This window comes from Dendrobates tinctorius, unplaced genomic scaffold, assembly GCF_039654945.1.
Source record: "Dendrobates tinctorius isolate UK_male_01 unplaced genomic scaffold, ASM3965494v1 ptg000022l, whole genome shotgun sequence".
In the NCBI taxonomy this organism is placed as follows: Eukaryota; Metazoa; Chordata; class Amphibia; order Anura; family Dendrobatidae; genus Dendrobates; species Dendrobates tinctorius.
This window is the reverse complement of record NW_027361690.1, coordinates 30,853,059-30,925,147: the sequence shown is the minus strand read 5'-3', so window position 1 is coordinate 30,925,147 and position 72,089 is coordinate 30,853,059.

Sequence of the window (72,089 nt, the reverse complement as noted above, 5' to 3'; positions counted from 1 at the left end):
TTTTCATATTATGGTGGAAAATAAGTATTTGGTCAGAAACAAAATTTCATCTCAATACTTTGTGATATATCTTTTGTTGGCAATGACAGAGGTCAAACGTTTTCTGTAAGTCTTCACAAGGTTGCCACACACTGTTGTTGGTATGTTGGCCCATTCCTCCATGCAGATCTCCTCTAGAGCAGTGATGTTTTTGGCTTTTCGCTTGGCAACACGGACTTTCAACTCCCTCCAAAGGTTTTCTATAGGGTTGAGATCTGGAGACTGGCTAGGCCACTCCAGGACCTTGAAATGCTTCTTACGAAGCCACTCCTTTGTTGCCCTGGCTGTGTGCTTTGGATCATTGTCATGTTGAAAGACCCAGCCACGTTTCATCTTCAATGCCCTTGCTGATGGAAGGAGGTTTGCACTCAAAATCTCACGATACATGGCCCCATTCATTCTTTCATGTACCCGGATCAGTCGTCCTGGCCCCTTTGCAGAGAAACAGCCCCAAAGCATGATGTTTCCACCACCATGCTTTACAGTAGGTATGGTGTTTGATGGATGCAACTCAGTATTCTTTTTCCTCCAAACACGACAAGTTGTGTTTCTACCAAACAGTTCCAGTTTGGTTTCATCAGACCATAGGACATTCTCCCAAAACTCCTCTGGATCATCCAAATGCTCTCTAGCAAACTTCAGACGGGCCCGGACATGTACAGGCTTAAGCAGTGGGACACGTCTGGCACTGCAGGATCTGAGTCCATGGTGGCGTAGTGTGTTACTTATGGTAGGCCTTGTTACATTGGTCCCAGCTCTCTGCAGTTCATTCACTAGGTCCCCCCGCGTGGTTCTGGGATTTTTGCTTACCATTCTTGTGATCATTCTGACCCCACGGGGTGGGATTTTGCGTGGAGCACCAGATCGAGGGAGATTATCAGTGGTCTTGTATGTCTTCCATTTTCTAATTATTGCTCCCACAGTTGATTTCTTCACTCCAAGCTGGTTGGCTATTGCAGATTCAGTCTTCCCAGCCTGGTGCAGGGCTACAATTTTGTTTCTGGTGTCCTTTGACAGCTCTTTGGTCTTCACCATAGTGGAGTTTGGAGTCAGACTGTTTGAGGGTGTGCACAGGTGTCTTTTTATACTGATAACAAGTTTAAACAGGTGCCATTACTACAGGTAATGAGTGGAGGAAAGAGGAGAATCTTAAAGAAGAAGTTACAGGTCTGTGAGAGCCAGAAATCTTGATTGCTTGTTTCTGACCAAATACTTATTTTCCACCATAATATGCAAATAAAATGAAAAAAAAACAGACAATGTGATTTTCTGGATTTTTTTTTCTCAGTTTGTCTCCCATAGTTGAGGTCTACCTATGATGTAATTTACAGACGCCTCTCATCTTTTTAAGTGGTGGAACTTGCACTATTGCTGACTGACTAAATACTTTTTTTCCCCACTGTATATGTGGTATGTATGTAGCATGTAGTATGTATGTAGCATGCATGTAGTATGTATGTAGTATGTATGTAGTATGTATGTAGCATGCATGTAGTATGTTTGTAGCATGCATGTAGTATGTATGTAGTATGTATGTAGCATGCATGTAGTATATATGTAGTATGTATGTAGCATGTAGTATGTATGTGGTATGTATGTAGCATGTAGTATGTATGTAGCATGCATGTAGTATATATGTGTTATGTATGTAGCATGCATGTAGTATGTATGTAGCATGCATGTAGTATGTATGTAGTATGTATGTAGTATGTATGTGGTATGTATGTAGCATGTAGCATGCATGTAGTATGTATGTAGTATATATGTGGTATGTATGTAGCATGTAGTATGTATGTAGCATGCATGTAGTATATATGTAGTATGTATGTAGTATGTATGTAGCATGTAGTATGTATGTAGCATGCATGTAGTATGTATGTAGTATATATGTATTATGTATGTAGCATGTAGTATGTATGTAGCATGCATGTAGTATATATGTGGTATGTATGTAGCATGTAGTATGTATGTAGCATGCATGTAGTATGTATGTAGTATTTATGTAGTATATATATATATATTTTTTTTTTTAACATTTAACACATTAGCCGGATGATAGGACTACTACTGTCCCATCATTGGCTAATGTGTCAATCACTGTCATGGTAGCAGGCATCGCCAGATGGGACTTGTAGTCCCATCGGACGATGCTTGCACAGACCCCCAGAAATCAGCACAGCCCCCCGGCAGGCCGGCACAGCCCCCTGGCAGGCCGGTACAGACCCCCACAGGGTGCACAGACCACCGGCAGGCCGGCACAGCCCCCCGGCAGGCCGGTACAGACCCCGGGCAGTCCACACAGCCCCCCGGCAGGCCGGCACAGCCCCCCGGCAGGCCGGCAGAGACCCCCGGAAGGCCCGAAATGACGGCGCATCATGATGCACACACACCGCGCATCATGATGACGTCATTTCGGCTGTCAATCAACTTTGAACTTCCGATTCCGATGCCGACTTCCGATATTGAAAAAATATCGGAAGTCGGTATCGGAATTCCGATACAGCAAGTATCGGCCGATACCCGATACTTGCGGTATCGGAATGCTCAACACTACTCATGAGTATCCATTCTGCCCCCACATGATCTCCAGATCCTGCCCCATCTGTCTACATCATATCCATCCTGCCCCATGATCTCCCATCCTGTACCCTGTGTCTCACATTCTGCCCCCTCCTGTGTCTCACTGTCACATTCTGCCCCCTCCTGTGTCTCTCTGTCACATTCTGCCCCCGTGCCTCACATTCTGTCCCCTCCTGTGTTTCACTGTCACATTCTGCACCCTCCTATGTCTTACTGTCACATTCTGCCCCTTCTTGTGTCTTACTGTCACATTATGCCCCCATGTCCATTCTGACCCCGTGTCTCACATTCTGCCCCCTTCTGTGTCTCACTGTCACATTCTGCCCCCTCCTGTGTCTCACTGTAACATTCTGCCCCATGTCTCACATTCTGCCCCCTCCTGTGTCTCACTGTCACATTCTGCCCCCTCCTGTGTCTCACTGTCACATTCTGCCCCCATGTCTCACATTCTGCCCCCTCCTGTGTCTCAATGTCCCATTCTGCCCCCCCTGTGTCTTACTGTCACATTCTGCCCCCATGTCTGCATTCTGCCCCCATATCTTGCATTCTGCCCTCACGTTCGGTATTCTGCCCTCATGTCTCACAATCTGCCCTCATGTCTCACATTCTTCCCCATGTCCTTTCTGCTCCATGTCTCACTGTCACATTCAGCCCCCTCCTGTGTCTCACTGTCATATTCTGCCTGCCCCCATGTCTTGCATTCTGCCCCCATGTCTGCATTCTGCCCCATCATGTGTGCATTCTGCACCCATGTCTGCATTCTGCCATGTCTTGCATTCTGTCCCCATGTCTTGCATTCTGCCCCCATGTCTTGCATTCTGCCCCCATGTCTTGCATTCTGTCCCCATGTCTGCATTCTGCTCCCATGTCTTGCATTTTGCCCCATGTCTGCATTCTGCCTCCATGTCTTGCATTCTACCCCCATGTCTTGCATTTTGCCCCCGTGTCTACATATTTGGCCCTGTGTGTCTCTAATCCTGCCCCCTGTCTCCATATTTGCCCCTGTGTGTCTCCAATCCTGCGCCCTGTCTCCATATTTGCCCCTGTGTGTCTCCAATCCTGCCCCCTGTCTCCATATTTGCCCCTGTGTGACTCCAATCCTACCCCTGTCTCCACATTTGCCCCTGTGTGACTCCAATCCTGCCCCCTGTCTCCATATTTGCCCCTGTGTGACTCCAATCCTGCCCCGTCTCCACATTTGCCCCCGTGTGACTCCAATCCTGCCCCCTGTCTCCACATTTGCCCCTGTGTGACTTCAATCCTGCCCCCTGTCTCCACATTTGCCCCTGTGTGACTCTAATCCTGCCCCCTGTCTCCATATTTGCCCCTGTGTGACTCCAATCCTGCCCCGTCTCCACATTTGCCCCTGTGTGACTCCAATCCTGCCCCCTGTCTCCACATTTGCAACTGTGTGACAACAATCCTGCCCCCTGTCTCCACATTTGCCCCTGTGTGACTCCAATCCTGCCCCCTGTCTCCACATTTGCCCCTGTGTGACTCCTATCCTGCCCCCTGTCTCCACATTTGCCCCTGTGTGACTTCAATCCTGCCCTGTCTCCACATTTGCCCCTGTGTGACTCCAATCCTGCCCCCTGTCTCCATATTTGCCCCTGTGTGACTACAATCCTGCCCCCTGTCTCCACATTTGCCCCGTGTGACTACAATCCTGCCCCCTGTCTCCACATTTGCCCCTGTGTGACTTCAATCCTGCCCCCTGTCTCCACATTTACCCCTGTGTGACTCCAATCCTGCCCCCCTGTCTCCATATTTGCCCCTGTGTGACTCCAATCCTGCCCCCTGTCTCCACATTTGCCCCTGTGTGACTTCAATCCTGCCTCCTGTCTCCACATTTACCCCTGTGTGACTCCAATCCTGCCCCCTGTCTCCACATTTGCCCCTGTGTGACTACAATCCTGCCCGCTGTCTCCATATTTGCCCCTGTGTGTCTCCAATCCTGCCCCGTCTCCATATTTGCCCCTGTGTGACTCCAATCCTGCCCCCTGTCTCCACATTTGCCCCTGTGTGACTCCAATCCTGCCCCCTGTCTCCACATTTGCCCCTGTGTGACTACAATCCTGCCCACTGTCTCCATATTTGCCCCTGTGTGTCTCCAATCCTGCCCCATCTCCATATTTGCCCCTGTGTGACTCCAATCCTGCCCACTGTCTCCATATTTGCCCCTGTGTCTCCAATCCTGCCCCCTGTCTCCATATTTGCCCCTGTGTGACTACAATCCTGCCCGCTGTCTCCATATTTGCCCCTGTGTGTCTCCAATCCTGCCCCCTGTCTCCACATTTGCCCCTGTGTGACTTCAATCCTGCCCCGTCTCCACATTTGCCCCTGTGTGACTACAATCCTGCCCCCTGTCTCCATATTTGCCCCTGTGTGACTACAATCCTGCCCGCTGTCTCCATATTTGCCCCTGTGTGTCTCCAATCCTGCCCTCTGTCTCCACATTTGCCCCTGTGTGACTTCAATCCTGCCCCGTCTCCACATTTGCCCCTGTGTGACTCCAATCCTGCCCCCTGTCTCCACATTTGCCCCTGTGTGACTCCAATCCTGCCCCCTATCTCCACATTTGCCCCTGTGTGACTACAATCCTGCCCCTGTCTCCACATTTGCCCCTGTGTGTCTACAAACCTGCCCCCTGTCTCCATATTTGCCCCTGTGTGACTACAATCCTGCCCGCTGTCTCCATATTTGCCCCTGTGTGTCTCCAATCCTGCCCCGTCTCCATATTTGCCCCTGTGTGACTCCAATCCTGCCCCCTGTCTCCACATTTGCCCCTGTGTGACTCCAATCCTGCCCCCTGTCTCCACATTTGCCCCTGTGTGACTACAATCCTGCCCGCTGTCTCCATATTTACCCCTGTGTGACTACAATCCTGCCCGCTGTCTCCATATTTGCCCCTGTGTGTCTCCAATCCTGCCCCCTGTCTCCATATTTGCCCCTGTGTGACTACAATCCTGCCCGCTGTCTCCATATTTGCCCCTGTGTGTCTCCAATCCTGCCCCCTGTCTCCACATTTGCCCCTGTGTGGCTTCAATCCTGCCCCGTCTCCACATTTGCCCCTGTGTGACTCCAATCCTGCCCCCTGTCTCCACATTTGCCCCTGTGTGACTCCAATCCTGCCCCCTATCTCCACATTTGCCCCTGTGTGACTACAATCCTGCCCCCTGTCTCCACATTTGCCCCTGTGTGTCTCCAATCCTGCCCCCTGTCTCCATATTTGCCCCTGTGTGACTCCAATCCTGCCCCCTGTCTCCATATTTGCCCCTGTGTGACTCCAATCCTGCCCCCTGTCTCCATATTTGCCCCTGTGTCTCCAATCCTGCCCCCTGTCTCCATATTTACCCCTGTGTGACTCCAATCCTGCCCCGTCTCCATATTTGCCCCTGTGTGTCTCCAATCCTGCCCCCGTGTCTCCATTCTGCCAGGGATACATATTGCCCCTTTCAAAAATAAAAACTTTCTTCTTACCTGACCTCGCTCCTGCGCTGAAGATGGAGCTGCTGCTGTGTGAGCTGAAAGGACCTGTGGTGTCGTCATCGTCATGTGATCAGGGGGCAGATCTGATCAATGCTGAAGGCCTGTGATAATGATGACGTCACCACAGGTCCTTCAGCTCTTCTCTATCTTTCGGATGTCAGGCGCTGTGGCGGCTCTGCTGATGTGTGCGCTGCAGGCCCGATCGCAGCGCACACTTGGGACCTGCCCGGCGCCCCTATGACGCACAGCACTTGGGGCCCGATGACTGGCAGCACAGGAGCCGGGCCCCTGATCTGCGGGCCCCCTTCTGTACTGATGTTCATCGGGCCCCATACAGCAGTAAGGGCTGTCATGCCCTGATGGCGGCCCTGTGTATCAGATCCAGTGGCTGTGCAGATCTAGTGGTGCTTCTTTTAGGAAAGGATTTCCTGGACATTTTCCTTTAAGATAGCTAGTGCACTTCATCATTTGACTACACTGGTTAAGTTCAATACCATTTGCAAGTTGAGCTAGCTTCCTTACTGCTTCTGTCTCTGTGCCCAAGACGACTGTGCCATACATGGATACAATTCTTATGTAGATCTTGTCTAGCACTGTACACTCTTTCTTTGCATTTTAGCTGAAACAGTTCATCTTCGATTTTTCCTTCTGCAAGAGTGTGACCCTTCTTTGAGATGATGCAGCTGCTCTCTTTAAAAGTAACTACATTCCCCTTTTGCGTGAGCTTCTTCATTGAAAGAAGATTGCCTTCAAAGTTGGGAGCATGGAGAACATCCTTTATTGGGATCTTTCTGCTTTGTGCTAAGAAAACTGGACAGTGGCGGTAGCGGTCTCCTACTCCTTCTGAAGTCATATAGTGACCATTAGCTAAGATGGCCTTTTCCGACTTGCCTTCATTAAGGTCAGTGAAGAAAATCCTTGATATTTGTCATATGGCTGCTTGCATCAGAATCTATACACCATATATGCTTTGCAGATGGGCCTGTACTGGTATTAAATGCAGTTTCAACACATGCAGAATCTTCCTTTTCAGCTGCTTTAACCCTTTGATGACTGTTCTGCTTTTTAAGCTGATTCCTTCTTGCTTTCTAAATTCTGCAGTCTGCTTTAAGGTGGCCAGGCTTTTTACAGACAAAACATTCATGAGTTTCTCTTAGATTGCTCTTATATTTAGGGAAATCATGTGTCTTTAATGCTGTTTCTGCTCTGGATTCATTACTGCTGCTTACATGCTGCATTTTTCTCTTGAATTCATCCACAAGTTTACCTTTAGCATACTCTAGTGTCAGCTCATCATCTGGCTGTGCATCTAGTGCAGTCACGAGTGTGTGATAACTTTCTGGAAGACCACTTAACAGAAGTGCAGCAACATGAAAATCTTTAGTTTCTTCTCTAATACCCCTGAGAAGCTCCACAATCTCTATGGTGTTTCTTATATAGTCCTGCATATTCTGTCCATCACTTAGGTTAGACTGATACAGCTTTCTCATGAAATAAAGCTTATTGCTGAGATTTCATCTTTCATGCACTTAATGCACCTCATCCCACATTTCCTTTGCAGTTGCACACTTGCATATATACACAATCTGATTATCATCTACACTGAGGGAGATCATGCTTTGGCTTGAGAAGGATCAGAAAGCACAATCATCTGGTAATAGATGAGGCACTTGTTCCTGAGTATATTTCCATGTACCTTTTCATATGAGCATCATCTTCACCTTGAATTTCCAGGACTGGTGTCATGATCCATTCTTGGATCTGTGGTAGAGTCTGGATTGCCTTTTATAAACCTTTTTTCCTTTCAGGCCTCGGGAGTTAATGAGTTTTTGCCCCCAGTGGCCGCTGTTGTTACTACAACTGTAGTTGGTCAGCTGCTGGGTTATCCCCCTCCGGTGGCCGCTGGTGCTACTACAGTTTTAATTATTCAGCAGGTGGTGACCCCCCTTCTTCCTATAAAAGGTCATCAGCTGCTGCAGCTCCCTGTTGGTAATATTGGTCATTCACTAACCAACCTTTCTGAAGAGAGTAGCTGTCTGGAGCAGTGCTGTTGCAGCTTATCTGGAGCCTTTGTGTTTCTGCTGGAAGCTGTGTCTGTGTGCCTTACTCTGAGGTCCTGTGCCAGACTGCATAGCAAGCTAAGTGTTGTTTGTTTTTCCCTGTCTGTTGCTTTCCCTCGTGTTTTACTAGTACAGTGGTGAGGACCAGTGTCCGCACTTGCCAGTTCCCTAGTAAGGGATAGGTGCAGGGAAAGTGAGGGACTGAGGTATCCTGGTCGGCGACAGGTTGAAAGAACCTGTATAAGGAACATGAGGAGAGTCAGGGCTCTTGCTTAGGAGAATGCAGGAGGTTTCCACTTTCCCATTCCCTATTATAGGGCCCACAGTTGTAATTATTTCCCCAGTGTCTCCTTGTCTGTCTTGTGGTTTTGTGACCGACCGATCGTTGGGTCGTGTCATGCAGAGCCAGACATACTGTGACAACTGGTAGTTCTGGTTAGTGAGGCTTGGCACTGAGAAATTGACAGGATTGCTGCTAGTGGACATCTTCTCTGATGCTCTGTGCTGCTTTTGCTCTTGGCTTCTGTTGGAGTTGTTGCACCAAACATATTCCAACATTTTGTTGCTAAATAACAGTGCATAGGTCTGCCACCTTCAGGCTGAGTTTCTGCAGGTGCCCTGCCAGAGAAGTCACAGTATCCATGGTGAATAAAAAAATGGTTTGGGACAGTAGTAATGTCACCGCACTGTTGCAAGGTATCCCAGGGTTAGGGGCCCGTTACTTACTCCTAAAGCTAGGGGCGCCCTAGATATTTCTGCTCCCTGGATTACTGATGATGCCTTTCTGTGCTTCTAAATCAGCCCTTATGTGTCTCCTCCCCCACCCAAGGAAGTGAGGAGTTGTATTGCATAAGAAAATATAAACCAGACTAACAAGGGAAGACGTACAGTGAGAAAAGAAAATGCCAGTCATACAAATATGCACTCACAAACAACAGAGTGCAACACAGAGAAGTAAAGGGAGGAAAAAACAAATAGGAGAGGATGAGGAGGATACGCACACAGACAAATCACCAGGTAACAGTCTTATGAACAACACTCCAAACGCCTCCTCAAACAACCAACACCTTCAACTTCAGAGCCAGGCAGTTTGAAACTAACACTGGCAATCCCTGATTGCCAGAGGAGAGTGTATATAGCAGAGGGGAGTGGCCAACACTGAACAGCTGAGATGACCAAAGCAGGAAAGTTCCAGGAGCTCTCAACTGAATATATTAATCCCTGCACTGCTAGCAGAAACCTTCACTGTTTAATATGTTGGTGAAGTGCTTCTAATCAGTGCAGGAGTCCGAGAAATCAGACAGAGCAGTCTTCTGGCCCCTCTGTGTTGTGGTAAACCCATGACAGCTGGGAAGCATGTGCAGTCATAGCAAACACACTTCCCGCACTAACTCAGGATGCAGAACGCTGGGAAGTGTGTGCAATGATTGCAGACAGACACTCCTCATACTCACACAGCACTAACAGCTGGGTGAGATTAATCTGCTTCACCTGCGTGTGCTGTCAGAGCTGTGTGAGCACAGGGGGCATTTGTCTGGTTTATGATGGCACAACCACATTAAGTGGGTTTGATGCATGCTGAAAATGCATTTGCTTCTGAGATCTGGGCAGGTAAACACTGTTGCACATTTTTTGCTGTGGCAATTCTTGAATTTTTGGAGGAACTTTAAGGGTATGTGCACACGCTGCGGCTTCTGCTGCGGATCCGCAGCAGATTTGGCCCTGCGGATCCGCAGCAGTTCCACAGACAGTGTACAGTACAATGCTAGCCAATGGGATTTCAAATCCGCAGAGCACATGCTGCGGATTTTTCCGTGCGGTATTGCTGCAGTTTTAAATCTGCAGCATGTCAATTCTTTCTGCGGATTCCGCATCTGTTTGACACCTGTTCCACTGTCCAGGTGTCAATCCGCAGGGGAAAACAGCAGGATAATCTGCAGATAAACCATAGGTCACTTTACCTGCAGTTTTACCTGCAAATCCACACGGAAAAAAAACACAGGTGAATCCGCAGCGTGTGCACGCAGCCTATTTCCTCTTTCTGTGACTTTGCCTTTAATGCTTCTGCCAGATGATCACAACACTACCACCTAGGTATAGGCATAAAAGTCTAATTTAAGGAGTTACTATAGGCACTGTATTATCAGCCAAATAAAACAGCCAGTCCACCTCTAGGTGTAGATCATCTAAAGTTTCAATGACGTATTCTACTTACTTTTTAGACGCTCAGACTACCCTTGTTGTAAAAATCCCCTCCTATGGGATTTTGAATGGAAAAAAGAATGAAAGTGACATATCATGTGAATATTCATTATTGATATGCAGGGAAGGTTTCCAGTTTCCAGTTTATTTTTACAAAAGCTTGGGGAATTATATGGACTGACGTGAGTGTCCGTGAATACATACATAAGTAACAAATACTATTTGGGTCATATGTAATAGTAGGAAAAAGGTGTGAGAGGAAAACATATTTCTACATCTGTTCACAAGATGTACAGTATGCCTGATTTACATTTAACGCTGTGTTACTTCCAACGCACTGTTTTCATAACTTGCAGGAAGTGGTCAAAATTCTATTCATCCTTACTACAAATGGTGCAAAGCAGCGGCACACAGAAAGGGATTTTATGGAGGAGACTACTTGATTATGTATGAAAAGCATAAAATATATTGGAAATTTGGAAAACATGTTTTATCCGATTATTAAGTTCTATTCATACAAACAGAAAATAAACACTTTATTAATATTAGAAGGCAATAAAATGTGAATATTTTTTTAATTAAAAATTATATAAAAAACCCTACTCATGCCTAGCTTGCCAGTCTAAATATATCTACCCAGTTGTTGTCTCATTGGCTAGTACTTTTAGCCTCTGTTCACATTTCCAGTAATGTTCCTTTAAAACGGATCCAGCAGCAATCCATTGGCAAAAAAATTGTGACGCAACTTTTTAGCCTGTTTTTGAAAACTGATCTCTGCTGGATCCGTTTTTTTTTTTAACATTGAAGTCTATGGAAAACAGATCCATTAATTAGCTATCCATTTTTCTGTCATTTGGAAGGGATCCATTTTTTGCTTACTGGGTCCATTACAATCGAAGAAGGCGAAGAGCTAATTAACGCATCTGTTTTCCATAGACTTCAATGTTAAATATAGACCTGATGGAATGCTCTGCGGGTGTCATGTTGCCTTTGGAGAGCCCCGAATGTACCTAAACAGTGGAAACCCCCCATAAGTGATACCATTTTGGAAACTAGATCCCCTAAGGAACTTATCTAGATGTGTGGTGAGCACTTTGAACCCCCAAGGGCTTCACAGAAGTTTATAATGCCCGGGCATGCAAATAAAAAAATCGTATTTTTTCCACAAACATGATCATTTAGTCCCCAATTTTTTTATTTTCCCAAGGGTAACAGGAGAAATTGGACCCCAAAAGTTGTTGTCCAATTTGTCCTGAGTACGCTGATACCTCATATGTCAGAGAAAACTACTGTATGGGCACACGTCGGGGCTCGGAAGGGAAGTAGTGACGTTTTGGAATGCAGACTTTGATGGAATGTTCTGCGGGTGTCATGTGCGTTTGGAGAGCCCCTGATGTACCTAAACTATTGAAACTCCCCACAAGTGACCCCATTTTGGAAACTAGACCCCCCACGGAACTTATCTAGATGTGTGGTGAGCACTTTGAACCCCCAAGTGCTTCACAGGCTTTATAACACCCGGGCGTGAAAATAAAAAAATCATTTTTTACCACAAAAATTATATTTTTGCCCCCAATTTTTTTCCTTTCCAAAGGGTAACAGGAGAAATTAGACCCCAAAAGTTGTTTTGCAATTTGTTCTGAGTATGCTGATACCCTATATGTGGGGGTAAAACACTGTTTGGGCGCATGGCAGAGCTTGGAAGGGAAGGAGCACATTTGACTTTTTCAATGCAGAATTGGCTGGAATTGAGATCAGACGCCATGTTGCATTTGGAGAGCACCTGATGTGCCCAAACAGTGGAAACCCCCCAATTCTAACTCCAACCCTAACCCCAACACACCCCTAACCCTAATCTCAGCCCTAACCCTAGCCCTAGCCCTAACCCTAACCCCAATGGGAAAATGGAAATAAATACATTTTTTTTATTTTATTATTTTTCCCTAATTAAGGGGGTGATAACGGGGGGTTTAATTTACTATTTATGGCGGTTTTTATATTTGGCAGCTGTCACACGCTAAAAGACCCTTTTTATTGTAAAAATAGTTTTGCATCACCACATATTGAGAGCTATAATTTTTCCATATTTTGATCCACTGAGTCATGTGAGGTCTTATTTTTTGCGGGATGAGTTGACGCTTTTATTGGTATCATGTTTGGGCATGTGACATCTTTTGATCGCTTTTTATTCCGATTTTTGGGACGCAGAATGAACAAAACCCAGCGTTTCATGAATTTCTTTTGGGGGTTGCGTTTACACCATTCTGCGTGCGGTAAAATTGATATAGCGGCTTTATTCTTTGGGTCAGTACGGTTACAGCGATACCTCATTTAGGTGTTTTTTTTATGCTTTGGCGCTTTTATGCAATGAAAACAATTTTATATAAAAAATAATTATTTTTGCATCGCTTTATTCTGCGAGCTATAACGTTTTTATTTTTTCACTCATGATTCTGTACGGCAGCTTGTTTTTTGCGGGACAAGATGACATTTTCAGCGGTACCATGCATATTTATATGGGTCTTTTTGATCACGCGTTATTGTACTTTTTGTTCGGCGGTATAATAATAATAAATCATTATTTTTTGCTTCGTCTTTTATTTTTATTTTTTAAGGGGTTCACTAAAGGTGTTAACTAATGGGACAGTTTTATAGGGCGGGTCATTACGGACGCAGCGATACCAAATATGTGTACTTTTATTTATTTTATTTTTTTTATTTCCAAAAAATGAATTTATTAGGGAATATTTTTTTTTTTAATTTATTTAGTGATTTTTTTTTTTTTTAAATCATTTTTACACTTTTTTTTTTTTACTCTATTACATTGTCCCGGGTGGGACATCACTGTCCTGTGACATATCGCTGATCTTTGAGAAAAATTATATTTATTGAAGCATGGAACATAGACGATACAGATTTCCAAACGTTTCGGCTCAATCGAGCCTTTATCAAGGGTTTATCTATAAAAGATAAAATAATCATAACATATAATCAAAAAGTGTTGGGAGGAAAAAAAATTCTTCCATATAGTACATGGTATGCTCACAAAGAAAAACAAACAAGATAAATCCACAGATCAAGTAACAAATACAATGAGTCCATCCGGTGAGTAATCCTAATATTCTGTTGAAAAAGGAGACACATCATATATGTAAATATATGCGCACATAAAAATAAAAAAATAAATCTTTATTTTTATATAGCGCTAACATATTCCGCAGCGCTTTACAGTTTGCACACATTTTCATCACTGTCCCGGGTGGGGCTCACAATCTATATTCCCTATCAGTATGTCTTTGGAGTGTGGGAGGAAACCGGAGTGCCCGGAGGAAACCCACGCAAACACGGGGAGAACATACAAACTCCTTGCAGATGTTGTCCTTGGTGGGATTCGAACCCAGGACTCCAGCGCTGCAAGGCTGCAGCGCTAACCACTGAGCCACCGTGCCCTAGTGGTCATAAGGTATCACAAGGAAAGACAGAGAAAATAAAAGTGGTACCTGTGTGGTCATATGATCCCATCTTAAATGTTCTAAAGAAAAAATAAGGAAAAAGAGGAAAAGGGTTTCTAAATACCAAGTGCCACATTGGACCCCATGGCTGTACCACTTAATCAGATGTAAAATTGATCCTCAAACAGAAAAAAATTTTTTGTAAGGACAATCGTGAGTAAAGATATACAAAAAGATTTTACATCATTAGAAAAATTAGTATTCACATCCAGAAAATGTTTAACAGCTCGAATACCCCTCACGTGATCAATGCTAGTATATAGACTCGTCACATCTAAGGTAACCAGATAACACTCATTGGGTATCAAATTTAATGTTCTTATACTGGATAAAAAATGAGCCATATCCCTGAGCCATGAGGGAATGAGATGTAGAAGAGGAGAGAGGGTCTTCTCGAGAACTATCGATAGAGGTGATAGCAGTGAATCAGTAGAGGCTACAATGGGCCTTCCCGGAGGATGTGTCAGGTTTTTATGTATTTTTGGTAGTGTATAAAACACTGGTATAATTGGATGAGAATTAATTAAAAATTCACTCAATTTTGTATCAATGACACCCAACGATAAAAAGTGTTGCACAATACCCCGTATTTCAGATGCAATAGAGGAGGATGGATCAGTCGAAATAGTTTGATAAACCTCTTGATTCCTTAGTTGAGAGTAGATTTCATCAACGCAATATTGTTTATCCATTATCACAATTGATCCACCCTTATCAGCTGGTTTCACAATCAATTGTTTATTACGGAGTAAACCCTCTATGGCCATATGTTCAGACCTTGACATATTATTGAAAACACGAAAATGAATGTCACGTATTTTGCTCTCCATATCCTTTTTAACCAAGCTAATGTAAGTCTCAACTGGATGATAAGATCTTGGAGGAGTAAAATTGCTAGACTTGTATAGGTTCAGTTGTTTTAGGGTCAATACATTCACATTAGAATTGAAATCAAGTGAAGAATCCTCATCAGAAGATTGTACGTCAGATACGTCTTTCGAAAAGTGTACCTTCAACCTTAAAGACCTGAAAAAACGTTGAACTTCTTGATCTAAGACAAATTCATTGAAGCTTGGTGTCGGACAAAAGGATAAACCTTTCTGAAGAGCTGTTGTTTCTGAAAGGGATAAAATATGTGACAAAATATTGTATACCAATTGGTCCGAAATTACCTGTGAACGAATCTGTACCCGAGATGAAGTCGAATCAGACCCCCCTTGAGTACCCCTATTGTTCCGATTTTGCTGTCCTCTTCCACGTCTCTGAGAAAATGTACGAGAAGAACTTCTGGAGGTATCACTGTCTGAACTATTAGAAAAGGAGGAGTCCCACCGCCTCGTTGTTCTCCGTTTATTGTATAGATCCATCGGGGGGATGTGTGTATGTATGTATACATATACTGTATGTATATATTTCTTTATGTATATGTGTGTGTGGATGCATGCATATGTCCGACCGTATTCGTAGATGGAGTATTGTTTTGGCATAGTTATTTTGCATGGGGTATATATATGTATATTCATGAATGTATATGTATGTATTTGCATATGTACATATGCATATAGGTGGGCATATGTGTGTGCTTATATGCGTAATTATTTATTATTTTCCTTTTTTGCTTTTCTAGACCTAATAGTCTGCCGAAATAAAGTATTATATAGTCACCTTTAAAGACTTTTTCCTTTTCTTTTTCACTCTATGACTATATTAGGTGTCACATATTTTTTCTTTTCTTTCCTTTTATACACATCATGCGCTAACACACTTTTCACATTATATATGCTGATGATCGCTTTTTGTGTGCCTTCTTGATATCAATTAATACAATTTTATAGCGCTTGCACCAGTGCGGTTCTTTGCCACACTTCCTGTTTTTTCTTCCCCACTTCCGTCATATTACATGTATTGCGCATGCGCGAACAGTATAATGACGTGCGGTTGCTTTAATCCATGATAGAATGGATTTTCCCCACTTCTGTCATATAACACGCATTGCGCATGCACCGGCAGCGCTATGACGCACGGCTAATTCAGATCCAGCTGTATGACATTTTATGTGATATCAGGTGCATAAATAAACTTACCTCTCTTCTGTCTGGCACACACTTTCTTTCACTAAGACGGCGGCGTGGTCACCTGCGCTCTCTGTTGCCATGATTATACAGGTTTGCATACATGATTTCCTTCTGCTTTCCTGGGTGATATTTTCACTTGGTATTTAGAACCCTTTTCCTCTTTCTCCTTATTTTTTCTTTAGAACATTTAAGAAGGGATCATATGACCACACAGGTACCACTTTTATTTTCTCTGTCTTTCTTTGTGATACCTTATGACCACTAGCAATCTTTATGTGCGCATATATTTACATATATGATGTGTCTCCTTTTTCAATAGAATATTAGGATTACTCACCGGATGGACTCATTGTATTTGTTACTTGATCTGTGGATTTATCTTGTTTGTTTTTCTTTGTGAGCATACCATGTACTATATGGAAGAATTTTTTTTCCTCCCCACACTTTTTGATTATATGTTATGATTATTTTATCTTTTATAGATAAACCTTTGATAAAGGCTCAATTGAGCCGAAACGTTGGGAAATCTGTATCGTCTATGTTCCAAGCTTCAATAAATATAATTTTTCGCAAAGTACAGTTATTTTGCCTCAGGTTATATACTATTATAATATTCTATTATTCGGTTTCCTGGTGGCTTGGTTAGCTTTTCCCCTTTTCTAAGATCGCTGATCTGTCACATCACAGATCACTGTGACAGATCAGCGATCTGTCACAGGCACTGCACAAGGCTTCCTCCTTGCCTGCGCTTTGCAGGCATGAGGAAGCCAGCTCCCTGCAGGCCCCCGAAGGTCCCCGTCGCCATCTTGGATTCGGGGACCTGCAGGAATGGAGCCCCCCCGCAGCAGCGCTGCACATTGCGCTGCTGTGGGGGGCTCAGGGAAGCACGGAGGGAGCCCCCCCTGCCGATGCTTCCCTTTAACCGCCGGGACACCGCGATCGTGTTTGATCGCGGTGTGCAAGGGGTTAAAGTGTCGGGGGCGCCCCTTACACATTGTGCCGGGTGTCAGCTGTGATAATCAGCTGACACCTGGCCGCAATCAGCGGCGCTCACCACGTGGGCGCCGCTGATCGCTGTGACGTACTATCCCGTCCCTGGGAATTAAGTCCCAGGGCACATGGATGGGATAGTACGTCACATGACAGAAAGGGGTTAAAAGATCATCAGACGGGTACTGCTGCAAGAATAGTATATACCACTGGAGTATGTAATGCGGGTTAGAGTAGAACACCAGATGCGGTGGTGCTAAACTGTGCAGCACATACAATCTTGAGAAATTAGAATAAAAAAATATTGTGTGGGTCACCACTGTCACATTATTTTTTTGTTTTTTTATGTCAAGGTCATATGGAAATACAGAAAGAAGACACACAGATTGGGCTACAGCTGTTTCGCGTCTAATTACGCTTCATCTGGCCGTCCTGATATCACACGTCTATGCCCTCCTTTTAAATTCGCCAGTAATGTAATTTACAGAATTAATTACATTATTCAACAGACAAGCATTTACAGCTACTACAGATTGTATGAAATAAAAAGAAGAGACAACATAGAAAGTATTATCACAAATGTGATAATGTTGCATAAAAAGGAGTGGAGTTCATTACGATCATTCAGACCTAGTGGACCTAATGCTCGAGTGGTGCTTTAACTTGGTAAAGAGAGGACTACAGCTTAGGCCGGTTTCACATGTCAGTGGCTCAGGTAAGTGTAGTGACAGTTTCCTCATGTATCGGAGACACTGACCCATGTAGACACATTCAAATGAATGGCTCTATGCAGATGTCAGCATGTTTTCACGGACACACGGTCCGTGTGCAAAACAAGCTGACATGTCAGTGTTTGTGGGAGCACATGATCCTCAAAAAGTGCTGAACATGGCACACGGAGAACAGATCACACTGTCCTCCATGTACACGGTCGGCCGCCCGGAAAGAAGTGCTACTGTTAGCTGCTGTTCCCTGGTGGCTAGTGCTGAACGCTGCTGTCATTCTTCCTCTCCTGCTCTGCCAGCAACAACGAGCAGGAGAGACAGAATAAATGAAAACCCAAAGTGGGGTCCCCCCTCTGTTTGTGAACCAACCCGGCAAAACTCACAGCTGGGGGCTGCTATTCTCCGGCTGGTAAGGGGTCATTGATCTTTGCCCCCAGCCTAAAAGCAGCAGTCTGCAGCTGCCCAGAAAAGGCACATCGTTTAGATGCACCTATTCTGGAGCTTTGTCGAGTTCTTCCCACTTGCCCTGTAGTGGTGGCAAGTGGGGTTAAAAAGGGGTTAATGTCACCTTGCTATTGTAAAATGACATTAAGACCGGCTTAGTAATGGAGAGGTGTCAATAAGACACCTCTCCATTACTAATTCTAGAGTTATTCAAGGGTTAAATAACCACACACAATAAGAACAAAGTATTTTAATGAAATAATACACTACACACAGTGTTTAAAGCTTTATTACACTTCTAATTCCATATCAACGCCATCCTTCTCCTGTAAAAAAATTATAAAATAATAAACCAACAATATCCATAACCTGTCCGGCAATCAGTCACATCCCACGGCGTAAATCCATCTCGGGGGGTTAATCAGTTTTCAGCCGGAGCGCTGCTAATGTGACCGCTCTGACTGTAAACTACTGGGTAATGAATGGATGCAGCTTGCACAGGCTCAGTGATAAGCAGTGATGCCACTGCTAGTTACTGAATTGCATTTCAAACATTTTCCTAATGTACATTCTACAAAGTTACATCAGTTGAAAAACATATACATTTTCTATAGCTAAATTATTTATAAGTAGTGTTGAGCATTCCGATACCGCAAGTATCGGGTATCGGCCGATACTTGCTGTATCGGAATTCCGATACCGACTTCCGATATTTTTTCAATATCGGAAGTCGGCATCGGAATCGGAAGTTCAAAGTTGATTGACAGCCTGACGTCATCATGATGCGCGGTGTGTGCGCATCATGATGCGCCGTCATTTCGGGCCTTCCGGGGGTGTCTGCCGGCCTGCCGGGGGGCTGTGCCGGCCTGCCGGGGGGCTGTGTGGACTGCCCGGGGTCTGTACCGGCCTGCCGGGGGGCTGTGCCGGCCTGCCGGTGGTCTGTGCACCCTGTGGGGGTCTGTACCGGCCTGCCGGGGGGCTGTGCCGGCCTGCCGGGGGGCTGTGCTGATGTCCGGGGGTCTGTGCAAGCATCGTCCGATGGGACTACAAGTCCCATCTGGCGATGCCTGCTACCATGACAGTGATTGACACATTAGCCAATGATGGGACAGTAGTAGTCCCATCATCCGGCTATTGTGTTAAATGTTAAAAAAAAAAAAATACTACATGCATGCTACATACATACTACATGCTACATACATACTACATACATACTACATACATACTACATATATACTACATGCATGCTACATACATACTACATGCTACATACATACTACATGCATGCTACATACATACTACATGCTACATACATACTACATATATACTACATGCATGCTACATACATACTACATGCTACATACTACATATATACTACATACATACTACATACATACTACATGCATGCTACATGCATACTACATGCTACATACATACTACATATATACTACATGCATGCTACATACATACTACATGCTACATACATACTACATATATACTACATACATACTACATACATACTACATGCATGCTACATACATACTACATGCTACATACATACTACATATATACTACATGCATGCTACATACATACTACATGCTACATACATACTACATATATACTACATACATACTACATACATACTACATGCATGCTACATACATGCTACATACATGCTACATACATACTACATGCATGCTACATACATACTACATACATACTACATACATACTACATGCATGCTACATACATACTACATGCTACATACATACTACATATATACTACATGCATGCTACATACATACTACATGCTACATACATACTACATATATACTACATGCATGCTACATACATACTGCATGCTACATGCATGCTACATACATACTACATACATACTACATGCTACATACATACCACATATATACTACATACATACTACATACAATACATTCATACAATACATACATAGACATACAGTACATATAACATAGAGTAACATACTTACCAATACTTGTCACATTGTTCCCCGAAGCCATTGTCTTTTACGGAATAAATATTAACATAACAAACCACAAAAATACTCACCCACGATCCGAAGCAGTCCACGAGTGTGTCCCACGACGATCTTGGGTAGAGAACTGCAGCATCAGCTGTTGCTGCCGTTCTCTACGGGCTGCAGGAATCCAATGACGGAAGGTAGGTATCCTTCCGCACTGTATTCCTCCGCCACTTAAAAAAAAAAAAAGTCCCTAGTCTCACTTTATGCCATTGCTGCATGGGAATTTGTAGTATGTAGTATATATGTAGTATGTATGTAGCATGTAGTATGTATGTAGCATGCATGTAGTATATATGTAGTATGTATGTAGCATGTAGTATGTATGTAGCATATATGTAGTATGTATGTAGTATGTATGTAGCATGCATGTAGTATATATGTAGTATGCATGTAGTATGTATGTAGCATGCATGTAGTATATATGTAGTATGCATGTTGCATGCATGTAGTATATATGTAGTATGTATGTTGCATGTAGTATGTATGTAGTATGTATGTTGCATGTAGTATATATGTAGTATGAATGTAGCATGTATGTAGTATGTATGTAGCATGCATGTAGCATGCAGTATGTATGTAGCATGCATGTAGTATATATGTAGTATGTATGTAGCATGTAGTATGTATGTAGTATGTATGTAGCATGCATGTAGTATATATGTAGTATGTATGTAGCATGTAGTATGTATGTAGCATGCATGTAGTATATATGTAGTATGTATGTAGCATGTAGTATGTATGTAGCATATATGTAGTATGTATGTAGTATGTATGTAGCATGCATGTAGTATATATGTAGTTTGCATGTTGCATGCATGTAGTATATATGTAGTATGTATGTTGCATGTAGTATGTATGTAGTATGTATGTTGCATGTAGTATATATGTAGTATGAATGTAGCATGTATGTAGTATGTAGTATGAATGTAGCATGTATGTAGTATGCATGTTGTATGTATGTAGCATGTAATTTTTTTTTTTTTTTTTTTTTTTTTACATTCAACACATTAGTCGGATGATGGGACTACTACTGTCCCATCATTGGCTAATGTGTCAATCACTGTCATGGTAGCAGGCATCGCCCGATGGGACTTGTAGTCCCATCGGACGATGCCTGCACAGACCCCCGGAGCCTGCACAGCCCCCCGGCAGGCCGGCACAGCCCCCCGGAGCCTGCACAGCCCCCCGGCAGGCCGGCACAGCCCACCGGAGCCTGCACAGCCCCCCTGGCAGGCCGGCACAGCCCCCCGGCAGGCCGGCACAGACCACCGGAGCCTGCACAGACCCCCCGGCAGGCTGGCACAGCCCCCCGAAAGGCCCGTACAGACCCCAGAGAGGCTGTACAAGGGAAAAACAGGATTTTTCTTATTCCGATACCGGAAGTCCCATAGACTTGAATGGGACTTCCAGTATCGGAATCGGCGATACCGATACTTTTTTTTAAGATCGGCCGATCCATTCCGATCCGATACTTTGAAGTATCGGACGGTATCGCTCAACTCTATTTATAAGTCAATGTCAGGTTTTGTTAAAAAAATATCCAGCCCTTTTTTAATTGCTGCTATAGTGTCTGTCATTACTACCTCTTGTGGCCGTCATTCCACAGTCTGACTGCTGTAACTGTAATGAACCCTTTCCTATTTAGCTGCCGTAATTGACTTTTCTCCATGTGTAACAAATGTTCATTACTCTTTGTAAGGCCCTGGAAAGTGATAAGTCATGTGCCAGGACTATGAATTGACCACATAAAAATAGTCTAGGTGAAATGGTGGATGAGGATGAGGAAAAAGCCAATATGCTAAATGACTTTTTTTCTACAGTATTAACACAAGAAAATCCCATGACAGATAACATGATCTGGATAACAAAAATTCTCCATTAAATGTCACCTGTTTAACCCAGTAGGAAGTACGGCGGCAACTAAAAATCACTAAAGTTGACAAATCCATGGTCCCGGATGGGATACACCCCTGCGTACTGCAGGAATTAAGTACAGTCATTGATAGACCATTATTTTTAATCTTTAAAGATTCCATAATAACAGGGTCTGTACCACAGGACTGGCGTATAGCAAATGTGGTGACAATATTCAAAAAGGGGACAAAAACTGAACTTGGAAATTATAGGCCAGTGAGCTTAACCTCTACTGTGGGTAAAATCCTGGAGGGTTTTCTAAGAGATGCTATACTGGAGTATCTGAAGAAGAATAACCTCATGACCCATTATCAACATGGGTTTACGAGGGACCATTCCTGTCAGACTAATCTGATGAGTTTGTATGAACAAGTAAGTTCTGGACTGGACCAAGGGAATGCAGTGGACGTGGTGTACATGGACTTTTCAAAAGCTTTTGATATGATGCCACACAAAAGGCTGATACATAAAATGAGAACAATGGGGATAGAGGAAAATACTGTATGTGTAAGTAGGTTAAGAGCTGGCTCAGGGATACGAAACAAAGGGTGGTTATTAATGGAGCATACACCGACTGGGCCACGGTTAGCAGTGGGGTACCGCAGGGGTCAGTATTGGGCCTGCTTCTTTTTAACCCCTTACTGGCAGAGCCATTTTGCAGCTTAATGACCGGGCCAATTTTTACAATTCTGACCACTGTCACCTTAAAGGTTATAACTCTGGAATGCTTTAATGGATCCCGCTGATTCTGAGATTGTTTTTTCATGACATATTTTACTTCATGGTAGTGGTAACATTTCTTTGATATGACTTGCATTTATTTATGAAAAAAACAGAAATATGGCGAAAATTTAGCAATTTTCAAATTTTAAATTTTTATGCCCTTAAATCACAGAGATATGTCACACAAATTTCTTAATAAATAACATTTCCATATGTCTACTTTACATCAGCACAATTTTGGAACCAAAATTTTTATTTTGTTAGGAAGTTAGTTATAAGGGTTAAAAGTTGACCAGTGATTTCTCATTTTTACAACAAAATTTACAAAACCATTTTTTTAGGGACCACATCATATTTAAAGTCATTTTGAGGGGTGAACATGCAGAAAATATCCAAACGTGACACCATTCTAAACACTAGACCCCTCAAGGTGCTCAAAACCACATTCAAGAAGTTTATTCACCCTTTATGTGCTTCACAGGAATTGAAGCAATGTGGAAGGAAGAAATTAACATTTAACTTTTTTTTGCAAAAAATTTATTTCAGAACAAATTTTTTTTATTTTCATAAGTGTTAAAAGAGAAAATAAACTACAAAATTTGTTGTGCAATTTCTCCTGAATACGCTCATACCCCATATGTGGGGGTAAACCACTTTTTGGGCATAAGACAGAGCTCTCAACGGAAGGAGCGCAGTTTGACTTTTTCAACGCAGAATTGGCTAGAATTGAGATCGGACACCATGTTGCGTTCGGAGTGCCCCTGATGTGCCTAAACAGTGAAAAACCCACACAAGTGACCCCACTTTGGAAACCAGACCACTTAGGGAACTTATCTAGATGTGTGGTGAGCACTTTGAACCCCCAAATGCTTCACAGAAGTTTATAACGCAGAGCAGTGAAAATAAAAAATCATTTTTTCCCTCAAAAATGATTTTTTAGCCTGCTATTTTTTATTTTCCCAAGGGTAACAGGAGAAATTGGACCACAAAAGTTGTTGTGCAATTTGTCCTGAATACGCTGATACCACATATGTGGGGGGGAACCACTGTTTGGGCACATGGGAGAGCTCGGAAGGGAAGGAACACTATTTTGGAATGCAGACTTTGATGGAATGTTCTGCGGGTGTCATGTTGCATTTGCAGAGCCCCTGATGTGCCTAAACAGTGAAAAAACCCCACAAGTGACCCCATTTTGGAAGCTAGACTCCCGAGGGAGCTTATCTAGATGTGTGGTGAGTACTTTGAACCCCCTAGTGCTTCACAGAAGTTTGTAACGCAGAGCCGTGAAAATAAAAAATCATTTGTTTCCCTCAAAAATGATTTTTTAACCCGGTATTTTTTATTTTCTCAAGGGTAACAGGAGAAACTAGACCCACAAAGTTGGTAAATAGTGGAAACCCCTCAATTCTTGCTCCAACCCTAGCTCCAACACACCCCTAACCCTAATCCCAGCCCTAACACTAATGCTAATCCCTAACCCTAATTCCAACCCTAAGGCTGGTTTCACATTTGCGTTTTTTTTCGCGGTAATTTAGCGCTAAATAGCGCATGCATTTTTTTTCCTATACTTTGCATGGGATGCGCTTATGTGCGCATACACATGCGTTTGTACGCGTTTTACCGCGCATGCGGTTTTTTGCGGTATGCGCTCGGGCGCACAAAATGCAACTTGTTGCATTTTTTGTGCGTCCGATTTGCCTCAAAAAAACGCATGCGCGCGCAATGCGTTTTTTTACAGCAAGACACCCATTATAAGTCTATGGTGAGCATATGTGCGCATTGGCATGCTTATGTATGCGTTTTTTTGCACATGCGTTTTTTTTTTTTACCATTAGTTTAGACAATGGAATTTAGGGGTTTGGGTAAAGTTAGGGTTAGTTAAGGGGGTTTAGGGTTAGGGTTAGGGTCAGGGTTAGGGTTAGGGTTAGGGTCAGGGTTAGGGTTAAGTATGGTTTGGTTAAGGGTTAGGGTCAGGGTTAGGGTTAGGGTTAGGGTCAGGGTTAGGGTTAAGTATGGTTTGGTTAAGGGTTAGGGTCAGGTTTAGGGTTAGGGTCAGGTTTAGGGTCAGGGTTAGGGTTAAGTATGGTTTGGTTAAAGGTTAGGGTCAGGGTTAGGGTTAGGGTCAGGGTTAGGGTTAGGGTCAGGGTTAGGGTTAGGGTTAAGGTTAAGTATGGTTTGGTTAAGGGTTAGGGTCAGGGTTAGGGTTAAGTATGGTTTGGTTAAGGGTTAGGGTTAGGGTTAGGGTCAGGGTTAGGGTTAGGGTTAAGGTTAGTTAGGGTTTGGGTTAGGGTTAAGTATGGTTTGGTTAAGGGTTAGGGTCAGGGTTAGGGTTAAGTATGGTTTGGTTAAGGGTTAGGGTTAGGGTTAGGGTTAGGGTTAAGGTTAGTTAGGGTTTGGGTTAGGGTTAAGTATGGTTTGGTTAAGGGTTAGGGTCAGGGTTAGGGTTAAGTATGGTTTGGTTAAGGGTTAGGGTTAGGGTTAGGGTCAGGGTTAGGGTTAGGGTTAGGGTCAGGGTTAGTAAAGTCATGGTTTGGGTTAGTGTGAGGGGCCACCTAATGTTGGAAAAAAACGCAAACGCGGTAAAAACGCACTAAAAACGCATACAAACGCATAAAAACGCTGCGTTTTTTTCATGCATGCTCATAAAAATGCTTGAAAAAAACGCAGCAGTTGTATGCTTTTGTATGCGTTTTTCAATGCGTTTTTTTGCGGGAAAAACGCGCTGCAAAAAAAAGCAAGTGTGAAACAGGCCTAATCCTAATTCCAACCCTAACCCTAATTCTAACCCTAACCCTAATGGAAAATTGAAAATAAATGTCGAGAAAATCCGACGCTGGGTGGCCCTATTTACTTTCTCCACAGCCCCGTGAATTAACAGCACTGTGGTTTAAGTACCCTTAACTACCGCTGTTAAAAGGCATATCGGCGGTCGTTAAGGGGTTAACATATTTATTAAAGTCCTTGTAGGGGGCATAGAGAGTAGAATTTGAATATTTGCAGATATTCAGAATTGAGAGTCCTCAATGGCTGATAACATGGTACAAAGATATACATCTTTCCTGTATCAATATTTGCAGATGACACTAAACTCTGCAGGGTAATCAATACAGAGAAGGACAATTTTATTTTACAGGAGGATTTATGTAAACCAGAAGCTTGGGCTGATAAATGGCAAATGAGCTTTAATGGGGATAAATGTAAGGTCATGCACTTGGGTAGAACGAACAAGATGTATAATTATGTGATTAATTGTAAAACACTGGGCAAAACTGTCACTGAAAAAGACCTGGGTGTATGGATGGACGACAAACTCACATTTAGTGGCCAGTGTCAGGCAGCTGCTGCAAAGGCAAATAAAATAATGGGATGCATTAAAAGAGGCATAGATGCTCATGAGGAGAACATAATTTTACCTCTATATAAGTCACTAGTGCGACCACACTTAGAATACTGTGTACAGTTCTGGTCGCCGGTGTATAAGAAAGACATAGCTGAACTGGAGCGGGAGCAGAGAAGAGTGACCAAGGTTATTAGGGAACTAGGGGGTCTGCAATACCAAGACAGGTTATTACACTTGGGGTTATTTAGTTTGGAAAATCGAAGGCTAAGGGGTGATCTTATTACAATGTATAAATATATGCGGGGACAATACAAAGACCTTTCTAATGATCTTTTTACTCTTAGACCTGTGACGGGGACAAGGGGGCATCCTCTATGTCTGGAGGAAAGAAGGTTTAAGCATACTCACAGACGTGGATTCTTTACTGTAAGAGCAGTGAGACTATGGAACTCTCTGCCATATGATGCTGTAATGAGTGATTCCCTACTAAAATTTAAGGAGGAACTGGATGCCTTTCTTGAAAAATATAATGTTACAGGGTATATACACTAGATTCCTTGATAGGGCGTTGATCCAGGGAACTAGTCTGATTGCCGTATGTGGAGTCGGGAAGGAATTTTGTTCCCCGATGTGGAACTTAGTGTTTGCCACATGGGGTTTTTTTGTTTGCCTTCTTCTGGATCAACATGTTAGGGCAAGTTAGGATAGGATATGGGTTGAACCAGATGGACTTAAAGTCTCTCTTCAACCTTAAATAATATGTTACTATGTTACTAAGTTATGTTACATATGTATTTATACATATAAATCAGATATTGTAATAATGTAATAATCTAGTTTCCATCTTTGAACTGACTCTAAATTCCAAATATCTTTTTCTAAAATGTGGAGCCCAAATTGGATTCCATATTCTAGATGTGGCCTTACAAGGGATTTATAAAGGGGTAATAATACATTTGGATCGCAGGATTTTATCTCTTTTTTTATAAAACCTAAAATCTTGTTTACTTTTGTAGCTGCCTCCTGACATTGAGTACTGTTGCTCAGCTTGTAACCAGAATACCCAAGTCCTTCTCCTGTTCTGTAATTTCTAATATATCTATATGCAGCAGTGCGATTACTCACATTGTGGTGCATTACTCTACATTTATTAACATTAAACTTCATCTGCCATGTGTTTGCCTTTTTAGGAATCTTTGCCAGATCCTTTTGTAACATTATAATGTGAGAGGTTAATAATCAGCGCATGCAGTTTGGAGGGTGCCTTGATCCATTGGAAAGGCAGGCATAGCCAGATGTTTTTTGCACAAAAAAAGTTTAAAAAAAGTTTATTAGTAGAATTGAATAAAAACAACATTTTGGAAAAAGCCTCACATTTTTTTTTATAGTACTGGGAATGTTCTGTTTTTATTGAATTCTACTAAAAAAAATTGCTTTGAGATCTTTTTATTCGAAAACCGGCTGGATATCCCTATCTTTTCCTATTGCTACCACCAAGCAGGAGTGGTTTTTTATCTGAGCTGATGATTCACTGGCTATTTCAATGTGGGTGAGCTGGATCATTTTCTGTTACTTATTGCCTTGATCCGTTACTTTAGATTCAGAACAGCTGCGGAGTTAAAATAATTTTTTACTTAAAGTGAATCTGTCAGCAGATTTTTGCAATTTCCTCTGGGAGCAGCATAATGTAGGAAAACAGACCCTGAATCCAACAATGTATCACTTAGTTTATTGAGTGCAGCCATTCTGACACAATCAGAGTATTTAGATTTAGCAATGCAGCAGAGCTGAGAAAGCTGACCCCGCCCACATAACATCTAACCTGTCCACACAACAGCTAACCCCGCCCACACCAGGTTTTCATGCACATAGCTATAGACAGTGAGGTGCTTATCACAGAAGGGGGCGATGTTGGACCAAGGCTCACAGGACCAGCTAGTCAGAGCAATGTTAATCACAAGGTGATTAAAACTTCAGTCTAAGTAAACAACAGCACACAGCCAGATATGTGGCACATTGTTAAGTTCAGTATTTTAACCCCTATCTCATTGTGTCCACATATTACATCACAAACACCTTCTGACAGATTCCCTTTAATGCTTACATCCCTTCTGCTTACTCCATCCCACACTGTCCAGACAGACTATTAGGCTATGTTCACACGTGATTTTTCAGCTTTTTTTATGCTTTTTCTTATGCAAATTTTCAGCTGTGTTTTACAGTACAAGCAAAGTGTATGAGATTTCAGAAATGTTATGCACACAGCTCGTCCTTAATATTTTGTGCAAAACCTTGTTTTTTGCAGAACGCAGCATGTCACTTCTTTCAGTGTTTTTTCAGCGTTTTTCACCCTTTGAAAGCAATGGGTGGTGCAAAAAAATGCTGAAAAAAAGCAAGTATCAGTTTTCAATTTGCTTTTTTGAGGCAAGTTTCTTACTTCCAAGAAGCAAGTTTTGCCTTAGGAAAAAAAATGCATCAAAATGGCATCATGTGAACATAGCCTTAAGTGTCTCATATGGCAGTGAGGGGCACAGGAAAGCAAATATTAAGAAGATGCTAATTACCTTCACAGAGGGGCTATGGTTATTCATAAGTTGCTTTCAAACCAGCTTTGAGACCGACTAGACAGCGCTTTTGCTGAAAATAATTTCTGTACAATGACCAACATTGATATTGCCGCCATCTGGTCAGTGGTAAATACCAGTCCTACAGAACATATAAAAGATTACAGCACAGTCATAACTAATGACTTACAGCTGACGTTCTTTCTGAAGGAATCGTTCACTTTTCCTGTATTTTCCATCTGGCCCAGACTGACATGACAACTTCTCCAGCCAGGACTCGGCTGCAGAGATTACAACAAATACACATTTCACTTCTTATATTTCCATCCCCATCACCATCTATTTTCAACCTGCACAAACTCCTCATCCTGCTGATACTCCAATGCTGGACCGCTGCCCCCTAGAAACCTAGAAAGTAATAATGCCCTCTATGTGCCTCTTTGACAGTCACAGTAATCTGAGTTCCCCTATCAATAAGTGCCCACTTTATATTGCCCACTTAAGTGCACACTTTATAGTGATCTCCTCACTATCCAACAACCCCAAGAAACTTTTTGACACCTTTCACTCCCTCCTCAGGCCAAAAGCACAAGCCCCTATCACAGACATTTGCGCTGATGACCTGGCCTCCCACTTTATAGAGAAAATAGACAATATCCGTCAGGAAATCCGCTCCCAATCACCAAGTTCAGTGACTCCCATCCCTCCCTGCATTTCCCCTGGCTCACTCTCCACATTTGCTCCCATCACAGAAGAAGAAGTCTCCAGGCTCCTCTCCTCTTCTCGTCCGACTACATGCACAACCGACCCCATTTCCTCACATCTCCTCCAGTCTCTCTCCCCAGTCGTCACAACTCACCTAACTACAATCTTTAATCTCTCCCTCTCCTCTGGCATTTTCCGCTCCCCCTTCAAACACTCTATCATTACTCCATTACTAAAGAAACCCACCCTCGACCCATCCTGCACAAACAACTACAGACCAGTCTCCAATCTCCCCTTCATCTCTAAACTCTTGGAGCGCCTGATATACTCACGCCTTACCCGTTACCGCTCCACTCACTCCCTCCTAGACCCTTCACAGTCCGGTTTCCGCCCCCTACATTCAACAGAAACTGCACTCATCAAAGTGACCAATGACCTTCTGACAGCAAAACGTAATGGTGACCACTCTCTGCTCATTCTTCTCGACCTTTCTGCAGCTTTCGACACTGTTGACCATCCTCTCCTACTCTCTAGGCTCCAGTCACTAGGCATTAAGGACACTGCTCTTTCCTGGTTCTCCTCCTATCTTTCCGACCGCTCCTTCAGTGTTCTGTTTTCTGGCTCCACTTCATCTCCTCTTCCTCTCACTGTTGGGGTACCTCAGGGCTCAGTCCTTGGCCCCCTTCTCTTCTCTCTCTATACGGCCCCAATTGGACAGACCATCAGCAGATTTGGCTTTCAGTACCATCTTTATGCTGATGACACACAACTGTACACATCATCCCCTGACCTTACCTCCGCTGTACTACAGAACGCCACTGACTGTCTGTCTGCAGTCTCCAACATCATGTCTGCTCTCTATCTGAAACTCAACCTCTCCAAAACTGAACTTCTTCTGCTCCCACCATCTACTAACCTCCCTAAATCTGACATTTCCCTCTCTGTGGGTGGCACCATAATAACACCCTGACAGCAGGCGCGCTGTCTGGGTGTTATGTTCGACTCCGATCTATCCTTCACCTCCCATATACAATCTCTTGCCAGCTCATGCCGCTTACACCTAAAGAACAGCTCTAGAATCCGCCCTTTTCTCACCATGGAAACAACAAAAACTCTCACTGTCGCCCTGATCCACTCCTGCCTGGACTACTGTAAAGCTCTATTAATTGGCCTCCCTCTCACTCGACTCTCCCCTCTCCAGTCTATCCTTAATGCAGCAGCCAGGGTTGTCCATCTGGCTAATCGTTACTCAGACGCGTCCGCTCTTCGCCAGTCGTTACACTGGCTGCCAATTCATTACAGGGTACAATTCAAAGTACTTGTTCTCACCCACAAAGCTCTCCACAGTGCGGCACCCCCTTACATCTCCTCCCTCATTTCTGTCTATCGGCCTAACCGACCGCTGCGCTCTGCAAATGACTTTCGACTAACCTCTGCCCTAATCCGTACCTCCCACTCCCGACTCCAAGACTTCTCCCGTGCTGCGCCAATCCTCTGGAATGCTCTACCCCAAGATATTAGGACCATCCACAATTTGCATAGTTTTAGGCGCTCGCTCAAAACACATTTGTTCAGAGCGGCCTATCTCATTCAGTAATCAAAGTCATGTTTGTGTGTGTGTAGCCCATTCACTATCTCCATCTAACCCCCACCCCCTGAAGATGGCTGGACCGTCATTGTAAATACATCATTGTAAATACAAACCTGTGCTTTGTATCTCCCCCACCTCATTGTAGATTGTAAGCTCCACGAGCAGGGACGTCTTATTTCGCTTTAATTATTGTATTGTTAACGTTGTTACTTATGACTGTTGTGTTTGAAATTGTTCAACTGTAAAGCGCTGCGGAATATGTTGGCGCTATATAAATAAAGATTATTATTATGTTTATTATTATTATATTCTCTATAGGCAGATTCTATAGCGTATAATGCACCCCACATAGGCAGACCCCTGTCAGTGTCTGCATCAGGGACGTCAGATGCTGAGAGGGAGATGATGGGAGAGGGAGCATGACGCTCCCATTCTCATCAATGTGGTCAGCTGTATTGGCATCTAGCCGATACAGTTGAACTTGTGATGATGGGCGATGGGCCCAGTGCTGGCACCGGGAGCCCCAGTCTGCTCAGGGGCCCCTATACTGGCCGGGTGGCAGTGCAGAGAGATCGTGTCTCCTTGCTCTGCCATAGAGTGTAATTTTATGGGTGCATTGTGTACACCGATAGTTACAGTAGTGTAGCTCCGAGGTGGGCCACCTCAGTGCGCGGGGCCCGGGGTGACTGCCCCCTCTGCCCCATGGTAGCTACACTACTGATTAGACGTAACCATTCTTTTAGAAACGAGGTAGTTAATGACCTGTAGAATGAGCTCAGCAAGTCCAAACAGTGAGGAGATAAGATCATAATTGTATGTTTTCCCCATGTTTGCGTGGATTTTCTCCGGGTTCTCTAGCTTCCTTCCACATTCCAAAGACATACTGATAGAGTGTCAATAAGGTCTGTAAAGCGCTGTGGAATTAATAGCGCTATATAAATGAGTAAAATAAATAAATAAAAGATAAATAATGGCCCAAGGACAGGATAAGTGAGACTCCCTAAAGTAAGGCTCTGTTCACATGTCCAGTATCATCAGTTAGAACGGATCCAGCAGCAATCCCCTACAAAAAGTTGTGCAGATACAACTGATTTGTCTGGCTAAAAAAAAACAACTGGATCCGTTTTTTTAACAATGAAGTCTATGGAAAACTGACTAGTTTAACAGTTCGGCCCCTCTGCACCTAAATCTCATTAGCAGGAAACTTCCCATGGTGATTACAGAGGAACAACAAAGCCGATTTCTTCACCAAAGGTATTAGTGTAATCAGTATTACAGCCATTACAGCCATGTCTTTACTTGCTGACAGGTTTTCTTAAGGTACATGTACCCTGGCTGTCCACAGCTGTTAAAGGGGTTTTTTACCCCAAAGGAAACTTTCAGCAAGCAGTAGAGCTTACAGAGTAACTGACATTGCACAGTATACATGAAAGGTATCAAGCAGGAATGCGGGATGCAGTGACAGGACGCAGGCAAAGCAGGGGTTAACAAGTTTATTTACAGGGGAATGTACTCCATGCAGGGAGTGAGGGATTGTGGGGTAAGGATAAGGAATGGGGGCACAACTGGGAAAGTGGCAGGGTAGGTTAAGGACGAACGAAAGTTCAGTAATAAAGAGGTGAAACTTATCAGTCTACAGTCTTCTTGGGTGCAGCTCCTCAGTGTTCCAATGGTGGCATCGACAACCGTGGCATGTGACGTCTCGGTGAGGTCGGTAACAGGTGGCAACCCAATGGTGGCACTGACAACAGCAGCGCGGGATGCCTCACCGAAGTCTCTGGGAGGCAGGATGATTTCCCATGCTCAAATGTATCTAGCAGGGTACTGAGTCTAGTGTGGGGAACCGCCGGAATGGGACTTCGCTCCTCAGTGTACACAAGTCTAGGTAGCGAAGCTCTATCCTAGCCGTCTGCCTCTCTCTCTCTGTGCGTCGCACTCACAGTGCAGTCTCTGTCTTCACTAGGGTCACCTCCTAGCGTGGAGGGTAGCAGGGAGTTGAATGTCAGTCATCCCCAAGTGGTGGGCCTGTATGCAGGGGTCTGTCAAGTATGCAGTCACTCTTAGGCAAAGTGTGTGCGGTAAATTAATCCAATATGTCCACAAAAAAAGAATTACCAATGGCACTTCAAACAAATCATATATCACAAACCAGAGTAAATAAACGCCAGATAGAAGAGTTCCATTTAAAATAAAGTTTATTTCAGTATTTTCTAAAAAAGACATACATAATAAAATAAAACAAGATGTCTCCAAAATGAGACGTCACCGCAAATCAGTTAACCACCATCTGTACAAAATTTATGGCAAACAAAATTTCACAAGAAAAAAATCTCTCCTTCTATGTGTATATATATATATATATATATATATATATACACATACACATACACGTGGCTGTAAAATCATATACCTAAGTGTGCTTATATACAGCCATCAAATTCACGGTATATACTATATTGTGATGCCAAACAGATATAGTGGACTGATATAATTTTAATTGAAAAAAAGCCAGGTAACAAATTTAATATATCTTTATATAAATAGGAGCCCAACTATATTAACCCCGCAATCATATACGTATTCTCAGTGAAATAGATTGTAAATATCAGGTGATACACAGTGCATGTTGAGCGCTTCCTATATAAATAAATCTATACCTGGTAACATGTAGTGGAGGTGTCTCACTACCCCGATGCGCGTTTCGCGGTTTGCTTCTTCCGGGGGCGTGGTTTAGTGAGGGGAAGGGAGGTATTTAAATACAGCGGTGTCAAATAGCAATGTCGGATTACTGAATACCTGCCGGTGGCGTAATGACGCATGAACGCTAATGCCACGCCCCATGGTAACCATCGATTCCTTAGAAACCGCTCAGTGAACCGCAGCTATCAATTAGATGTGGTCACATAATGAGCGCCTCAGTGAATCGGCCTGGGTCTGGGTAATCAGCGCATGCATACTGCCGTTCAGCATATAAAAGTTAAAGAGGAAGGAAAAAAAAGGAAATCACCAGCCGTGCGATCAAGGGCGGACTATTTGTATTAAGTCCTGACTCAACATAGGCGCAATCATAGAATGAACGCCTCAGTAAATCAATCTAGGTCTGAACATATAGCACACATAATAGAAAAAAGAAGAAAGAAAAAAGAAGGAAGAAGAACAAAAAATGCACCCAAAGTGTCAATAAAGGAGGACCCTATATATTAAATCTAAGGTCAACAAATCAAAAAGGAATAATATAAATAAATAAACCGCAATATAATTACAAAAAAGATTATATTAATCTAGTGCAAAATTAACAATTCATAAAGTGCAAAGTGATTAAAGTGAATATAATTTAATAATATATTAAAATAGTTTTAAAATTACGAATAAAGTGCGTAGTGAAAAAATAAATACAAATACATATATAAATTCTTATTATAAAAGAAAAATTGCACCCACAATGTAAAAGAAAACAGACCCTATATATTAAATCTTAGCTCCCTTTAACACATATATATACTATTTCTCAATAAAAAACAGAGGGGTTATTATAAAAATAAGTGCCAGGTGAATAAAAATATAAATTCATATAAATAAATAACCATATATACAATCATAAAAATATAATATACATATGTAGTAAATATATTTTCTTAAACATAATGAGTTCAAAATCATTCAAATGTTAAAGGGAGCTAAGATTTAATATATAGGGTCTGTTTTCTTTTACATTGTGGGTGGAATTTTTCTTTTATAATAAGAATTTATATATGTATTTATATTTATTTTTTCCTATTTATATAAAGATATATTAAATTTGTTACCTGGCATTTTTTCAATTAAAATTATATCAGTCCACTATATCTGTTTGGCATCACAATATAGTATATACCTTGAAAGTTAAAGTACAATTAAATATACATCATAATTAAACGCCCCAAGTGCCTACCCATGACGATATACAACAGGACCTAAACCCCACGCCACCAACGCGCGTGCCTTGAAAAAGAGCAGTGAAACGCGCGTCGGTGGCGTGGGGTTTAGGTCCTGTTATATATCGTCATGGGTAAGCACTTGGGGCGTTTAATTATGATGTATATTTAATTGTACTTTGGCCTCTTCCAACTTTGGGGGATTTCATGCATACTGGCTTGTACTTTTACAATTTACTCCCATGGCGTTATATTTATTATGAATAGCACTTTGGCACTTTATGTGATTATGTAATCTGAGACCTAGCCTTCATTACCTGATCCTGTCTTGTACTTATATGTATCTATGTTTGTGATACTTATGTTTAATAAATTTATACATTTTTTAGAAGTTGGACTCTGTACTCCTTATGGTTGTTGTTATCATATACCCAAATCAGCCATAACCCACAAGTGTACGAGAATATTTCACATTCACCACACACCGGGTGGGCCTGTGCGCTGTGACATGCCAGGGCTGAGTTTCAGTTCCAGTCTGGCCCTGCATAGTACGCACCAGCTTATTGACCACATGTCTTTTGGGGCCCCGCAAAACAAATAAAAAATATAATCAAGATTTCACGAGTAATGGAGGAGGGGCATCTATGGAATCGTGCATGGCAACTGTGTGATTGGCCAGAATGAGGACTTGGTGTGGAGGAGACGTAAATGACCGCGAGTTCTTGGCAACTTTAGATCATAATAAAACATTCAAGAGAAGAAGCTTCAGGAACACAAATGAGTATATATAGGCTTACACCACGGTCATCATTGCTTAATTACCTTTTCTGAGTTATAATAACATTTTATTAACTTCATTTTTGTTCTGTTTAATAAAATGTAATTGGTGTATTAAATTGTTTTTATTATATTTAAAAATGTATAAGAAAATAACTTGCTGGAGGGGCCTCCATAGGGTTTAATTTGGCATTGCCTGATTCATAGGTCAAACATTTCTTGTCTATCCAAAAGTTTTGCTTCAGTTTTGATTGACAGGAGGTCTTTGGTATTTTCATTTTCTAGACACAGTAGAAGATAAAGTAAAGGGACGTTTGTTGAAATTAATTGTTAGTGAAGCTTATTTATATTTGTACCAAAGGGAAATCCAAAAACAAAAATAAAAATATTAAAAGTAACTATAATATAAGTCTTATTTTCTTTTATGCCAAATTTTAATGGATGCTTAGCAACATTTGAAGAACAAATTATTGAACTCTTTAAATGGAATCTGTCAGCTCAGCAGGTCTTTGCTATGTAATCTGAGGACAGCATAAACTAGGGGTTGAAACACCGAATTCAAAGCTATGACACTTATAAGGCTGTGTGCTGTTTACTTACAGTGAAGGTTTGATCACCATGATTTTATCGTTGCTGTGACTAGCTCGCATGCTAGCAGTCTTTCGACCACGCCCCCTCCTCTGATAAGCAGATCACTATCAATAAACAATGCTTTCTGAGCTCTGCTTTTTGTTACATGTAATACCTCTGATTGTGTCAAAACTGCTGCACCCAGTAAACTAAGGGATGCATCGTTGGGATCAGGGTCTCTTTTCCTACATCATACTTCTCTCAGATGAGGTAGCAAAAACTTGGCAACAGATTCCCTTTAAGTATCCCTTGTCATGGTTTGGACAGTGTTCTTGCCCTGCACTCACAGGGTTAAGTGTACGTGGCCTCTTTCTGGATCTGGGAGGGGTATTTATACTCACTCTTTACCAGGGTTCTCTGTCAGCTATACTGTTGTTCTGATTGTGTGTCTGACCCCCCCTGGTGTGCGTGTGCACTGCATTGCTTGTTTGCTTCCCGTGAATGACCCGGTCTGTCCCCTCACTCTGTACTCCGTCTCTCGTTTTGGTATTATTGTCTTTTCCAGTTCTGACCTCCTGGCTTGGCTATCGTTACTCCGTTACAGTTTGTCCCTATTGTACCGTCTATTGCCTGTTCTGGTTTTCTGATCTATTGCTACGTCCTGACTATCCATTCTGCCTAACGCTTTGGTACTGTCGTGCTATCTTGTGCTTTGACCCTGGCTTGATCTGGTTTCTGTCTCTGTCTATGCCCCTTGGTAACATTGTCCTGTAGTTACCTTTCTAAGAGTTTTCCTCAGCTCCTAGCTCCCTGGAGTTTAGACCATGCCCTCAGCAGTCACATGCTTCAGGTCCTGTGAGCCTGGAGCATGCATCGTCACCACTGCTGCCCCATTCCACAGGTATCTTTGTGCCCGGTTTTGTACTCAGGACACGGGTACTGGCTCAGTGAGCAGGTGCAGTGCGGTGTTCCTGACATTATAGCTGACCTAAACATTTAAACAAGGTTTGCACTTTTTTTTTTCTTGAATCATGGATCCACTGCATGCTCTCTCTGAGCAAGTGAATAGCCTGGCAAACCCTGGCTATCACCTGTTAAATTGCCTGACTTTTTCTCTGGGGATAAAAAAAATTTAAGGTTTTTAAGGAGGGGTGCAAACTCTTCTTCTCGCTAAGGCCACGCTCCTCTGGGGATGAGAGTCAGAGGTTTGAGGTCATTATGTCTTTGTTAAGGGGTTCTCCTCAAACTTGGGCTTTTTCCCTTCCCCCTACCTCCCCTGAGAGAATGTCAGTGAATGCATTCTTTGAGGCACTCGGGCACATCTACGATGAACCCGATCGTGTGAGGCTAGCCGAGGATATGGTGATGAGTGTGTGCCAGGGGAAACACTCAGCCGAGTGGTTCTGCTCTGAGTTCAGACGCTGGGCAGTGGAGATCTCCTGGGATGATGCTGCCCTCCGGGGTTTGTTCTGTAGTGGCCTGTTCAAACATTTGAAAGATGCCCTAGCCCTTCATCCTCCACCGGATTCTTTGGAGAGCGCTATGATCCAGGCTGTCCGCATGGACCGTAGGCTGCGGGCGAGAGGGGTCATGCTGCAGGAGACCCATTTATTCTCCAACCTGAGAGACTCTGCATCTAGTCCCGAGCCCATGGAGGTTGGTGCCACATCCTTGAAGGAAAAAGAGAGGAGACGCCGTAGAAACAAACAACTGTGCTTTTACTGTGGATCCTCTGGACATTGGAGAAGGAACTGTCCTTCTTGCCCTTCTTCAGTGAAGCCGTCAGGAAAACGACTGAGTCTGGGTAACAATCGAGGAGGTTGTCCAGACTCCCAGGTACCTTTTTCCTCGCTTACTAAAATTCTGCTTCCGGTGGAACTAGAACTTGCAAGCGGTCCGGTTGTGACTACCGCCTTTGTTGACTGTGGTTCTTCTATTAATCTGATCGATGCCAAATTTGTGACTTTTCATAAGATAGGGACAGTCAGGTTAAAAGATCCTGTTAAAATTTTGGCAACTGATTCTTCTCCTATCACCCAGGAGGGAATTTGTTTCATGACTGATACCTTTTCTCTGAAAGTGGGTTCCACTCACGTGGAAAAATTAAGGTTTTTTGTTCTAAATAATCTCCCGGCTGGACTGGTACTGGGTATGCCTTGGCTTCAACGCCACAATCCTACTATTGACTGGGTCACGGGGGAGGTCATTCAGTGGGGTTGTATGGCTAACGGTCTATGTTGTAACTTGACAACTCTTGTCACCCCAGTAAAATCTGTGTCAGTGTCATCTGTCGGTCTGGAAGGTATTCCGGAGTACCGGAAAGGTTTTGAAGACGTATTTTCCGAAAGTGAGGCTGAGGCACTACCACCATGGATCATCTTAAGAAGGTCCAGGCTGTTACCGATTGGGTGCAGCCTCATGACTTGAAAGGGTTGCAGTGATTTTTGGGCTTTGCCAACTTCTATAGGAAATTTATTAAGGGCTTCTCGCAGGTGGTAAAGCCTCTAACGGACCTCACTCTCAAGGGAGCTGATGTAAAAAATTGGTCTGTAGCTGCAAAAAATTCTTTCAGGACATTAAAAAAATGCTTTTCTTCAGCCCCTGTATTGGTACAACCCGATCCGTCAAGACCTTTTGTCATGGAGGTTGACGCCTCGGAAGTAGGGGTGGGGGCAGTATTGTCTCAGGGCCCTCCTACCCTTACTAATCTGAGACCTTGCGCCTTCTTCTCTAAAAAATTTTCCTCTGCCGAGAGAAATTACGATGTTGGCAATAGAGAGTTATTGGCGGTAAAGTTGGCTTTTGAAGAATGGAGGCATTTCCTGGAGGGGGCCGTTCATCCCATTACAGTCATCACTGATCACAAAAATTTGGCTTATATCGAGTCTGCCAAGAGATTGACCCCCAGACAGGCTCGGTGGGTGCTTTTTTTTTTTCTCGATTTCAGTTTACCATCACATTCCGCCCGGGATCTAAACACATCAAGGCTGATGCCTTATCCCGAAGCTTTGATTCGGTGTCCCCTCCAGAACCTCCCTCCTCCATTCTTCAGCCAGGAGTAGTGGTGGCTGAAATCTCATCTGAGTTACAGAGAGGGATTTTGGAAGCCCAGGCTCGGGCTCTGGGTGGTAAACCCCCTGGTAAATGCTTGGTTTTCGTCTCGGACTTATGCAGGAATTTCACGATTCTATGTTGAGTGCTCATCCTGGGATTGCAGCTACCCGGGAGGCAATTGTGAGGGGTTTCTGGTGGCCCTCTATGGTATCAGATTTTAAAAAATTTGTGACTGCATGTGGGGTGTGCACTCATTCTAAAAGTTCTCAGGTCCGGCCGGCCGGGGAGTTGGTGCCTTTGCCAATTCCGGATAGACCATGGACACATTTGTCCATGGATTTTATCACAAATCTTCCTTCTTCCTGGGGCAACTCGTTGATATGGGTGGTGGTGGATAGGTTTTCAAAACAAGCCCACTTTGTACCTCTCCCCGCGTTATCATCTGCTGGAACCCTGACCCGTTTATTTATTCAGCATATAATTTGGTTGCATGGAGTGCCTATGAATGTGGTGTCAGACAGAGAGGTACAGTTTGTGGCCAGGTTCTGGAGGGCTTTTTGCAAAAAGCTGGGGATTTCGTTGTCCTTCTCCTCTGCCTATCACCCAGAGTCTAAGGGACAGACTGAGCGCACGAACCAATCATTGGAGCAGATTCTGAGATGCTTGGCCTCTTCCAGGCAGGAGGACTGGTGTGAGGTATTGCCCATGGCAGAGTTTATGTTCAACGGTCGTGTGAGCCAATCCACTGGGAAATCTCCCTTTCAGATCAACTATGGGTTTAACCCACATTTTGGAGAGTTTTCCCGCATTGGATTCAGGTAACATAGTTATTAAGGTTGAAGGAAGACTTTAAGTCCATCTAGTTCAACCCATATCCTATCCTAACTTGCCCTAACATGTTGATCCAGAAGAAGGCAAAAAAAAACCCATGTGGCAAACAGTAAGCTTCACATTGCGGAAAAAAATTCCTTCCCGACTCCACATACGGCAATCAGACTAGCTCCCTGGATCAACGCAATATTAAGGAAACTCGTGTATATACCCTGTAATATTATACTTTTCAAGAAAGGCATCCAGTCCCTTCTTAAATTTTATTAGGGAATCACTCATTACTAGAGTTGAGCGACTTTTGTTTTTTTAGGGTGGCGTTTCGTTTCGTGAAACCCGACTTTTCCAAAAGTCGGGTCGAGCAAGATCGTCCGATTATAGGGAAAAGTCGGGGTCGTCCCGAAACACGAAACTGAATGTAAGTCAATGGGGAATAAAAGTCGGCAGTGAGAGGAGGACAGGAAACACACCTACAGTGCTCATTTGAATGCCAAAAGCATCAATTCTTCTTACTTAAGCTTGTCAACCTTAATTAACTTCATAATACAAGTTACGCACTGAAAAATGGGGGTTATTTGGCTAAAGTTGTGGGGGGGTAGGGCTGGCTCCAGGTTTTCATGTGCCCTGGGCGAAAGCGCGCCCCTTTAACACATACCACAACTCATCATGCTCCGATACGGCAGAGAAATAGCGGTATAGTACAATGAAAAATACTTCACTTTTTACATCTCATGACGAGGCCCATCTATTTCTCCATACAGAATCATTGGTCCCATATAATGTTTGAAACAGTATATGATGAGCTCCACATAATGCTACAGTATATGTTGGTCCCCATGGATGAAGCTCCACTGTCTTATGGGCCCAAATAATGCTCCAAACATAATGGGCCCCATTTCTAATGCTCTAGTGTATAATGGGCCCTGTAAATGCTGCTCCAGTGTCTGATGTCCACCTTTGGAATGTTCCAGTGTATGGTGGGCCCCATCTATCATTCTCCAGAGTATAGTGCTCCCCAAAAATTGCTGTCCCAACATTGAAAACAATCAAATAAGGCTCCTCGCTAGGGAATCCCTGTACTAGTCTGGACTCCTCGTCGTCCCCATCTTCCATCTCACTGCACAGTATTTCAACCTTGCAAGTGCTGTGATCCTCAGCAAGCAGGGGGGGCCCACTCGTTGGCGACGGCACTGGCACAGGGCCCCTGATAGTACGGTGGTGTGTCTGATGGCGGGTGGGCCGAACCTGCACTTTCATCTGCAGCTTCCTCTTTGTCACCGTGTAAGATGGAACTGTATATGGGAAGGGTAACCTGAGTTTCATCAGGGTCAGATTCAGGCCGGGTAGCGTGCGAGGGGAATGTAGTGGTCTGGGTCAATGTACCAGCAGATTCATCGAGCAGTGGCTGGGCATCAGTGCACTTGTGTCGCCCCCAGGAGTACGGTCGCCACAGTGGCATTACCTTCCTCCTAGGGAGTGTGATGTCATGCTTGAGAGCAACGAAGGATCTCTCTAGCAGGTTAACTGATTGGGCGGCGTTATTCCCACGAGTCATGACCCTCCAAACAGCGTTCATGAAGGCAAAGTGTTTGTTTTACGTGGGCAGTATGGTTGCAAAGCTGTACCTTAAAGGAATGTCCAGAAGGGCACCACCAGGAGTGGAGCCTACTGCGTAATTTGACTCAACACGGGCAACCTCAACCATGCCAGCTACAGAACAGATGCACACATTGCAAGCTTAATTCCATTAACGAACGAGACTCCGTCATGCCCCGCGGTCCGAGTCCGGCTTACTAGAGGGACACGTGAGGCTCTGGCACATGAGATTGGCCAATAACTGGTGTGTCATGCCCTTACATGTCCGTGGCTGCATGTGCGCTACACTGAAAAGGCCAGCGTTTGTCGCTTACAGGTGCAGATAACCCGCTGAACAACGTTAGTGATGGGGATCTGTGATTACAATTATTACCCGCGAACGATGATTTCCCAGTAAGTGCAGGTCAACCGCAGTTCCGGAATTAGGCCTAACCATCATTCCTGAAAAAATTAAAAACTTACGTGTGCAAACCACAGGTGCTGTAGTTTGCTTAACAGCTCGCCAGCCGTTCTCACACCCAGTATGGATTACACGTGATTGCACAAAGGTGAGAAAGGGTACCGTATCCCCAGATAACATGTATGGATAGCGTACACATTCAAAATATATGTCTATACATCAGGAGGCAGGCTCAGACGGTGTTAGGCCCAGTATGGATTGCACGTGATTGCACAAAGGTTAGAAAGGGTACCGTATCCCCAGATAACATGTATGGATAGCGTACACATTCAAAATATATGTCTATAAATCAGGAGGCAGGCTCAGACGGTGTTAGGCCCAGTATGGATTGCACGTGATTGCACAAAGGTTAGAAAGGGTACCGTATCCCCGGATAACATGTATGGATAGCGTACACATTCAAAATATATGTCTATACATCAGGAGGCAGGCTCAGACGGTGTTAGGCCCAGTATGGATTGCACGTGATTGCACAAAGGTTAGAAAGGGTACCGTATCCCCAGATAACATGTATGGATAGCGTACACATTCAAAATATATGTCTATATATCAGGAGGCAGGCTCAGACGGTGTTAGGCCCAGTATGGATTGCACGTGATTGCACAAAGGTTAGAAAGGGTACCGTATCCCCAGATAACATGTATGGATAGCATAGTGTACACATTCAAAATATATGTCTATACATCAGGAGGCAGGCTCAGACGGTGTTAGGCCCAGTATGGATTGCACGTGATTGCACAAAGGTTAGAAAGGGTACCGTATCCCCGGATAACATGTATGGATAGCGTACACATTCAAAATATATGTCTATACATCAGGAGGCAGGCTCAGACGGTGTTAGGCCCAGTATGGATTGCATGTGATTGCACAAAGGTTAGAAAGGGTACCGTATCCCCAGATAACATGTATGGATAGCGTACACATTCAAAATATATGTCTATACATCAGGAGGCAGGCTCAGACGGTGTTAGGCCCAGTATGGATTGCACGTGATTGCACAAAGGTTAGAAAGGGTACCGTATCCCCGGATAACATGTATGGATAGCGTACACATTCAAAATATATGTCTATACATCAGGAGGCAGGCTCAGACGGTGTTAGGCCCAGTATGGATTGCACGTGATTGCACAAAGGTTAGAAAGGGTACCGTATCCCCAGATAACATGTATGGATAGCATAGTGTACACATTCAAAATATATGTCTATACATCAGGAGGCAGGCTCAGACGGTGTTAGGCCCAGTATGGATTGCACGTGATTGCACAAAGGTTAGAAAGGGTACCGTATCCCCAGATAACATGTATGGATAGCGTACACATTCAAAATATATGTCTATACATCAGGAGGCAGGCTCAGACGGTGTCAGGCACAGTATGGATTTGACGGCCCAGATTACACAGCGGAGGAGCAGGGAGAGGTAAAGATTGCAAATGCTGGGGCCCTGCCCAAGCAAGGGGGGCCCACTCGTGGGCATCGGTACTGGCACTGGGCCCCTCATAGTACAGTGGTGTGTCTGACGGCGGGTGTGCACCACCACCGTCAGAGACACTTGATTGCACTATGAGGGACCCTGTGCCAGTGCCCGCGCCCAAGAGTCGGCCTACCCACCTGTCCAGGGCAACGGCACTCGCACGGTGTCGTGCGCTAGGTAGTGACCCCGGCCATGGGGGGGAGGCAGCACAGTTAGGGAGTTTTAGAAAGTGGCATATGTTGATGTTGGACATTCAGCTGATGCAAAAGGCGAAATAGGTGAAGTCCCAGGAAGAGGTGGACCAAAGCAAGCCATTTTTCTGTCACCCTATGTGTCATCAGGGGAAGGTGGGTCAAAATCCTTGGAAACCCATGCATGGTTCATTTTAATGAAGGTTAGATCATCCACATTTTGGGTTGACAGACGGGTCCTTTTTTCTGTCAGGATTGATCCAGCTGCACTGAAGACTCTTTCCGATAGCACACTTGCAGCTGGGCAAGCGAGCTCCTGTAAGGCATATTGTGCCAATTCAGGCCAGGTGTCCAGTTTAGCGGCCCAATAGTCAAAGGGGAATGACCTGTGTGGGAGAACATCGATATGGGAGGAAAAGTAGTTTGTAACCATAGTTGACAACTGCTGTCTCCTGTCACTTTCCATCGATGCAGTATTACCAGTTGTGTGAGCGGTATTTGAAAAATCAGTCCACAACATTGTCATGAAACCCCTGTCTCCAACGCCACTTCTGCTGTGTGCACCACGAACACCTCTGCCAAGCTGCCCCCGGCCCGTACGGCTCGTGTGAGAACCATCACCGCTGCTGTGTGCTGGGAATGCCTCAAGCAACCGATTTACCAGAGTTGCTTGTTTATTAGCCAATATTAGGTCAAGGTTCTCCTGTGGCATGATGTTTTGTAATTTGCCTTTATAGTGTGGATCCAGGATTCTGGCCAACCAGTAGTCGTCATCGTTCATCATTTTGGCAATGCGGGGGTCCCTTTTTAGGATCTGCAAGGCATAATCTGACATGTGGGCCAATGTTCCCGGTGTCAATGATGCACTGCGAGTGCTGGTTGGAGGAGCACTTTCTGGCAAATCCACATCCCTCCAGTCACGCACAAACCCTGTACCAGACCTTGCCACGCCAACATTTTCACTTGCCCCACGAGATGCATCCTCCTCCCCTAAGTAATCATCCCCATCATCATCCTCCTCCTCCTCTTCTTCCTCCACCTCGTCCAGGAGAGGTCCCTGAGCAGACAATGGCTGAATGTCATCAAGGATTCCCTCCTCCTCTTCCTCCTCATCAACATTGGCTGCAGACGCCTGCTCCTTAAGGTGCGTCAAAGTTTGCATGAGCAGACGCATAAGTGGGATGCTCATGCTTAGGATGGCGTCGTCTGCGCTTACCAGCCGTGTGCATTCCTCAAAACTCTGAAGGACTTTACAGAGGTCTTTCAGCTTCGACCACTGCACACCTGTCAACTCCATGTCTGCTCTCAAAGTGCCTGGCCGTGTATCCTCCCACAAATGCATTATGGCCTGCCTCTGCTCGCACAGCCGCTCCACCATGTGCAGGGTGGAGTTCCACCTTGTTGCAATGTCGATAATGAGGCGGTGGTTGGGAAGGTGGAGCAATCGCTGCAGCTTCTGCATACGAACGGAGTGTACAGGCGACCGGCGGATGTGCGCGCACAGTCTTCGCACCTTCTGGAGCAGGGCTGTTAACTCCGGATAATTTTTGAGGAAGCACTGCACCACCAGGTTCAAGGTGTGAGCCAAGCAAGGTATGTGGCTGAGTTTTGAAAGGGCTATGGCTGCCACAAAATTACGGCCGTTATCACTAACTACCTTGCCTGCCTCAAGATGTACACTGCCCAGCCATGACTCAGTTTGTCGCTGAAAGTACTCGGCCAGCACCTCGGCGGTGTGTCTGTTGCCCAAACACATCATCTGCAACACAGCCTGCTGACGCTTTCCACTAGCTGCTCGATAGGGGGACACATCGTGTGCAACAGTGGCAGCTGCAGATGGAGTGCTCGTATGACTGCGCTCTGTGGACGAGCTTTCGCTTCTGGAGGAGGAGGAGGGTCGAACGCCTACAGCCAACTGTTTCCTATACCGTGGGCTAGGCAGTAATGTCCCACCACCGCTGTCCCCTGTGGACCCTGCATCCACCACATTAACCCAGTGCGCAGTGATGGACACGTAACGGCCCTGGCCATGCCGACTGGACCATGCATCAGTTGTGAGGTGCACCTTTCCGCTCACTGACTGCTTGAGTGCATGGACAATGCAGTCTTTCACATGATGGTGGAGGGCTGGGATGGCTTTGCGAGAGAAGTGGCGACTGGGTAGGTCATAGCGTGGTACTGCATAGGCCATGAGTTCGCGGAAAGCTGTGCTTTCCACCAACCAAAAGGGCATCATCTCAAACGAGATTAGTTTGGCAATGTGGGCGTTCAAACCCAGTGTACGCGGATGAGAGACTGAGTACTTTCTTGACCTACTCATAGTGTCTGGGAGGGTGAGCTGGACTTGAGAGCTGCATTTGGTGGAAGTAGCGGTGGACAGGGCGGACTGAGAGAGGGTTGATGATGGTGATGGAGTTGGTGTTCTTTCTGATGGCCTAGAATCAGTCTTTCGTTGATATAACAGTGGGATTCCCTGACTGCTGTGGCCTTGCAACGACACCTCAACATTTGCTGCTGTGCTAACCGGTGGGCTTACAGTGGGGGAAACAATGTAGCGTTGCTGACTACTTTCGTTGTGATCAGTTGCACATGTGGCACTTGAGGTTTGGTGTTGTGTCCACGCTTGCAAGTGCATGCTGGTTAAATGTCTAAGCATGCAACTGGTATTCAAATTTTTCAGATTTTTCCCTCGGCTAAAGGTCTTTGCGCACTTCTTACAGATAACCTTGGCCTGATCATGAGGATTTTGTTCAAAAAAGTGCCACACTGCACTCTTCCTATTTTGGCAGACATTTTGCGGCCTAGCACGCTGTGATCTTTTGACCCTCTGGACAAGCTGTCCAGCAACTATTTTGATGTTTGGAACCTGTCTTTGGAGTGCTCCGGGCCTGCCAGATAACAGCTGTTGCGATGTCGATGTCTGCTGTGGATGCTCCTCATCTGAGCTATTGGAAGCAGCACCCTCTTCCCCTAATGGATGCCAATCTGGGTCAACAACTGGGTCATCCATCACCTCCTCTTCTATGTCATGTGCACCTTCCTCTGTGTCACCGTGTATGGTGGTATAGTGTGCGGGAAGGGGCACCTGAGTCTCATCAGGGTCAGAATCTGGCTCTGTACACTGCGAGGACAATGTAGTGCTCTGAGTGAATGTACCAGCAGAATCATCCATCAGCGGCTGTGCATCAGTGCACTCCATGTCAGATTCATCTTGGCCTGGGTAATTCACCATTTCACTTGATAATCCAGGCATGGTATGTGAAAACAGCTCCATGGAGTAATCAGTACTATGGCCTGCGTAATCCTTCAATCTTGGTTGGGGTGAAGGACACAAGGAAAGGTGTGGTTCATGAACATGAGCCTCCAATGACGACTCAGTGCTTTTACTTTTTACAACTGAAGAAGAGGAGGCGATAGAGCTGGAGGCTAAGTCAGCAATGTAAGACAAAACTTTTTCCTGATGCTCTGGCTTTAAAAGCGGTTTGCCAACTCCTAGAAAACTAAGCGTTCGAGGCCTTATGTAGCCAGACGATGACGCAGGCTCAACACCTCCTGCATTCGGTCCTATTTTGCTCTTGCCACTACCATCAGATCCACCACCAACACCATCATTACCAGCTGCCAACCCCCGCCCAATTCCACGGCCTCTTCCACCAGCCTTCCTCATTTTTGGTAGAAATGTAGACAAAATCCAGCAAACTATATAGTAATGTAAAACAAGGTACAAGGTGTCTATAGGACAGGGGAGATTTTTAATTTCTGCACACACTTGTGGACACTGGACACTTTTGGATTGTGTGAGGCCAACTGAGTATCTGAGCGCTCTGTCACAGGCTCGATGGCAGAGCTGTGACCAAAGTGACTAGAGGATAAGGGAGATTTTTAATTTCTGCACACACTTGTGGACACTGGACACTTATGGATTGTGTGAGGCCCACTGAGTATCTGAGCGCTCTGTCACAGGCTCGATGGCAGAGCTGTGACCAAAGTGACTAGAGGATAAGGGAGATTTTTAATTTCTGCACACACTTGTGGACACTGGACACTTATGGATTGTGTGAGGCCCACTGAGTATCTGAGCGCTATGTCACAGGCAGAAATTGGCTAGTGTATCACAAACTACAAGGTGTATGTAGAATTGGGCAGAATTGGAATCTCCCTAGAGTGCAGGTCTGTAAGAACGGAACATGTCCTCGACTTATTCTCACAGAGTGACTCACTGATAGCTTCACTGTGGCTGTGATAACAGCCGTTACACGGTACTGTGTGAGGAGCGTACACCGCTGTATGGTGTGAAAAAATGCACGCTCAGTACCTCAGCAGGACAAAAAAAAAATTGTGATTGCTTTTAAAAAAGCAGTTTGCGGAGCAGTGGGTAAACAGCAATGCAGGAATGTCAGGAAGCCTTAGAAGGCAGCCCAACAACCAACACCACTGATACACCACTATATAGCCTCCCCTTGCACTGCACAGTGACTGGTGTGTTGCACAGGCAAAATCGCTAGCAGCAGAAGCAGTTTTTTTTTCTTCTTCTCAGCAGGACAAAAAAAAAAATTGGGATTGCTTTTAAAAAAGCAGTTTGCGGAGCAGTGGGTAAACAGCAATGCAGGAATGTCAGGAAGCCTTAGAAGGCAGCCCAACAACCAACACCACTGATACACCACTATATAGCCTCCCCTTGCACTGCACAGTGACTGGTGTGTTGTACAGGCAAAATCGCTAGCAGCAGAAGCAGTTTTTTTTTCTTCTTCTCAGCAGGACAAAAAAAAAAATTGGGATTGCTTTTTAAAAAGCAGTTTGCAGAGCAAGAGCAGTGGGTAAACAGCAATGCAGGAATGTCAGGAAGCCTTAGAAGGCAGCCCAACAACCAACACCACTGATACACCACTATATAGCCTCACCTTGCACTGCACAGTGACTGGTGTGTTGTACAGGCAAAATCGCTAGCAGCAGAAGCAGTTTTTGGTGTCTTCTTCCCTGCCTAACGCTCTCCGTACAAAATCAGCAGCAGCAGCTCTCCCTATTCTGAGATCAGCATGAGTAACATGGTGGTCGGCGTGCACGCCCTTTTATACCCCCTGTGACGCCCCCCAAAGCAAGCCAATCACTTGCATGCCCTTCTGAAAGATGGTGGTGACCCGTGCCTATGTCATCACGTTGCCCACAGTGTCCGTGGATCCTGATTGGCTGAAAAAGAGCGCAAAACAAACTTTTGAAACGCGACTTTGGCGCGTAAGTCGCCGACCTCGTGGCCGACCTCATCCTAGGGTCGGGTTTCGTTTCATGAAACCCGACTTTGCCAAAAGTCGGCGACTTTTGAATTTTTTCGACCCGTTTCGCTCAACTCTACTCATTACAACATCATATGGCAGAGAGTTCCATAGTCTCACTGCTCTTACAGTAAAGAATCCGCGTCTGTGAGTATGCTTAAACCTTCTTTCCTCCAGACGTAGAGGATGCCCCCTTGTCCCCGTCACAGGTCTAAGAGTAAAAAGATCATTAGAAAAGGTCTTTGTATTGTCCCCGCATATATTTATACATTGTAATAAGATCACCCCTAAGCCTTCGATTTTCCAAACTAAATAACCCCAGGTGTAATAACCTGTCTTGGTATTGCAGACCCCCTAGTTCCCTAATAACCTTGGTCGCTCTTCTCTGCACCCGCTCCAGTTCAGCTATGTCTTTCTTATACACCGGTGACCAGAACTGTATACAGTATTCTAAGTATGGTCGCACTAGTGACTTATATAGAGGTAAAATTATGTTCTCCTCATGAGAATCTATGCCTCTTTTAATGCATCCCATTATTTTATTTGCCTTTGCAGCAGCTGCCTGACACTGGCCACTAAATGTGAGTTTGTCGTCCACCCATACACCCAGGTCTTTTTCAGTGACAGTTTTGCCCAGTGTTTTACAATTAAGCACATAATTATTCATCTTGTTCGTTCTACCCAAGTGCATGACCTTCCATTTATCCCCATTAAAGTTCATCTGCCATTTATCAGCCCAAGCTTCTAGTTTACATAAATCCTCCTGTAATAGAAAATTGTCCTCCTCTGTATTGGTTACCCTGCAGAGTTTAGTGTCATCTGCAAATATTGAAATTCTACTCTCTATGCCCCCTACAAGGTCATTAATAAATATGTTAAAAAGAAGCGGGCCCAAAACTGACCCCTGTGGTACCCCACTGCTAACCGTGTCCCAGTCCGAGTGTGCTCCATTAATAACCACCCTTTGTTTCCTATCCCTGAGCCAGCTCTTAACCCACCTACACATATTTTCCCCTATCCCCATTGTTCTCATTTTATGTATCAACCTTTTGTGTGGCACCGTATCAAAAGCTTTTGAAAAGTCCATGTACACCACGTCCACTGCATTCCCTTGGTCCAGTCCTGAACTTACCTCTTCATAAAAGCTTATCAGATTAGTCTGACAGGAATGGTCCCATGTAAACCCATGTTGATATTGGGTCATGAGGTTATTCTTCTCCAGATACTCCAGTATAGTATCTCTTAGAAAACCCTCCAGGATTTTACCCACAGTAGAGGTTAAACTTACTGGCCTATACTTTCCAAGTTCAGTTTTTGCCCCTGTTTTGAATATTGGCACCACATTTGCTATACGCCAGTCCTGTGGTACAGACCCTGTTATTATGGAATCTTTAAAGATTAAAAATAATGGTCTATCTATGACTGTGCTTAATTCCTGCAGTACTCGGGGGTGTATCCCATCCGGGCCCGGGGATTTGTCAATTCTAGTGATTTTTAGACGCCGCCGTACATCCTGCCGGGTTAAGCAGGTGACATTTAATGGAGAATTTTTATCCCTGATCATGTTATCCGTCATGGGATTTTCTTGTGTAAATACTGTTGAAAAAAAGTCATTTAGCATATTGGCTTTTTCCTCATCCACCATTTCACCCAGACTATTTTTAAGGGGGCCAACACTATCATTTTTTAGCTTCTTACTATTTATGTAGTTAAAGAATATTTTGGGATTATTTTTACTTTCTCTGGCAATGAGTCTCTCTGTCTCAATCTTTGCTGTCTTGATTTGCTTTTTCAGAATTTATTTAATTTTCTGTATTTATTTAATGCCTCATCACTACCTACTTGCTTTAATTCTCTAAATGCTTTATTTTTATCTCTTATTGCACCCCTTACAGCTCTATTTAGCCATAGTGGTTTCCTCCTATTTCTAACATGTTTATTCCCATGCGGTATATATTGTGCATAGGTCCTATTCAGTATGCTAATAAACGTCTCCCATTTTCTTTGTGTATTTTATGCCTCAGGATAACGTCCCAGTTAATTGCACCAAGATCATCTCTCATCCGTTGGAAATTTGCCTTCCTGAAGTTTAGTGTCCTTGTAACCACTCTACTACACATCTTATTAAAGGATACATGAAAACGTATTAATGTGTGATCACTAGTGTTGAGCGATACCATCCGATACCCTAAAATATCGGATTGGATGGTATTGGCCCGATATGAAAAAAGTATCGGGTATCGCCGATTCCGATACCGGGAGTCCCATTCAAGTCTATGGGACTTCCGGTATCGGAATAAGAAAAACCCTTTTCTGTCCTTGTACAGCCTCTCGGGGGTGTGTACAGACCTTCCGGGGGTCTGTGCCGACTGCCCGGGGGTCTGTGCGGACTGCCGGGGGTCTGCACCGGCCTGCCGGTGGTCTGTACCGACTGTCCGTGGGTCTGTGCAGGCTGCGGGGGTCTGTGCAGGCATCGTCCGATGGGACTACAAGTGCCATCGGGCGATGCCTGCTACCATGATGGTGATTGACACATTAGTCAATGATGGGACAGTAGTAGTCCCATCATCCAGCTAATGTGTTGACTGTAAAAAAAAAATACATACATACTACATGCTACATACATACTACATACATGTTACATACATGCAACATACATACTACATACATGCTACATATATACTACATATATACTACATGCATGCAACATACATACAACATATATACTACATGCATGCAACATGCATACTACATGCATGCAACATACATACATACTACATATATACCACATGCATGCACCATGCATACTACATATATACCACATATATACTACATGCATGCAACATACATATATACTACATATATACTACATGCATGCAACATGCATACTACATATATACCACATATATACTACATGCATGCAACATACATATATACTACAATCATGCAACATGCATACTACATATATACCACATATATACTACATGCATGCAACATACATACATACTACATATATACTACATGCATGAAACATGCATACTACATATATACCACATATATACTACCTGCATGCAACATACATATATACTACATGCAACATGCATACTACATATATACCACATATATACTACATGCATGCAACATACATATATACTACATGCAACATGCATACTACATATATACTACATGCATGCAACATACATACTACATATATACCACATGCATGCAACATGCATACTACATATATACCACATATATACTACATGCATACTACATATGGGATGATTTAGCGAATCCTGCTTTGAGCAGGGGGTTGGACCAGATGGCCCAGGAGGTCCCTTCCAACTCTACGATTCTATGATTCTATGATTCTATATATACCACATGCATGCAACATACATATAAACAACATATATACTACATGCATGCAACATACATATATACAACATATATACTACATACAACGTACATACTACATATATACTACATGCAGCATACATACTACATATATACTACATGCATACTACATATATACCACATGCATGCAACATACATATATGCAACATATATACTACATGCATGCAACATGCATACTACATATATACCAAATATATACTACATGTATGCAACATACATACTACATATATACTACATATATACTACATGCATGCAACATACATACTACATATATACCACATATATACTACATGCATACTACATATATACCACATGCATGCATACTACATATATACCACATATATACTACATGCATGCAACATACATATATACTACATATATACTACATGCATGCAACATGCATTCTACATATATACCACATATATACTACATGCATGCAACATACATACTACATATATACTACATGCATGCAACATGCATACTACATATATACCACATATATACTATATGCATGCAACATACATATATACTACATGCAACATGCATACTACATATATACCACATATATACTACATGCATACTACATATATACCACATATATACTACATGCATACTACATATATACCACATGCATGCAACATACATATAAACAACATATATACTACATGCATGCAACATACATATATACAACATATATACTACATGCAACGTACATACTACATGCATGCAACATACATACATACATACTACATATATACTACATGCAGCATACATACTTCATATATACTACATGTATACTACATATATACCACATGCATGCAACATACATATATGCAACATATATACTACATGCATGAGACATGCATACTACATTTATACCACATATATACTACATGCATGCAACATACATATATACTACATGCAACATGCATACTACATATATACTACATGCATGCAACATACATACTACATATATACCACATATATACTACATGCATACTACATGTATACCACATGCATGCAACATACATATATACAACATATATACTACATGCATGCAACATACATATATACAACATATATACTACATGCATGCAACATGCATACTACATATATACCACATATATGCTACATGCATGCAACATACATATATACTACATATACACTACATGCAACATGCATACTACATACAGTGGGGCAAAAAAGTATTTAGTCAGTCAGCAATAGTGCAAGTTCCACCACTTAAAAAGATGAGAGGCGTCTGTAATTTACATCATAGGTAGACCTCAACTATGGGAGACAAACTGAGAAAAAAAAATCCAGAAAATCACATTGTCTGTTTTTTTTTCATTTTATTTGCATATTATGGTGGAAAATAAGTATTTGGTCAGAAACAAAATTTCATCTCAATACTTTGTGATATATCCTTTGTTGGCAATGACAGAGGTCAAACGTTTTCTGTAAGTCTTCACAAGGTTGCCACACACTGTTGTTGGTATGTTGGCCCATTCCTCCATGCAGATCTCCTCTAGAGCAGTGATGTTTTTGGCTTTTCGCTTGGCAACACGGACTTTCAACTCCCTCCAAAGGTTTTCTATAGGGTTGAGATCTGGAGACTGGCTAGGCCACTCTAGGACCTTGAAATGCTTCTTACGAAGCCACTCCTTCGTTGCCCTGGCGGTGTGCTTTGGATCATAGCAAACTTCAGACGGGCCCGGACATGTACAGGCTTAAGCAGTGGGACACGTCTGGCACTGCAGGATCTGAGTCCATGGTGGCGTAGTGTGTTACTTATGGTAGGCCTTGTTACATTGGTCCCAGCTCTCTGCAGTTCATTCACTAGGTCCCCCCGCGTGGTTCTGGGATTTTTGCTCACCGTTCTTGTGATCATTCTGACCCCACGGGGTGGGATTTTGCGTGGAGCACCAGATCGAGGGAGATTATCAGTGGTCTTGTATGTCTTCCATTTTCTAATTATTGCTCCCACAGTTGATTTCTTCACTCCAAGCTGGTTGGCTATTGCAGATTCAGTCTTCCCAGCCTGGTGCAGGGCTACAATTTTGTTTCTGGTGTCCTTTGACAGCTCTTTGGTCTTCACCATAGTGGAGTTTGGAGTCAGACTGTTTGAGGGTGTGCACAGGTGTCTTTTTATACTGATAACAAGTTTAAACAGGTGCCATTACTACAGGTAATGAGTGGAGGAAAGAGGAGACTCTTAAAGAAGAAGTTACAGGTCTGTGAGAGCCAGAAATCTTGATTGCTTGTTTCTGACCAAATACTTATTTTCCACCATAATATGCAAATAAAATGAAAAAAAAACAGACAATGTGATTTTCTGGATTTTTTTTTCTCAGTTTGTCTCCCATAGTTGAGGTCTACCTATGATGTAAATTACAGATGCCTCTCATCTTTTTAAGTGGTGGAACTTGCACTATTGCTGACTGACTAAATACTTTTTTGCCCCACTGTATATACTACATGCATGCAACATGCATACTACATGCATGCAACATACATATATACTACATACAATACATATATACAACATATATACTGCATGCATGCAACATACATATACACTACATATATACTACATGCAACATGCATAGTACATATATACTACATATATACTACATGCATGCAACATACAAACTACATATATACCACATATATACTACATGCATACTACATATATACCACATGCATGCAACATACATATATACAACATACAGTATATACTACATGCATGCAACATGCATACTACATATATACCACATATATACTACATGCGTGCAACATACATATATACTACATATATACTACATGCAACGACAAAAAAGTCCCTAGTCTCACTTTATGGCATTGCTGTGTGAGAAATTTCCCACGCAGCTTTTGCCATAAAGTGAGACTAGGGACTTTTTTTTACAGTGGCGGATGAATACAGTGCGGAAGGATACCTACCTCCCGTGATTGGATTCCTGGAGCCCGTAGAGAACGGTAGCATCAGCTGATGCTGCTGTTCTCCACGCAAGATCGTCGTGGGACACTCGTGGACTTCTGCGGATCAGGGGTAAGTATATTTGTGGTTTGTTATTTTAATATTTATTCCACAGATGACAATGGCTTTGGGGAACAAAGTGACAAGTGATGGTAAGTATGTACTCTATGTTATATGTACTGTATGTCTATATGTATGTATTGTATGTAGTATATATGTATGTTGCATGCATGTAGTAGATATGTAGTATATATGTATTATGCATGTTGCATGCATGTGGTATATATGTAGCATGTATGTTGCATGCATGTAGTATATATGCAGTATATATGTAGTATGCATGTTGCATGCATGTGGTATATATGTAGTATGTATGTAGTATGTATGTTGCATGTAGTATATATGTAGTATATATGTATGTTGCATGCATGTAGTATATATGTTGTATATATGTATGTTGCATGCATGTGATATATATGTAGTATGCATGTAGTATATATGTTGTATGTATGTAGTATGAATGTATGGTGCATGCATGTAGTATATATGTAGTATGTATGTTGCATGTAGTATATATGTAGTATATATGTATGTTGCATGCATGTAGTATATACGTAGTATATATGTAGTATTTATGTTGCATGTAGTATATATGTTGCATATATGTATGTTGCATGCATGTGGTATATATGTAGTATGCATGTAGTATATATGTGGTATATATGTAGTATGCATGTTGCATGCATGTAGTATATATGTTGTATATATGTATGTTGCATGCATGTGGTATATATGTAGTATGCATGTAGTATATATGTAGTATGTATGTTGCATGTAGTATATATGTAGTATGTATGTTGCATGTAGTATATATGTAGTATACATGTATGTTGCATGCATGTAGTATATATGTAGTATGTATGTGCATGTAGTATATATGTCGTATATATGTATGTTGCATGCATGTAGTATATATGTTGTATATATGTATGTTGCATGCATGTGGTATATATGTAGTATGCATGTAGTATATATGTGGTATATATGTAGTAAGCATGTTGCATACATGTAGTATATATCCAAGAAGTATCATTTCTCCTTGCGGAGAATGACATGCTAAGCATGTCGAGGTGAGGAGACTTAAAGCCGCAATGCTCCTCTGGGAAATATGCTAATTATGCAAATTGTCTCTTCAGAGTGGAAGAGGACTAGAATGATACTTCTTGGATATTGGTCAGACGCCTCTCTCACAGCCAAACCAGATCTCCCACTTTGCACTGATGAGGGGCAGTACCCCGAAACACAGTGTCTGCAAATGGAGATTCTGGCTTGGCTTTTATCCTAAGTCATGTAACTAGGCTCGTTAAAGAGTCAACATTGACTTTTAGGATTGCTACCTCGAATAGGTGGCACTAGAGTTCTAGTCTTCTTCCTCTCTGAAGAGACAATTTGCATATTGTAGTATATATGTTGTATATATGTATGTTGCATGCATGTGGTATATATGTAGTATGCATGTAGTATGTATGTTGCATGCAGTATATATGTAGTATGTATGTTGCATGTAGTATATGTAGTATATGTATGTTGCATGCATGTAGTATATATGTAGTATGTATGTTGCATGTAGTATATATGTCGTATATATGTATGTTGCATGCATGTAGTATATATGTTGTATATATGTATGTTGCATGCATGTGGTATATATGTAGTATGCATGTAGTATATATGTGGTATATATGTAGTATGCATGTTGCATGCATGTAGTATATATGTTGTATATATGTATGTTGCATGCATGTGGTATATATGTAGTATGCATGTAGTATATATGTAGTATGTATGTTGCATGCATGTAGTATATATATATGTAGTATGTATGTTGCATGTAGTATATCCAGTATGTAGTATATATGTATGTTGCATGCTTGCAGTATATATGTAGTATGTATGTTGCATGTAGTACATATGTCGTATATATGTATGTTGCATGCATGTACTATATATGATGTATATATGTATGTTGCATGCATGTGGTATATATGTAGTATGCATGTAGTATATATGTGGTATATATGTAGTATGCATGTTGCATGCATGTGGTATATGTGTAGTATGTATGTATGTTGCATGCATGTAGTATATATGTAGTATGCATGTTGCATGTAGTATATATGTAGTATATATGTATGTTGCATGCATGTAGTATATATGTTGTATATATATGTAGTATGCATGTTGCATGCATGTAGTATATATGTTGTATGTATGTAGTATGTATGTATGTTGCATGCATGTAGTATATATGTAGTATGCAGGTTGCATGTAGTATATATGTAGTATATATGTATGTTGAATGCATGTAGTATATATGTTGTATATATGTAGTATGCATGTTGCATGCATGTGGTATATATGTAGTATGTATGTATGTTGCATGCATGTAGTATATATGTAGTATATATGTAGTATGCATGTTGCATGCATGTAGTATATATGTTGTATATATGTATGTTGCATGCATGTGGTATATACAGTTGTGGCCAAAAGTATTGACACCCCTGCAATTTTGTCAGCTAATACTCAGTTTCTTCCTGAAAATGATTGCAATCACAAATTCTTTGGTATTATTATCTTCATTTAATTTGTCTTAAATGAAAAAACACAAAAGAGAATGAAGGAAAAAGCAAAACATTGATCATTTCACACAAAACTCCAAAAATGGGCCAGACAAAAGTATTGGCACCCTCATCCTAATACTTGGTTGCACAACCTTTAGCCAAAATAACTGCGACCAATCGCTTCCGGTAACCATCAATGAGTTTCTTACAATGCTCTGCTGGAATTTTAGACCATTCTTCTTTGGCAAACTGCTCCAGGTCCCTGATATTAGAAGGCTGCCTTCTCCAAACTGCCATTTTTAGATCTCTCCACAGGTGTTCTATGGGATTCAGGTCTGGACTCATTGCTGGCCACCTTAGAAGTCTCCAGTGCTTTCTCTCAAACCATTTTCTAGTGCTTTTTGAAGTGTGTTTTGGGGTCATTGTCCTGCTGGAAGACCCATGACCTCTGACGGAGACCCAGCTTTCTCACACTGGGCTCTACATTATGCTGCAAAATTTGTTGGTAGTCTTCAGACTTCATAATGCCATGCACACGGTCAAGCAGTCCAGTACCAGAGGCAGCAAAGCAGCCCCAAAACATCAGGGAACCTCCGCCATGTTTGACTGTAGGGACCGTGTTTTTTTCTTTGAATACCTCTTTTTTTCTCCTGTAAACTCTATGTTGATGCCTTTGCCCAAAAAGCTCTACTTTTGTCTCATCTGACCAGAGAACATTCTTCCAAAACGATTTAGGCTTTTTCAGGTAAGTTTTGGCAAACTCCAGCCTGGCTTTTTTATGTCTCGGGGTAAGAAGTGGGGGTCTTCCTGGGTCTCCTACCATACAGTCCCTTTTCATTCAGACGCCGATGGATAGTACAGGTTGACACTGTTGTACCCTCGGACTGCAGGGCAGCTTGAACTTGTTTGGATGTTAGTCGAGGTTCTTTATACAACATCCGCACAATCTTGCTTTGAAATTTCTTGTCAATTTTTCTTTTCCGTCCAAATCTAGGGAGGTTAGCCACAGTGCCATGGGCTTTAAACTTCTTGATGACACTGCGCACGGTAGACACAGGAACATTCAGGTCTTTGGAGATGGACTTGTAGCCTTGAGATTGCTCATGCTTCCTCACAATTTGGTTTCTCAAGTCCTCAGACAGTTCTTTTGTCTTCTTTCTTTTCTCCATGCTCAATGTGGTACACACAAGGACACAGGACAGAGGTTGAGTCAACTTTAATCCATGTCAACTGACTGCAAGTGTGATTTAGTTATTGCCAACACCTGTTAGGTGCCACAGGTAATTTACAGGTGCTGTTAATTACACAAATTAGAGAAGCATCACATGATTTTTCGAACAGTGCCAATACTTTTGTCCACCCTCTTTTTTATGTTTGGTGTGGAATTATATCCAATTTGGCTTTAAGACAATTCTTTTTGTGTTTTTTCATTTAAGACAAATTAAATGAAGATAATAATACCAAATAATTTGTGTTTGCAATAATTTTCAGGAAGAAACTGAGTATTATCTGACAAAATTGCAGGGGTGTCAATACCTTTGGCCACAACTGTATGTAGTATGCATGTAGTATATATGTAGTATGTATGTAGTATGTATGTATGTTGCATGCATGTAGTATATATGTAGTATGTATGTTGCATGTAGTATATATGTAGTATATATGTATGTTGCATGCATGTAGTATATATGTAGTATATATGTAGTATGTATGTTGCATGTAGTATATATGTTGTATATATGTATGTTGCATGCATGTGGTATATATGTAGTATGCATGTAGTATATATGTGGTATATATGTAGTATGCATGTTGCATGCATGTAGTATATATGTTGTATATATGTATGTTACATGCATGTGGTATATATGTAGTATGCATGTAGTATATATGTAGTATGTATGTTTCATGCTTGTAGTATATATGTAGTATGTATGTTGCATGTAGTATATATGTCGTATATATGTATGTTGCATGCATGTAGTATATATGATGTATATATGTATGTTGCATGCATGTAGTATATATGTTGTATATATGTAGTATGCATGTTGCATGCATGTAGTATATATGTTGTATGTATGTTGCATGCATGTAGTATATATGTAGTATGCATGTTGCATGTAGTATATATGTATGTTGCATGCATGTAGTATATATGTGGTATATATGTAGTATGCATTTTGCATGCATGTAGTATATATGTAGTATGCATATTGCATGTAGTATATATGTAGTATGTATGTATGTTGCATGCATGTAGTATATATGTAGTATGTATGTAGCATGTAGTATGTATGTAGTATGTGGTTTTTTTTTGTTTTTTTTTACATTCAACACATTAGCCGGATGATGGGACTACTACTGTCCCATCATTGGCTAATGTGTCAATCAACGTCATGGTAGCAGGCATCGCCCGATCGGACCTGTAGTCCCATCGGACGATGCCTGCACAGACCCCCGCAGCCTGCACAGACCCCCGGACAGTCGGCACAAATCACCGGCAGGCTGGCACAGCCCCCCGGCAGGCCGGTACAGCCCCCCGGCAGTCTGCACAGACCCCCGGGCAGTCGGCACAGACCACTGGCAGGCCGGTACAGACCCCCGGCAGGCCGCACAGACCCCCGGGCAGTTGGCACAGACCCCCGGCAGGCCGGTACAGACCCCCGGGCAGGCCGGCACAGACCCCCGGGCAGTCGGCACAGACCCCCCCGGAAGGCCCGAACTGACGGGCGCATCTTGATGCGCACAGACCGCGCATCATGATGACGTCATTTCAGCAGCCAATCAGAGCCACAACAGTGGCTTATTGCATTATGGGAACTTCCGATTCCGATATCCGATATTGAAAAAATATCGGAACTCGGTATCGGAATTCCGATACAGCGAATATCTGCCGATACCCGATATTTGCAGTATCAGAATGCTCAACATTAGTGATCACTATTACCCAAGTGACCCTCAACCCTTACATTTGATATGCGATCTGGCCTGTTGGTTAGTATTAGGTTTAGCAGTGCCCCCCCTCTTGTTGGGTCCTGAACCAGTTGTGAAAGGTAATTGTCTCTCATAGTTGTCATAGTTGTCAAAAACCTATTACCTTTGCTGGAACTGCAGGTTTCGGTTCCCCAATGTATTTCAGGATAGTTGAAGTCCCCCATAATAATGGCTTCTCCTTGAGTCGCCGCTTCATCTATTTGCTTTATGAGGATATTCTCTGTTGCTTCCATTATTTTTGGAGACTTATAACAAACCCCTATCAGTAATTTATTATTTTCTCCCCTCCCCTTATCTCTACCCACAGGGACTCTACATTTTCATTAGATTCATATATATTATCACGAAGGATGGGTTTTAAAGGGAATCTGTCACCCCTTTTTTGAGATATCATATAATGATATCATTCAATTGTGTGTCACGTAAGGATTCTCTTAGTACTTTATCTTCTCCCTGACCCCGCACCTTTCATGCATAAATACCTTTTTTTATATTGGTTCAGAAGTATGTAAACTGCCGCTGTCCGGTCCAATGGGCGTGGCTTATTCACCTGCTCCCCCCTCCCTGTCTTGCTCTACACAAGAAGAAATGTGTAGACCAAGACAGGGAGGGGGGAGCAGGTGACTAAGCCACACCCTTCGGACCAGACTGCGGCAGTTTACATACATCTGAACCGATACAAAAAAGGTATTTATGCATGAAAGGTGCGGGGTCAGGGGGAAGAGAAAGTACTAAGACAATCCTTATGTGACACACAATTGAATGATATCATTATATGATATCTCGAAACAGGGGTGACAGATTCCCTTTAACCCCTTCCTGACATGAGACGTACTATCCCGTCCACGGTACCCGGGCCCGTATGACCGGGGACGGGATAGTACGTCTACCGCGATCAGCGGCGCCCACGTGGTGAGCGCCGCTAATCGCGGCCGGGTGTCAGCTGATTATCACAGCTGACACCCGGCACAATGTGTCAGGGGCGGTCACGGACCGCCCCCGACACGTTAACCCCTTGCACACCGCGATCAAACATGATCGCGGTGTACCGGGGGTTAAAGGGAAGCATCGGCAGGGAGGGGGCTCCCTCCATGCTTCCCTGAGCCCCCCACGGCAGCGCAATGTGCAGCGCTGCTGCGGGGGGCTCCTTTCCTCCAGGCCCCCGAATCCAAGATGGCGACAGGGGCCTTCGGGGGCCTGGGGAAGCTGGCTTCCTCAGTGCCTGCAAAGCGCAGGCATGAGGAAGCCTTGTGCACTGCCTGTGACAGATTGCTGATCTGTCACAGTGATCTGTGATGTGACAGATCAGCGATCTGTCACAGGACAGTGATGTCCCACCTGGGACTATGTAATAAAGTAAAAAAAAATTAAAAAAAAGTGTAAAAATAAATTAAAAAAAATCGCCAAATAAATTAGTAAAAAAAAAAAAAAAATATTCCCCAATAAATTCATTTTTTGAAAATAATAAAAAAAAAAAACAATAAAAGTACACATATTAGGTATCGCCGCGTCCGTAACGACCTGCCCTATAAAACTGTCCCAATAGTTAACCCCTTCAGCGAACCCCTTAAAAAACAAAAATAAAAAACGAAGCAAAAAATAATGATTTATTATCATACCGCCAAACAAAAAGTGCAATAACGCGCGATCAAAAAGACGCATATAAATATCCATGGTACCGCTGAAAACGTCATCTTGTCCCGCAAAAAACAAGCCGCCATACAGCATCATCAGTGAAAAAATAAAAAAGTTATAACTCGCAGAATAAAGCGATGCAAAAATAATTATTTTTTATATAAAATAGTTTTCATTGCATAAAACCGACAAAAACATAAAAAAACGACCTAAATGAGGTATCGCTGTAACCGTACTGACCCGAAGAATAAAACCGCTTTATCAATTTTACCGCACGCGGAACGGTGTAAACGCACCCCCCCCAAAAGAAATTCATGAAACGCTGGTTTTTGTTCATTCTGCGTCACAAAAATCGGAATAAAAAGCGATCAAAAAATTTCACGTGCCCGAAAATGGTACCAATAAAAACGTCAACTCGTCCCGCAAAAAATAAGACCTCACATGACTCGGTGGGTCAAAATACGGAAAAATTATAGCTCTCAATATGTGGTGATGCAAAAACTATTTTTACAATAAAAAGCGTCTTTTAGCGTGCGACAGCCGCCAAACATAAAAACCGCCATAAATAGTAAATCAAACCCCCCGTTATCACCCCCTTAGTTAGGGAAAAATAATAAAATAAAAAAAATGTATTTATTTCCATTTTTCCATTAGGGTTAGGGCTAGGGTTAGGGCTAGGGGTGTGTTGGGGTAGGGTTAGGGTAGGGTTAGGGTTAGGGCTAGGTCTAGGGTTAGGGCTAGGGTTAGGGCTAGGGTTAGGGCTAGGGCTAGGGTTAGGGCTAGGGTTAGGGCTAGGGTTAGGGGCGTGTTGGGGTTCGGGTTGGAGTTAGAATTGGGGGTTTCCACTGTTTGGGCACATCAGGGGCTCTCCAAATGCAACATGGCGTCTGATCTCAATTCCAGCCAATTCTGAGTTGAAAAAGTCAAATGGTGCTCCTTCCCTTCCAAGCTCTGCTATGCGCCCAAACAGTGTTTTACCCCCACATGTAGGGTATCAGCCTACTCAGGACAAATTGCAAAACAATTTTTGGGGTCCAATTTCTCCTGTTACCCTTAGGAAAATAAAAAATTGGGGGCAAAAATATCATTTTTGTGGAAAAAAATGATTTTTTTATTTTCACGTCCGAGCGTTATAAACTTCTGTGAAGCACTTGGGGGTTCAAAGTGCTCACCACACATCTAGAAAAGTTCCGTGGGGGGTCTAGTGTCCAAAATGGGGTCACTTGTGGGGAGTTTCAATAGTTTAGGTACATCAGGGGCTCTCCAAACGCACATGACACCCGCAGACCATTCCATCAAAGTCTGCATTCCAAAACGTCACTGCTTCCCTTCCGAGCCCCGACGTGTGTCCATACAGTAGTTTTCTCCCACATATGGGAAATCAGCGTACTCAGGACAAATTGGACAACAACTTTTGGGGTCCAATTTCTCCTGGTACCCTTGGGAAAATAAAAAAATGGTGACTAAAAGATCATGTTTGTGGAAAAAATACGAATTTTTTATTTTCACGCCCGGGCGTTGTAAACTTCTGTGAAGCACTGGGGGGGTCAAAGTGCTCACCACACATCTAGATAAGTTCCTTGGGGGGTCTAGTTTACAAAATGGTGTCATTTGTGGGGGTTTCCACTGTTTAGGTACATTAGGGGCTCTCCAAAGGCAACATGACACCCGCAGACCATTCCATCAAAGTCTGCATTCCAAAACGTCACTACTTCCCTTCCGAGCCCCGACGTGTGCCCATACAGTAGTTTTCTCCCACATATGGGGTATTGATACTCAGGACAAATTGGACAACAACTTTTGGGGTCCAATTTCTCCTGGTACCCTTGGGAAAATAAAAAAATGGTGACTAAAAGATCATGTTTGTGGAAAAAATACGAATTTTTTATTTTCACGCCCGGGCGTTGTAAACTTCTGTGAAGCACTGGGGGGGTCAAAGTGCTCACCACACATCTAGATAAGTTCCTTGGGGGGTCTAGTTTACAAAATGGTGTCATTTGTGGGGGGTTTCCACTGTTTAGGTACATTAGGGGCTCTCCAAAGGCAACATGACACCCGCAGACCATTCCATCAAAGTCTGCATTCCAAAACGTCACTACTTCCCTTCCGAGCCCCGACGTGTGCCCATACAGTAGTTTTCTCCCACATATGGGGTATTGATACTCAGGACAAATTGGACAACAACTTTTGGGGTCCAATTTCTCCTGGTACCCTTGGGAAAATAAAAAAATGGTGACTAAAAGATCATGTTTGTGGAAAAAATACGAATTTTTTATTTTCACGCCCGGGCGTTGTAAACTTCTGTGAAGCACTGGGGGGGTCAAAGTGCTCACCAAACATCTAGATAAGTTCCTTAGGGGGTCTAGTTTCCAAAATGGTGTCATTTGTGGGGGGTTTCCACTGTTTTGGTACATCAGGGGTTTTCCAAACGCGACATGGTGTCCGATCTCAATTCCAGCCAAAAACGTCAAATGGCGCTGCTTCCCTTCCGAGCTCTGCCATGCGCCCAAATAGTGGTTTACCCCCACATGTGGGGTATCAGCGTACTCAGGACAAATTGCACAATAACTTTTAGGGTCCTGTTACCCTTGGGAAAATAAAAATTGGGGTGAAAAGATCATTTTTGTGGAAAAAATATGATTTTTTAATTGTATGGCTTTATGTTATAAACTTCTGTGAAGCCCATGGGGGTTCAAAGTTCTCACCACACATCTAGATAAGTTCCTTAGGGGGTCTATTTTCCAAAATGGTGTCATTTGTGGGGGGTTTCCACTGTTTTGGTACATCAGGGGTTTTCCAAACGCGACATGGTGTCCAATCTCAATTCCAGCCAAAAACGTCAAATGGCGCTGCTTCCCTTCCGAGCTCTGCCATGCGCCCAAATAGTGGTTTACCCCCACATGTGGGGTATCAGCGTACTCAGGACAAATTGCACAATAACTTTTAGGGTCCTGTTACCCTTGGGAAAATAAAAATTGGGGTGAAAAGATCATTTTTGTGGAAAAAATATGATTTTTTAATTGTACCGCTGTACGTTATAAACTTCTGTAAAGCCCTTGTGGGTTCAAAGTTCTCACCACATATCTAGATAAGTTCCTTGGGGGGTCTAGTTTCCAAAATGGGGTCACTTGTAGGGGGTTTCCACTGTTTAGGTACATCAGGGACTCTCCAAACGTGACATGGCGTCCAATCTGAATTCCAGCCAATTTTGCATTGAAAAAGTCAAACTGCGCTCCTTCCATTCTGAGCTCTGCCATGCGCCGAAACAGTCGTTCCCCCCCACATATCAGGTATCTGCGTACTCAGGACAAATTGCACAATAACTTTTGCAGTTCAATTTCTCCTGTTACCCTTGGTAAAATAAAAAAAATTGAACCTGAAATATTTTTTTTATGAAAAAAAGTTAGATGTTCATTTTTTTTTAAATATTCAAAAAATTTCATGTGACGCACCTAAAGGGTTAATAAACTTCTTGAATGTGGTTTTGAGCACCTTAAGGGGTGCAGTTTTTAGAATGGTGTCACTTTTGGGTATTTTCTATCATATAGACCCCTCAAAGTGGCTTCAAATGTGATGTGGTCCTAAAAATAAAATGGTGTTGTAAAAATGAGAAATCGCTGGTGAACTTTTAACCCTTATAACTTCCTAACAAAAAAAAATTTTGGTTCCAAAATTGTGCTGATGTAAAGTAATCATGTGGGAAATGTTAGTTATCAAGTTTTTTTTGTGCCGTATCTCTGTGATTTAAGGGCATAAAAATTCAAAGTTGGAAAATTGCGAAATTTTCAAAATTTTCGCCAAATTTACGTTTTTCTCACAAATAAACGCAAGTTATTTGAATGAAATTTTACCACTAACATGAAGTACAATATGTCACGAGAAAACAATGTCAGAATCACCAGGATCCATGGAAGCGTTCGAGAGTTATGACCTCATAAAGGTACAGTGGTCAGAATTGTAAAAATTGGCCCGGTCATGAACGTGCAAACCACCCTTGGGGGTGAAGGGGTTAAGGATGATTTTACATATAAACACACGCCTCCCCCTCGCTTATTTGTTCGGTCATTTCTGAACAGACTATAGCCCTGTAAATTAACCGCCCAGTCATGGCTCTCGTCCAGCCATGTCTCGGATATCCCCACCATGTCATAATTATGTTCCAACAACATTAACTCCAATTCCTCCATTTTGCTGGCGAGGCTTCTGGCATTAGTATACATGCACTTTATGTATCTCTCTGTACCTCTATTCTTTCTTAAATTATTAACTGTTCTAACCCCACCCCCAATTTCATTATTTGTGCCCAGGTCTCTATCTGCACTGTCTTACCCTCCTATAAAAGGAATACCCTCCCCCTGTCCCTAGTTTAAACACTCCTCCAACCTTCTAGCCATTTTCTCCCCCAGCACAGCTGCACCCTCCCCATTGAGGTGCAGCCCGTCCCTAGCGTAGAACCTGTAGCCAACTGAAAAGTCGGCCCAGTTCTGCAGGAACCCAATCCCCTCCTTCCTACACCAATTCCTGAGCCATTTATTAACCTCCCTAATCTCCCATTGCCTCTCTGGCGTGGCACGTGTTACAGGAAGTATTTCCGAAAATACCACCTTGGAGGTCCTTGCTTTAAGCTTACCGCCTAATTCCCTGAAATCATTTTTAAGGACCTTCCACCTACCTCTAACTTTGTCATTTGTGCCAATGCCCTGCTCTCCTATTTCCCCCCTTACTGGAGCAGACACTCCTCTGGCTTTCAGAGGACATGCCTTGCTGCAGCCGTGCTACTCCTGCACTAACATTCCCCTCATCTGCCAACTTAGCAAACTTATTGGGGTGTGCCAGATCAGGACTAGCCTCCCTGGTGCTCTTGCCTCTACCCCGCCTTCTAACTGTCACCCAGCTAGCTGCTTCATTGTCCTGCAGCTCCAACCTAGCATCCCCCCCTCATCTATCCCATTGAGCGTCTGCTCAGTGAGCAGAAGACTCCTTTCCATATTGTCTATGGATCTCAGTGTTGCCAGCTGCACATTTAGATCCAGTATCTGGGCTTCCAAATGTACAACATGCTCACATCTCGCACAGCAGTATGCACCCTCGACCGGCTGTTCAAGGATTTCATACATGCTGCAAGACGTGCACTGGATGGCATTGGCAATAGTGGAGCATATCCTAATGGGGATTGCACCAGACAAAAAGATAAGCAAAAATAAATAAAAAGTATTAATAAAATATAACAGCAATTCAGTAATACCTCCCTTGGAAACTCCCTGAATCCAAAGTCACTGAATCACAAGTCACACACTTACCACAGTTCGCACTTATGCTCAGGTCACACTCAGCTCGTTCATACTCGCTCAGGCAAAAGATTTAAAAGATTTTTTTTTTCCCTTTTACCAGCACACCACCCTGCTGCTCAATGCACTTCCAAAAGCAATGCTTCTTTAAATTAGGCCAAGTGGCCAGTGTGAATATTGCAAGATTGGTATTGTAAATATAGTGGTATGAAAAATCAAAAAACATTAAAAGCGTTATAAAAATAAAAGTATTATACATTTAATATAAAAACCTGATTTTAACAATGTGTCATTTTCAGATGACAATTTTTCTTTAAAAGCATGTGTCCTTATGAAATTGATGAGATCAGGGTGGAGAGTGGCTGCCAGTGTACTGAACAGAAAAGGTGAGAGGTTCAGCTGAATGAGTCGTGAAATTAAAGACATGACCTCTATAATTTCCCTCAAGAGCAGAGGCCAAGCTCTGCACGCCAACCCCATGTACATTGTCAGCCGATGCTGGTGACAACAATGTCTAATGAATTTACAAACATCAAACACAAATTATCCTGCTAAAAATAAAAAATGCCCCAATTATGCAAGACAGATACCATTGCTAATTTAATATCAGACATGCCACCACACTATTCATGCTTGCAGGCTTCCATGGGCTCTTGGCAATACCTGAGGGTAGCTCTAGGAGACTTATTTTGCCATTAATATAATTAGCAATTTATTCTCCTTGAGATATTTTTTCCACATGAGTCACCTAACACTCTAGGTCATATATTTAACAATGGCGAGAAAACCAATCATTCATAGAAAGTTCAATTCTGAGGAATAGAATAATGAATATTAACTATGTCCTCATCCTGCACACACTTTATCCTTATATTAACCCATTTACCACCGAGGGTGGTTTGCACGTTAATGACCATGCCAATTTTTACAATTCTGACCACTGTCCCTTTATGAGGTAAAAACCCTGGAACACTTCAATGGATCCTGGTGAGTCTTAGGCCGGTTTCACACGTCAGTGGCTCCGGTACGTGTAGTAACAGTTTCCTCATGTACCGGAGACACTGACACACTTATACACATTAAAATGAAGAGACACATGTCAGCTTGTTTTCATGGACACACGGTCCGTGTGAAAAACACGGAGACATGTCAGTGTGCGTGGGAGCGCACGGTCCGCAAAAGTGCTGAACACGTGCACACGGAGAATAGTTCACACTGTCCTCCGTGCTCACGGACGGCCGCCCGGGAAGAAGCGCCACTGTAAGTGCTATTCCCCTGCGGCTGGTGCTGAACACGGCTGTCATTCTTCTCTCCTGCTCTGCCAGCAACAGCGAGCAGGAGAGAAGAATGAATGAAAACCCGACGTGGGCTCCCCCTCTGTTTGTGAACTAACCAGACAAAACTTACAGCTGGGGGCTGCAGCCCTCAGTTGTCAGCTTCAGCAAGGTTGGATCTCAAGAATAGAGGGGCCCCCACACTGTTTTTTTAGATATTTAAGTAAATAATTTAAAAAAAGGCGTGGGGTCCCCCCTATTTTTGACAACCAACCTGACTAAAGCTGACAGCTGATGGCTAATATTCTCAGGCTGGTAAGGGGCCATTGATCTTAGCCCCCCCAGCCTAAAAACAGCAGCCCCCAGCTGCTCAGAAAAGGTGCAGACTCAGTGATGAGCGGTGATTATTACCCCACTTGCCACTGCTACAGGGCAAGTGGGAAGAACAGGGCAAAGCTCCAGAATAGGCGCATCTAATAGATGCGCCTTTTCAGGGAAGCTAGGGGCTCCTGCTTTTAGGCTGGGGGGGCTAAGATCAATGGCCCCTTACCAGCCTGAGAATGTCAGCCCTCAGCTGTCGGCTTTAGTCAGGTTTGCTGTAAAAAATAGGGGGGACCTCACGCCTTTTTTTTAAATTATTTATCTAAATAATTAAAAAAACAGCATGGGACCCCTCTATTCTTGAGAACCAACCTTGCTGAAGCTGACAGCTGAGGGCTACAGCCCCCAGCTGTAATTTTCATCTGGATGGTTCACAAACAGAGGGGGGCCCCACGTCGGGTTTTCATTCATTCTTCTCTCCTGCTCGCTGTTGGCGGCAGAGCAGAAGAGAAGACTGACAGCCGGGTTCAGCACCAGCCGCAGGGGAACAGAGCTTACTGTAGCGCTTCTTTCCCGGCGGCAGTCCGTGTGGTCCTGATGCGGCACACGGTTGCCACATGTGTGCCACACGGTGGTACCATGTATCCACAAGGACACACGGGCATGGATAGCTCCAGTACCTGAATTATCTGGACATGTGAGACTGGCCTTAGACTGTTTTTTCCTGACATAATGTACTTCATGTTAGTGGTACAATTTCTTCAATATAACTTGCATTTATTTATGTAAAAAATGGAAATTTGGCAAAAATTTTAATTTGAATTTTTATGCCCTTAAATCAGAGAGTCATATCGCACAAAATAGTTCACAAATAATATTTCACACATGTCTAATTTACATCAGCATAATTTTGGGGGAACAGGTCACTGGGGGGTGAATGTGAAAGGATGGGGGTATTGTGGGTGTTGGGGTGTGGGAAGGGGACAGGGCACTGTGGGGTGAATGTGAGAGGATGGGGGTGTTGGGGTGTGGAAGGGGGACAGGGCACTGTGGGGTGAATATGAGAAGATGGGGTTATTGTGGGGGATGAAGTGGGGGAGGGGGAACAGAGCACTGGGGGGTGAATGTGGGATGATGGGGGTATTGTGGGTGCTGGGGTGTTGGAGTTGGAGGGGGACAGGGCACTGTGGGATGAATGTGAGAGGATGGGGATGTTGGGGTGGGGGAGAGATGACAGTGCACTGGGGGTGAATGTAAGAGGATGGAGTATTGTGGGTGTTGGGGAGGGGGAACAGGGCACTGTGGGGTGAATCTGAGAGGATGGGGTATTGTGGGTGTTGAGGTGTGGGGGGGCCAGGGCACTGTGGGGTGAATATGAGAGGATGGGGGTTTTGGGGTGGGGGAGGGGTGACAGGGCACTGGGGGTGAATGTGAGAGGATGGGGGTATTGTGGGTGTTGGGGTGTGGGAGGAGGATTGAGCACTGTGGGGCAGATTATTATACTGATTAATGTTATGAGATTTTATGCACTCCATCATCTGAAGATGGGGAGATCAGGGGGCTTTTTATACTTACGAGCTTGGTCTTTTATAAGTATTAGTATAATAAGCATAACATTACAGGTTAGTAGCATTAATACTATAATAATAGGTTAATATTTAGTAATTGGTATAACAAGGATAAGTATTAGCAAAAGGACGCAGACAGATGGCTGTATAACTCATGAGAGGATCACATCGCAATCCTTGGACTGGCCTGACACAACTTCTGACATCAGCGTGATTGATTACTATGCAGCTGTCGGCCTCAAGTCAAGAGAGCCGACGATCAGTCTGAGGATTGCGATACGATCCTTGCACGAGAAGTACGTCCATCTGTCTGCCCCCTAACAAGCATAGCAATACAGTAACTACGGTCTGCATTCTATTTTATAATAATAAATTGCTTATTATGAAATTATTAAGTTATTAAAGGCTTGGGATAAATGTCTGCAGCCACTCTGAGGCTGCAGATTGCCAAATCATGATAGGGTGCACCTGCTGTCATGAGATTCCAATACCACTGGTGCGATCAGGCGGTCATGCGACCAGGTTTGCTATTTGCACGTGTCGACTAGATAAGTTTGACTTCTCTCAAGAGAAGAGAATTGAGAGAAGCCGAAAGAGTCATCACATGACCCCCTGCTCACATCAGCGATGCTGGGGCCATTATTACGGTACATAGGGGAACTCAGGAGACATTATTAAATATTTATTTACTAGTCACTTAAGAAGCATTATTATTTATAGCGACACAAGTAGGGTAGCTACTGGGTGGCAGACTGTGCTGAGGTGGCTATCAGTCATTGCCGGGGTGCCGGTCGCCGCTCTCTATACACAGAGCAGTGACTGA